The sequence below is a fragment of the Salvia hispanica genome, chromosome 6 (genome assembly GCF_029641045.1).
Source record: "Salvia hispanica isolate PSC_SH4W2 chromosome 6, Shi_PSC_v1, whole genome shotgun sequence".
NCBI lineage: Eukaryota > Viridiplantae > Streptophyta > Magnoliopsida > Lamiales > Lamiaceae > Salvia > Salvia hispanica.
The window spans coordinates 8710818-8781132 of NC_142697.1; the positions used below are offsets into that span (position 1 = coordinate 8710818).

Consider the following 70315-nt stretch of genomic DNA (forward strand, 5'->3'; position numbering starts at 1 on the left):
CTTATGTTTTAGTTATTACTCTTTGTTTAATATCATTAGATTTAAATCAATTCTCATATTTTAATCACTTGATTTTTGTTTTCTGCACACTTCTTTTATAGTAGTATAGTATACTTTTTTTTCTTACACTCATTTGTAGCTCTCTTATGGCTTTGTTTTCTTTAATTTTTACTTCATGCTAAAGAATATATATTTTAAAATCTAACTTTTCCTCAATGCTCATTTATGATCATACATAAAATATGAAACATACATTTGACGTAAAACATGAGAAATAAATTATATAGAAAATGGTAAGGATGCATTATGTCTTCTTTTTTTTTAAGTAATTGAAGTTTTTGCCTAAAATAAGTTAAAAGATGATTTTTAATTAAAAAATACATTCTGCAAAATTTAAAATAAATTTTTCATCAATCTATTTATTATATATGATGAACTTTCTTAAGAAAAAAATTAAAAACAAAGATTTTGTTCAACATCAAAATAAGGAGAAGAAAATTGATCTTTCGGATTTTGAAGTTCTATATTGTTGTGATAATTTATCGCACCCCCAATTCAAAAATCCTGGATACGCCACTGCTATTTAGGAATGGTGTATTCAGGTTGAAAAAAAATTGGATTATAAATTCTTAATTTTAACCTTAATTTTTCGGGTTTGAACTAATCCAAGAGTTTGGGACATCAACATAATGAATACAACTTTCAAATAATGACTCAAATATAAGTTTGTCACTTATTTTCATTAACGCATGTTCCACAAAGTTTGTTATATTTTACTTTTATCATTTGTGGCAGCGGATCTTATATTTCACTAACTCATTCCTACTCAAAATAAAACTAACAGTAGTATATAAAAGTAGTACTTACATTTCATTAATTTTTTCAACCCACTTTCCATTACATTTCTTAAAATTCATGCCGAGTCAAGGTGACAAATTTTATTGAATGGGAGAATAATATTTTACTAACCTTTAAAATTTAGAAAAAGTAATAATATAATGTGAATTAACTCATTTCAGTCCTATTCTACGGGGACTCGGGTTAATTTCGGGGATTCCTATCAAATTACAAGCGATTCGGATTTGTGTCACTAGGATTGTGATTTTTTTGGACTTTAGATTTTTAACTTCGTGTATATAAAATTATTGTACTACTCCCTCCGTCCGCCATTAGGAGTCTCATTCCTTAGCGGCACGAGTTTTAAGAAATGTTAAGAAAAGTGGGTGCAAAAAAGTTAGTGGAATAGGGGTCCTCCTTGTATATAATATTGGTTTTAAATGAAATGTGAGTGGAATGAGTTAGGTGAAGGTAGGACCCTATTACCATTTATGGTAAAAGTAAACCGGGACTCTTATTCACGGACGGACTAAAATGAAAAAACGGAACTCCTATTCGCGGACGGAGGGAGTACTATTTAGAACAATCTATGAATTTCAACTCACATTCCTATTTATTTTTGCAAACTAGATTTCTAAAGTGGTAGATTGACCTTGATGCAAATCATCTGCTAAATAGTCTCTACATAATATACAAATATAAGCATTACATATCTCCATAATTTTAGTATTGTTTCAGTTAAATGAAAAATTCAAGCAGTTGGAATTTATCTGAAAGCCGGAATATTCGGTGGGCCATTAGGTTAATGACATTCAGCAATGGTATGATATTTGACAGGCACGCCTTGGGATTTTTTTCAACTTTATAACAAATGTAAATACTCTAAAATGACAATTCAAGAAAGCTCGAAACCTTTAACTGAGCCATAAAGTTGACACCAAATAACCGTGAATTATTTCTCAATTTTCCAGAAATGTGCAGGAATATTCATCATATCACTATGTACTTTGCACGTTACTCTTTCGATTTGTTTTGTCCATTACACATCAATTTCAAACTGTCCAATTTATCGATTAGAAAAATAAAACAAAATAATGGGTTTTAGAGGGTTGCATTTACGTCAACCGTTTAATAGGAGCACAATGTATGTGCCAAATCATACTTAAGACTTAAGAGATAGATAAATCATAGTATTAGAAAAACCTAATGCGACATATCTGTCTTGTGGTTTTACTACTTTGATTTATTTTGATCCTTCTAGTTCAAACGCGTTTTGTTGAAGACGTAAGATAATAGTCGGAAATAAGAAATAAAAATAATATATTCATTAATGTTGACTAGTCATTCCTTAGTTTTGGTGTTTGTAGTCAGGTCTCCCCTTTCTAAGAAGCACCACTTCAACATATACGCACCTCGATTGGCATTGCGATCTACATATATAAGTGACATGACATCACTACTAATGCTATCTATATATTATTTTAATCCACTCAATAAGCATGAATTGTGGATTTTTATTTTTTTCAAACTAATATTATACTACTTCCTCCTTCCTAACTTCCTAACTAAAATGATCCACTTTACTTTGAGTTTGCCTCGCCAAGATTATAAGATTTTATCTCCAGTAAATACACACCATCATTTTTTTCTCTATACAATTAAATATTCAATTTTCTTTCTCACTCATTTAATACTTACACTTACTCATTTAATACTTACATTCATTTTTTCTCTCTCCAATTAACCACATTAACTAAACAATTCCTAAGATTTCGTGCCGACTAACAATTATGTCATCTTAGCCGAGACGAGTTGTCTTGCATTCAATTTCGTTGATAATTAATTAAATATTAAAATTCACAAAATGTTATTTTTAATTCCTCATTTTCGAACTATATTTCATGAAATTGGCTAATTGCAGTTTCCTCTTTGAGGTAATGATATGTGAAAATGACGTATGAATTATGGCTTCTATTCAACGCATCACTATATCCAACATACTCTCTTCATCCTAAAAGAATATGTATTTTAAATTTAACATAAATTTTAATACAAAATTGATAAAATAAGAGGGGAATAAAAAGAAAAAAAATAATTAAAGTATTATTAGTGGAGAATGGATCTCATCTTATTATAAAAAAAGTTTCTAAAACTAGAATGTGCATATTGTCGTGAGATAAATTTTAAAAAAATTACATATTCTTGTGGGATGAGAGTATTTTTCTTCCTTTTTATGTTGTAGAAATTAACCTTGGCGTCAACATGGATTATACTATTACTTATTATCGAATTATATTTCATCCCTTTATTTATTTATTTAATTTTTTTTTGGGTACAGTTTCACAAGTATTATCCGAATTTGATTGATTCAATTATGTGCAGACATTGAAAAGTCAAGGAGTACTATTATTTTGAAATTAATTTTGTTTATCCTTTTGGGTGCGTGAAAAGTGCGATTATGGTGCAGCAAACATCATGTGACTACGTTTAAATTAATTAATGTTCAGCGTTAATTAGGCATCATGCTCAATAATATAAGTACTATTATTTCTAAGTCAAATTTCTTCTTTTTTTTTTTCAGGTTAGTGCAATACGAATATATTCGGATGTAAAGAAATAAAGATATATTAAATTGGCAAATTGTAACTATCATTAAATCAAAATAAAATATCATTGCTGAAGAAAATTCCATTAAGTGAATACTAGTTATAAAAATAATAATGTTAGAAATATGAATATAGTAGATTCGGCCACAAATGCTTCTAGAAAATTTGTAGGGTGAAAATGATAATAGACCGGTCAAAGTGGGCAACGGTTGACGCCTAGACTTTTCAAGTTTGAAAATAACTAAATAAGTATCCACGCAGGGATTGACTATGACACAAAAAGAATTCATTATTAAAATTGTAGCCACTTAATTAAATAAATTTAAATTTATATATACCCGAGAACATGAAGATGCCACCTGGATATTACAGATGTATAGAGTATAATAGTAATTAATAACAATATCTATCGAACCTGCTGGGATAAAATAATATTGTAATATATAATTATTTACGAAACTAATGGGACTTTTTTTTCATGGAAAACAGAAACAAATCTTTTTTCAATTGTTGAAAATATAACTAATTTAAGAGATCTTTTATATGTTAATTTTTTTTAAAAATTTGCAAAATACTTATGAATTATACGGATATAAACACAACCAAAACACCATCTCGATTAGCCGAAAAACCCAGAAGAAAATGAAATACAAAAAATATTACTCTATTTGAAAGGTTTGTATGGAAAAGTATAATTGGAAATATTAGCGCGCGATTAAATGATTCCTCTAGTTTTGCCATCTACCAATATTTTACTCCAGTTATATAATTGCTACGGTGAAAACAAATTACAATTCAACGCAACGAAAATTCTAGCTTCCTGATTATTTATTGTTATTTATAGATAAGAATAAACAAGAAATTCATGAAATAAAGACAAACACGAAAAGTTTAGTATGCATCAAAGTCATGGGACACACACAAACATGCCAAGAGTGAGTTGTTTCGAATCAAATGCCATGTTATGGCGTTTGATTAATTCTTTATTTCTTTACATTATTTAATTTTATACTGTTAAAAACATGTTATATGGATTTATTGATAGCCACGTGTACCGAGTTTAGTTGCATCATTTGAGTTGTCTCATACCTCTTTTGTTTTGTGCTGTTCAATTCATTGTAAATTTATTTTGACCATGAAAAAAAAATTAAATCTATCTATATATTTTTCATAGAGTACGTTAAAATGATAACATCTCTTAAAATAACATCATATTATCATTCTTAGCTAATTATTTGTATACATGGACGAATAATAAGCTGTCATGTGGCAATAAAAAAATGCTCAAGTGCAAAAATCTCGGCCAGCAATATACAAAACTGTATACAGCAATTTTTTCTCGGCCAGCAATATCCAACACGCTATACAATAATCTATAGATCGCTATGTAGCGTTTATAATATTACTAGATATGTGGTGTCACGGTATCACTTTAAGAGGTGTTGTCATTTTAACACAAATCTATCTTCATATTATAAAGTAAATTAGTAATGTATGATTTTATGTGAGTGATGTTAATTACTCCATATGTTGCATATCATTATTTTGTGCAATAAAATAAGTTGTTACTTTCCTTCCGCAATTAGAGTTCGGATCGTCATTTCAGTGTATTTATATTTAAAAATTCCAATTCTTGCTATAAATAGTAAATAAATTATATATTCTACTAACTTATTTTTATCTTTTATTATAAAATCAACATATAAAAATATAAGGTACATGTACATATTACTACCATTTTTTCCCTACACTTTTCTTTATAAACTTTTTAAATTAATATTGTAAATTCCTTTTAGCTTGTGTAGGCATGTTAAACAATGTTACAATAAGAAAATACTATTCCATATACTACTCCACATGACTTGCAACATTTGAGGCCTTCATTTCATGACTTGCGACATTTGGAGTCTTCACAAAATTTAAAATTTAAAGAGTACATTTGATCCGTTAAATGTTAATTGAGATATTTTTCTATTTTAGAAAAATATAACTGAATCATTTTTATTTTTGGCAAAAAATTTCATTATCTTTTACTTTATTTTCTGTTCATCTCACTTACTTTATATTCTTCATTTACTTAACACATTATTCTTAATCTTTATATATAAAAAATGTGTTTCAATTAACAAGAAATGCAGGAGAGTAATAAAATTTGACACATAATATCCATTTTTCATAGTATATGAACTCGTCACATGCACTTTACAAATCGAAAACTAGAAAGAAATTAGAAGTAAAGAAATCAGGAATTTGAAGCTATGCAATAAATATGATATCAAATGATTTTATAAATAAATTTGAACATTAATTGTACAATTATGTAATAATCTCTCCGTCCCACTCAAAAATGTCCATATTCTTGAGTGACACGAGATTTTAGAAAGAGTTTTTAAGTCGAGTAAGTATACAAAAAAATTGAATATTTTAATCGAAAAAAAGAAGATAGAGATTTATTTTCAAATATAGAACATAGATATTGAGACAAACTAAATGAACATCCCAATTCTCAAATAAGACGGAAAGAGTATCAATTAACCGATCTTGGCCCTTCAAATTTTAAGAAACAAGTTTTTGGTGATAAGTTAATGTGAATATTGTAATGTTTCTATGCTTCTTTAACAATTTCCCCTTTTTGAAGTTGATAATTTGTGGAAATAATACATTTCTATAAAATCTTAATCGCATTGCTGGAAAGGAAAAGCAAAATTCCAGTGATGATGCATTAGTTGACAGGTTGTTAACCACGCAAGGATTAGCTGCTTTTGAAGTAAAATCATCTTCCTCTTTAACTAATTGGCAAGTGTAATTAATGTATGCTTAGCTGCCTAATCTATTTCCACCCCCAAAATTTCAAAAATAAAATAATTTGGTGTAAAGAAGAAATTGAATTTGAACATATATCTATTTCAAAATTGAATAGTATTTGGCCCACATTGTGCAGCTTCCTTCCCCCTCCCTTCACAACTGACTCTCCGTGTTCTACTCGCGTTTATAGCAGACAATTCGAAACCAAGTTAACTTGTTTAATTCAAAGAGAGAGAACTACGAGGAGAGAGAGAGAGAGAGAGGGATCAATTTTCTTTTTCTTTTTCTGCAGAGAGAGAGGGGGAAAAGAGCATCCTTTTGGTTTCAATCAATCATTTCCTTTTGTCACTGTAATTGCTGCAATCGGCCACTACCTTTGGAAACAGTCGATTTGAAAACTTGGGTTTTTGAATTGGGTGTATTTTAGATCTTGTTGTCTGGACAAGTTTAATTCTTGATTGAATTTTGGTGGGGAAAAGTGATTCTTGTTAAGGATGCTTGTGGTGTAATATGGCACTCGTGTTTCTCACAGAATCAGAGAAGATGTCGTTTTACATTGGTCGCGAGGCTTCAAAGGTTCGCCTCCCTCTCTCTCGTTTGCTCATACTTGCTTTTCAAGCAAATTCTTATTAGGCTTCTTGTTGCTGCTTGTATTGATTTTGCTCTTGTTTTTTTGAAGTTATGGAAGAGATTTGGTGCGGAGATTGCAACAGAGCTCAACCTCCTTGCTGAAAATTGGAAATACATTTTAGGCGGCATCGTTTGTCAGGTTAATGCTTCACTGATTTCTTATTATGTTGTTTGGAAAAATGGGTGCAAATAAATTTTGTTGATTCCGTCCCTCATCATGAGTCTTTACATATAAAAATGGCAGTTCGATTAGGCTGATTGATGACTAAAGGAAAATGAAACTCCATGCTTTTTAGAAGTTGTTTCAAAGGTCAATTTTGATAAAAAATAAAATAAAAAAATTATCCTTGTAAGAAGCTTTTACTCCCTCTTCTTTGTCTCAGTATTAGTTATACATATGCTTTTGTAGATCTCTGATATGCTGCTCAAAGAGGTTGAATGCTAGTATTTGGCAATCTTTGGTTTGTAGCTACAATGGAAAGATCATGACCCTTTGAATGATATAGTTCATAGTTGCATCTTGATTTATTTATATATATTTGGAAAGTCTATCTACGTTGTAGTTTATGTAGTAGTATTAACAATGTCGTTGCTTCGTTGCTTCATTAACTGATGTTACAAGACAGTGGGACTTATATATTTTACCTGTGATGTTCACTGTTATACAGTACATCCACGGGGTAGCAGCACGAGGGGTTCATTATTTTCATCGGCCGGGACCAACACTTCAGGATGTTGGCTTCTTTCTTCTTCCGGTAATAATGAATTGTTCATTTACTTTGTTATCAAATGTTAATAACTTAATAGTGATATGCCTTGTTATGCTATAGAGACTCTTGCTTATGGTCTAATCTTTTCTGAACTGTAGGAACTTGGTCAAGAAAGAGCTTACATTAGCGAAACAGTGTTCTCCTTCATTTTTCTTTCTTTTGTCTTGGTGAGTTTTCTTCTGTTCAATTGTTCGTTTATAAGATGGCAACTAGGTTTTAACTTTAAAATGCTTTTTATGCTACATGCAGTGGACTTTCCATCCTTTCATATTGAAGACCAAGAAGATATACACAGTCCTGATATGGTGCAGGGTCCTTGCATTTTTAGTCGTAAGTGCAATCTAGCAAGTCTTTTTAGCACTACTAGTAGTCGTATACTATAAAGTTGTGGGCTTTAAGCTGAGAGAGAGGTATGTGGTTGTTTTCTCTTTCGTTCAGGGTGGGGGGGTTGAATGATCCTGGCTACTCATTGACAGCATTTGCCTTATTTTAAGTTCATTGAAAAATCTAACAAGTATGTATTGTTAAATATAATTCACATCCACATTTGCAGGCATGTCAGTTTCTTCGGATCATAACTTTCTACTCCACTCAACTGCCTGGTCCAAATTATCATTGTCGAGAGGTAATTAAAAAAAAACCTTGGTTCTCGTTTACGTTGACGTGGTTCATAAATGGAGAAAATTGCTTTCTTGATTTCTCATTTTCTACATAAGGGGGTTATATAAGTCATGTTGGGTTTGTTCTTTTTGTGTTGAATCATGTAGGGTTCGAAGCTAGCAACGTTGCCTCCCCCAAACAATGTTTTAGAAGCTCTATTAATAGGTAACAATCCCCCCTTTTTGCCCTACATCCTGTGTCATGTCTAGAATTCTATGCTTATTTTTTTCGTTTATTTGGTTATGCAGTCCCTCGTGGGGTTCTTTATGGCTGTGGTGATTTAATATTTTCATCTCACATGATATTCTCCCTGGTCTTTGTTCGGACATACCATAAGTATGGTACTCGAAGGTAATATCTTGCTTCTTTTCAAATATGTAGAAGTTAGTTTTCTATTCTGAAGGTTAAAGAAGAAGCTCACTATCATCTATTCTGGCAGTTTTGTTAAGCAGTTAGCATGGTTAACCGTCGTAATTCAAAGTTTGTTGATTGTGGCATCTCGTAAGCACTACACAGTTGATGTCGTCGTGGCGTGGTACACTGTAAATTTGGTTGTGTTCTTTCTCGACAAGAAGTTGCCAGGTCAGCATTAGTCTCACTTGATCTTTCTATTTTCTTCCTTCAATTGTTCATATGTTTTGAGGCCGACTCGGATGTTATACCTACAGAACTACCCGACCGTTCGAGTGCATCTGCAGCATTGTTTCTCCCACTGACCAAGGATAACAAGACCAAGGAAGAGAATCAGAAACTCTTGAATGGGAATTCTGGGGATGCTGCCGACTGGGTATGACTTAGCTTCTCATCTCCCTCCCTCGATATTTAGTGGTTTCCTTCCCCTAGTCAGCTAAAAAAGTAGTCTTATTTGCAGAGACCAAGAACCCAGATCAATGGCAAGATCATGGAAGAAGGCAACGTCGTGCATGTTGAAGCAGTCATCAGCGGCGTCTAGTTGGTGAACAACTGCACAAGCGCCCGGTAATACGCCACTTGTAATCTTAGATTGTCGAATCGGTGTAGCGTTTAGCAACAAGTCCTCAACAATGGGATGATGTATCATGAATTAATTTTTTTGTTTTTTTTGTTCTAATTGCATCAATTAATCATTCTTGATCAGCAGTTCTCTCTTTTACTCTCCAAAAGATATATGTTTGCTTACTCTTTAGGGTACATTGTACAACGCATTATAGAGTGTTGTTGCAGTGGAATTCTTTATCTCTGCCGTAGCTGAATCATACTTTATTCAGACATCATATATGTGATGGTAGCGTGCTTGTCATGAAACCGTCACCTCTGCTTTGCACATGCTTGACAGAGAACAAGAAGCTGCTCTTATACCCCCACTTGCTTCATAAGACCATCTAACATTTTTCTCTCTCTTAATTACATTCATTTGTCCCTTCAAATATGAACCATTTTCATTTCAATACCTCTCTTAAAATTATTCACCTTTTATTTTAGACTTTTTTTTCTAATAAGGTGATATTATGCATCACTAATAATATTTCAATTATTTTTGTTTCTTTTATTTTACTAAATAAGTATGCGTTAAAACAGAGCCTATTCAGACCATCACCTCAATCTAACATATATTGTACTCCCATAAAAAATGTCACACTTGTGAGACAACATATGATTTTAAGAGGTTTTGTTTGTATGTTAAGTAGAGAGATAAAATATAATATTATATTAATAACAGAATATATTTCACAAATGAAAATGACATCTTTAATGAGACAGACTAAAAAAGAAAGTAGACATCTTTTATGAGACGGAGGGAGTACAATATTAATTTTATATATTAACAAAATAAAAAAGACAAATTATATTATGCTCCCTCCGTCCTGGTCTAAGCGAGACGTTTTTATTTTGGCACAACAATTTAGATAGTGGTGTTTAATGAATTAAATTATTAATAGTAAAGTAAGAGACGAAATAAAATAAGAAAGAGAAAAAGAGAATAAAGTAAAAGACATTATAAAGTAAGAAAGAGAAAAATAGAATACAGTAAGAGAGATAAGATGATAAAATAGATTAGAAACGAGAAGACTCCTACATTTTTCACTCTCTTACTCTACTCTCTCTACTCTAACTATAATTTTTCAAAATCGAGTACAAAAAAGAAGTGACTCAACTAACGTGAGATAGATGAATACTATCTTCGTCCAAAATAATTGATGGAGGATACATACGAAATTATTAAAGTAGACAAAACTACGTAAATGGTACTTAAACTTTGCATTTTTCATGCCAATAGTCCCTGAACTTATAAAAATATAATAGGTGTAATCACATTCGAGATGAATAGCAAAAAAGTACAACGAAAAAGTGGTTACACAATAGTCCAGGGACTACCATGATATTTTTAAAATCAATGGACTACTGGCGTGCAAAACGCAAAGTTCAGGAACTATTTGCGTAGTTCACTCAATAAAGTAAGAAAGTAAGAGAGAGATATAGAAAAGGAGTAATTGATACTCCCTTCGTCCCCCCATAAGCAATACACTTCGTTTGGGTACGAAATTTAAGAAATTGATATATGAAGAGAGAGAAAAGTAAAAAAAGTGAAGAAAAAATAAAATAGGTGGGAGAATAAAGTAAGAGAGATGAAATTCTATTACTTTATGCTAAAAATGAAAATGACTCACTTATGGTGGGACATCCCAAAAAAGTGACTCACTTATGGTGGATGTAACGGAGGGAGAATATTGTTGGTGAAAAATGAGAGCATCCTATTATAGGAAAAAACTTACTATAAATAGATGAAGACTAATTTTAGTGGACAACTCAAAACAAGAAAAATAAGACTATATTTTTGTGAAGTACTCCCTCCGTCCGCCATTAGGAGTTCCGGTTTATCCTGTTAGTTCTTCCGCCATTAAGAGTCTCGGTTCATTTTTACTATAAATAGTAGGTAGACATCATATTACACTAACTCATTCCACTTACATTTTATTATAAAAAATACTCACTTCGTAAATGACACATTTCTATAATTAGAAACATCACTCACTCTACTTTTATTGTCTCTCTTACTTTATGCTCTTCACTCAACTCAGTAAACAAAACTACATAAAATCCTGTGTCGAATATTTATTATGTGTTTCGACCCCACGATATTTAATTCCTGGATTCGCCATTGATATAATATTCATTCGTCCCATTTAAGATGACACGTTTTCCTTTTTAGTTTGTCCCTAATTAGAGATACATTTCTTTTTCTTGGAAGCTTTCTCTCTCCAATTAATATATACCCTGCCACTTTTTCTAACTCATATTGAAATATTCATCTTTCTTTCTCTCTCTATTTTAATACTTACACTTATCTTTTCCCTCTCTAATTAAACACATTAACCAATAATTTCTAAAATTCCCTGCCAACCAAGAAATATGTCATCTTAGCTGGGATGAAGGAAATATTATTTATTTAATTATTAAAAATAATATTAAATTATATTTAATATTTAAAATATAAAAATTCCGCCTAGTCCATTTTCGGGGTCTTGATCCGCCACCAAGACTGGCAAGCCGCGACGTGCATGACGGGTGGTTTGGGGGAAGGCCGAAGGGGGTGTTCCGTAGAAAAGAAAAAGAAGCTTGGGGAAGAGAAGTAATTCCATTTCAATTAATTACCATTAATCATGCATTTTTAGAAATAATTTTTGTAATTATCCATAAATGACTCGTGTCCATAGTTATTTCTTTTAATGTGTGTTAATAATTTTCATAATTAATTCTTTAATTTTTTAGTTTCTGAAATTGGTTATCTTAATTAATAATTTATTAATTAATTTCTTAATTAATAAAAACTTATGGAATTCTTTAATTAATATATTCTATAGATAAATATATTTTAAATTTTTAGCTTAATTATTCATAATTTTTTATGTTTTTAATGAAGTAATTTCATATATATTGTTTCGTATTTTATGTTTAAAATAAAATAATGAATAATGCAAATTAAATTAAGAGACATGAAGAGGATGATGGGAGAGGAGGCGTTCGTTGTGGCCTTGTGAGAGTTGTGACCTGGTGCAAGGAAAAAAAGAAGAAGATTATTACTCCCCGTCTATTCTTACTGAATCATTTTTCTTTTTGGGAGTCCTATTCTAAATGATACATTTTAAAAAATAGAAACGTTATTCTCTCTCCACTTTTTTCCTCTCTCCGACTTTCTTCACTTAACTCATAAAATAATACTCCCTCCGTCCGCGATTAGGAGTCCCGGTCACTTTTGCACACCTATTTTATAAAAATAATAAAAAATAGTTAAAGTGGAGAAATGGTAAAATAAAAAAGAGAATAATGTTGAGAAGACTCTTGTCAACATTATTATCTCTCTTACTTGACCATTTGTCCACTTTAACTATTTTTTATTATTTTTATAAAACGGGTGCGCAAAAGTGACCGGAACTCCTAATCGCGGACGGAGGGAGTATTAAATAAAACCTCTTGCCAAAATAGAATTGTTCCACTTAAACTAGGGCAAAAAGGAGTACTATAATTTTTAGGTACTATTATTTTATTCTATTGATCACTCTAATAATACTCCCTCCGTCCCAAGATAAGTGACTTGTATTCCTTTTTGGGTTTCCCACTATAAGTGACCTATTTCCATTTTTAGCAAAAAGTCATCTCTCTTACTTTATTCTCCACCTACTTTATTCACTCTTCTCTCCTCTACTTTTCCCTCTCTCATACTTTACTCTTTCCACTTTAACTTATTTAAATATAATTCCTTAAATCTCGTGCCCAAAAGAAGTAAGTCACTTATCTTGGGACGGAGGGAGTACTTTACTATTTGTGACAATCTATTTTTATAAGTTAGAATATTGGATTGGATAGAAAAGTAGTAACACATGAGATCAATTTTTACCCGAATAGCCCTTGGGTTAGCTCGAAAAACGGAGATTTAGGACTATGGCCGAAAATTTATAACCCAAAAAATTTACAACTCAAATAACCCACACCCAAATAGCCCGACAATCTGAATGGATTGATCCGAACCCGAGCGGATTAGCCCAATTAACATCCCTACTAAAAATGACACAATTGAATTAACTTCCTCCATTTTCTCCTATAAAAGTCGCATTTATGTATTGTCCATTTTGGACCACTCTCCATATCTGATCACTGCTGTTGAATTTAAATCTTGGACCAGCTTTAATATTTTGTTACTTTATGTACTAATATAACCACAAAGACAAAGCAAAATAAACCTAATAAGCACCGAGAGAGTAAAAAAACCTTATAAGCACGGTGAAATAAAATACTCATTCCATCCTTAAAAAATATACTCCCTCCGTCCCACATTTGTAGTATTACTAACATTTAGTTATGGCACGAGTTTTAAGGAATTGGTGGAGTGTGTAATTAATGAAGTGAGAGGTGGAGTGTGTAATTAATGAAATGAGATGGTGGAGTGAGATGATGAAGTGTGTAATAAATGAAGTGAAATGGAGTGTATAATAAATGAAGTGAGTTGGTTGACTCTCTTTGACTTTTTGATTTTTTATTTTTGTTTTGATTTATTTTAAATATAGATAATGACATTTTAGTGTAATTTTAGTGAATAATGGGGTAAAATTTTATGTGCAAATATGGTAAATTCTAAATGTTACTCCAAATGTGGGACGGACCTTTATGGCAAAATGTTACTACAAATCTGGGACGGGGGGTATTAGTTTTATAATTTGAGCGTCTCCCTAAATTAGACCAAGTGTAAATATGAAATGTTTTTAACCGATTACACACTACTAATAATGTGGATCTCCCAATCCACTAATGCTATTTTCACTATCTTTTCCATCTCTCTTACATTTTTACATCTTACTATTACTTTATCAATTGCACATTAAAACCCGTGTCATATATAAATTTATCTATTTTTTAAGGACGGATGAGTAGTTGTGAAAGAGTGGCAGTTAGAGAGATCCTGCAGCTTCAACACTTCACTTGTATGTATGTATGTCTATTATATATGCACAATGTTGATATTACAAAATGTTCAATGCAAGTACATAAAATATTCATTGTTTGAAGTCCTACAATTAGAACTGTTTGTATTTTATGCACCCCTATTAATATATATGCGACAGTAACGAAACTTGTGTATAACATGAATGCATAGTGCAACCAGAATCAAAAAGAAGATATTGAAAGAAAAAGAGAACTAACTCACTGCAGCAGAATGACTCTTCTTCAATTCCTATCAACTTATAACTTTGGCATTTGCAATCCCGGTTTCTGTCTTTACAGGTTTCCCACCATCTTACGACGGGATGTTGAAATGAAAAAGCCAAGAAATGACAAAGGCAAACACCATACAAGCGAGAAGAAAATTTAAGAAGCGATGACCATTTAAGCAAGTTCGGGTTTCTAGAGTGGAGGGGGCGGGAGCTAAGGATGTGGCAGTAGCTGCACCATCTGTGTGGCTTTCACTCACTTGTTGAACAGCCTCCATATCAGTAGGACCAACAACGTTGCACGCCACCGAGTTGCAAATTTCACAAGTCCTGAGGTCAGCAGAGACATGATCAGAGAGCTGAGCCAAATGCAAAACAATTGCTACTACAAGGAAAAGGGGATAAAATGCTTCTGGTTTCAATGCTTCTTTATTGTCCGGAAAAATGGCATCAATCTTGAATTTATTACTGTCGATTTGAAAGTTACTCGATCCAGTCGAAATAGCAGTCAGAAAGCGGAGAATGCAAATGTAGCAGATGAAGAAATGTGATGGTTATAGTCAAGTAAAATTTGATGATAAAACCTTCAAATTCTGCTTCATCTTTCACTAGTTTAATGAGTTTCACAGCCTATGCTACTAAAAAAAAAAACTTTGCTCAGTTTAAAGAATTAAGTAAAAAAAGGATAGACTTTGAAATGCGAAATCAGATTTGGCATTTGCTAGCATTAAATCGTTATTGACACCATACCAAGGTAACAGGTTAGGTTAATCAATGTTACACCATAAGGTAAGACAAATATTTCTCCCACCATGAATTCAACAACTATTTGGTTTGAAAAGATTTAGGCTTTTAGCCATGTCTTTCCAGGTGTATAGGAGTAATATACTAAAAATATTGCCTTTGGCTGAGGAATCCCTGTAAATTCTGAGATTTTATTACTATAATCAAGAAAAACTCATTTGCTTTAACATCACATTCTTGATTATATTCCCTCATCAGCATTTACCAGAAACACTAACCAAACCAAACACTACCATAACAAGACAAAGGAAAGGAATCCAAGAAAACAACCTTAAACAGACACACACCACAATTCAATATTAATAATTGAAAATTGAAGAGTTACTGACTTGTTTCCTTTGATTTTGAACCATGTTTCAGCACAATGCTTGTGAGCAGCAGCTAAATCATCCTTACAAGAGCACCCCAATTGAATGGCAATCCCAGAGCTAGGGCTACTGCTCACCAAACCCAAATGGCAAATCCGGCAATCTCTCTCAATCACCTCCTGCACCGCTTTCTCCCCGCTCTCTAAATCCAAATATTCCAAATCCCCATCTTCCAAAATCTCCGACCCACAGGCGAAGCTGCAATCGTCGTTGAATTGCGAGTTGCAAGAGCCCTCCACGGCGTCGGAGAAGCAAACGCTTCCCTCCTTGTCTTCGCCGCATTCCAAATCTGTGTTGGATATTATTCCTAAAGCAGCCATTTGTGAATTGTTTCAAGGCGCTGCAGCTACATAAATACCTTCAAAATTCAATCTTTATACAACCCATTTCCTAATTTCTCCGCTTCTGTCATGAATTCTACTATGTTTTTGAGGTATGAGAAAGAATGAATCTTGAAATGTGTTGAATCTGAGCAAATTCAAGACTCTCTGTCTATTTATCAACTTCTGAAATTGAAAATGACACTTTATTTTCGAAGGTTGGGAGTAGTAGTAGTATGTGGCAAGAATTAGAAATCCATCGATTTTAAAGTATAGAAATAAAAAAGAATTTACAACAAAAATGGCAGTACTTTAATACTCCACATTAACTATCTAAATTACAACTAACAAATCTTACCAAATATTTTTGCAATTAATAGTATTTCCGCGGTAGGAAAACTATTGAATGTGGACTTTGAGGAGAAAGAGCCAAAACAAATCATCAGTTTAATATTCAATTACACATGGAGCTGCTAAAGCGCCTAAAAATTAATATTTGAAGCTATAATAATCGAATATTAATTGTGAATTTGCGTGTGATAAAGAGAAAGTATGTGTAGAGTGCAAAAAAAATGATTAAGTTAAGTAATGTTGGATGCTTGAGTGAAATCTTTGCCTTATTCTTTTTTCCAGGGGGTATGATGCATTGATGCTTGTTTGTTATTTTGATTAGGCTATAATTATGACTAATTATTCATCATTAACTCCTTTTAATGTTGCTTCGTGCATGACTTTATCACCTTTTGTCCTTTACACATCTTACACGCCATGCTCTATGTTTTTTCATCAATGTGTTCATTTCAAAACGGTTATATTTTTTCATAAATGCCTGCTCCTTTTATTTTGCCATGACTATCTACAAATCATTTTTTATGTCGGCTACGACTGCAGCGTGAGACGAAGCCAGGAATTCTTAGCAAAGGAGGCAAAAATATGCAAGGAGAAATTTTAAAAATTATAAAGAAGGGCAATTAGTGAAAGATTAAAACAAAAATCTATATAATAGGTTATACATACAGGGGCGCACTATGGTCCATAAGGTAAATTCTGTCAAAAATCAAAGCAAATCTCAGCCCTTGGATCCTCAGATTAGATGGTTGTGATCATAATACCCGAGATACATTATTACACTAAAAGCGTTACATTATTAACTAGGCTACATTATTAGACTGCACAATCTACATTATTAGACTACAACGTGTTACATTATTAGCCGAGCTACATTATTAGACTACACGATCTACATTATTAGGTGAGACATGGCATTAATCTAACGGTTACATTACAGGATCCAATGGTTGAGATTTGCTTTGATTTTTTTACAGAATTTCACTTATGGACCTGATCATATCCCTATACATATATAGGTAAATATGAGTAAGGGCATTTGCCTTTTCTAGCTTAATGTTAGATCCGTCCCTGACTGCATCTTCCTTCCTCGTCGTCCACCACAAAGTACCCAAGGATAGAAAACAACACTTTTAACTATCGACATCTAAAGCAACTACTATTTCTTAACCTTGGGCGATAACAGTGCTCTCCTTCAGTCTCTGTTGTGAATTTTAAGGTATAAATATAAGCAAAGATAGTTACAATAATGTAATAATGAATAACCTATAAATACTCCTAGAAGTCGAAAACAAATAAATCCTAAGAGACAAAAAATGATAAAAACAGGGATAGGATCAAATAAATAAAAACAAATAAGCAAAGATAGAACCAATTGAACACCTGCTACACCCCTACGTGCAAGAATTGTTTTTAGTACTACTAATTACGTCGATTATATTATGTTACCAAAATAAACAGAACTACTAGTATTAATGTTTTTGTGTTATTCTATCACAATAGGCTCATTGTACAAGCTAACGTTTGAATAACACAAAGAAAATCGCGAAATTGATGCTGTTTGTCTCCTGGTAAAAGATTTACATCATAGGAATATGACTACTTTGATGTAGATTCCTTACATTATTATCTATATTCAGTGAATATTGTTATTCTTCTGCTGCAGAAAAAAATTGTGTCAAATGGTATACTACTATTAGTCTTCCGGTACAGAAAAGAAAATTAAAAGGAAAAGTGAATCGAATAAAATTTTAAATAATTATATTGTGACTAAAACATGACACAAACTAAAATTAAAGGGGGATGGAGGGAGGGTGGGAGAGTAAAATTGTACTCCAATCTTATGCAGAATTGTTTTATGCAAAATAAATGGAATAAATTTTTAATAACGAAGAGTAGTAACCGAATGATTGAACATTTGAACAGTCAAATAGGAAATCACTAAAAAAAAGTATAATTACTCATTAGCTTTAATTTTAGCATTATTTTTCTTAATTATTTACGTGTCAACCTTTTATAATTTTAAATAGCGCTTTTTGTCCCAACCTAAATGAAATGAAACATGTTGATTTTTGTGATATCCGACCTAATTGAGACATTTTTTCAGTTCCTCCTTCCATGAAAGTTTTATCAATTTTTCGTGCACTTTATTTTAGAAAAACTAAAGTACTCTCCATCATCCTATAAAAAATGATTCACTTTCCTTTTTTATTTGTCTCATCCAAAATGACTTATTACTAAAAATAAAAACTTATTTACCTCTACTATATTTTTCTTTTTTTACTTTATTTTCTCCACCTAACACACAAAATAAAACTTCATGAATTCATGTGTCGTTCAAAGAATGAGTCATTTTCCTTGGAACTAAGGGAGTAGTAAATTATTAAAAACGAGAGAGATCAAAATAAGCGAGAATAATAATTAAATATCTTCTGTCTATGCTATAAATAATTTGATTTCAAGTTTAATGAAAATAATAACCAAAACAAATGTCCTAGAATTAGAAAAGAAAATAGGAAGATTTGCATTTCATTAGAAATTGAAGCAACACTTGTCACTAGACCAAAACAGTATTTTACGCTAGGGAGCGCTTGGATAACAATTACTACTCCATTATCTATGTTTTGCCATATTTTAATCATACACAAATTTTAAGAAATATAATGAAAAATGAGTTAAAAAAATTAATGAAGAGTGATTTTTATTTTTATATATTAGTTTTATAATAAAATGTGAGTTATAATGAGTTAATGGAATATAAAGTTCACTATTAAAAATGATAAAAAGTGAAGTGCGATAAATTTTATGGATAGAAGAAAATGAAAAAATGTGATAAAATTTAAGTGATAGATATAGTAATATTTAAATTAATAGCTAAAAAAACAGGAAATCCGTTTGATTCGAGCAAGTTGAAAAGGACTCAAAGACAAAACAAAAAAAGGAAGTTTAATAGAGGGCGCCAAACATGTCACAAACCGATTTGTATCACATACCACACATGGCTTGTCCGTTTCAAAAAGGCAACCACAAATTACAAGGAACCAATACTCCGTTTTTTTAATCTTTTTTGGAACCAAACAAGCCCTAGAATGTGACAATGCACTCCATTTATATGTAACAAAAGTATTGGCAATATTTTTCCTTGACTCATTTCGCCATTTTAATACATTATATAGTAGTAGAGTCATTTTTCTTTTAGTAAAAGTCAACAAAACTTCTCATTTATTTTATTCTCTCTTCCTTTCATTTCTCTACCTTTTTCATTTCTTATTTTATTTTTTTCTTTACTTAACTCATTTAATATAATTATTCTTAAATCGTTCATCGAAAATAAACGTTTCCACTACTATAGAACGGATGGAATATTTTTGAGGTCATGGTTCGACAATGATGACTGGTTTTGGTGTGAAAGTGGAATGGGGTGGGTGAGGTATTATCACGGCTTAAAGAGCTAAAGTTAAGGCTTGTTTAATTGGTAATTATCATGTTTTAAATGCGATCCGCATTCCGCAGTCATTAGTTAGTGGTATTTGATATTAGTGTCTTTCACTTTATGTTTTCCTTTAGAACTTTATTCATTTCCAAATATGAAGAATAAATAAAAATTAATCATGTACAAAATGAAACTTGCGGTAATTATGTGTAAATGCGCACTTAATGAATCATATCATATTCCATGTGTATCTTAAATTCGTTTGAATTTATTGTTAGAAATCCAAATATTGAATCATCTCGATAGGCTTGTCACGACATAGAATCACATCGACCCTTTCTACATCGAAAACTACTTATTTGATAATTGATATCCATACAATGTAATATTATCTCGGAGACGGAAATCGGAATTAAATATTCGAAATTCTTCAACCACTCCTTCTGTGTCATTATATTGATAGATAAAAATACGCAAATATTGAAATATTCGTTCCAATTATCATACTCTCTAGTAAAAAAATATAGTCTTATTAGTAAACGATATAAGTTTTAATGCAAAATTCGAATATATCAAATAAATAAATAAAATTGGGTAAAAGAGAAAGAGAAAGAGAAAGAGAAAGAGAAAATAAAGATAAAATATGAGAGAAAGATATAAAGTTAATACTCTCTTTGTCCCATAGGAGTATGCACTTTTTTTCCTTTTTAATCTGTTCCACAAGAGTATACAATTTCTAAATTTGAAAACTCTTTTATGTCTAAAGAGAGAGATAAAGTTTTATAACTGCCATATTTGTCTTCTTTATATAAAAAATCATGCTTCAAGAGGCAATGACGGAAGGAGGTGGGGTCGCGTGGGGTCGGCCGACCCCACCGTGGGACCACGAATACCGAAAATCTCTATTGAATTTCAGGCTTTCGATCAGCGGTCGACCCTACCTACAACCTTTCGTCCCAAAAAAGATAGTCTCTCTTTGAAATAGATGATGAAAATTGTAACTTTGGTTCTTGTTTATTGTTGTTTTTTGGATTTGTTAAATGGTAATGAATTTATTCACATATATATCAAGGAATTATATACGGTGTTCGCGTTTCTGTATTATCAATAAGCGTGTTTGTGTGTGTGTTTTTTACAGAGAATACTGGAAAGAGAGAACGAAAGAGTTCCTTCGTATGGCTTGATGATGCTTCTACTATTAATTTTACTTTGTGCATTGAATGACTAGCATCAATATATCATTAAGTGCTGTGTTTTTCAATAATTTTTATTACTACAAGTGAATATGAAGAACTATATCATATCACTAGTTGTCTAACCACACATTCACTGACTTTACAAAAATATCTCACTATTATCTATTTGATGCACTCATCAACTATAAAAATTTATCAAAACAAAAAAAAAAAAGTGTTTTTTAAGATTTTACATCAACAACGTCGAGCAGAGACGAAAGTTGGTCTTAGTGATCTGATATGCCGAGTGGAAGGGTGTCGCTTAATGGATAAAAGTTACTCTAGGATTTATTGCTAATTCGTCCGCCCCCACTATAAATGTTTTCTGGGTCCGTCATTGTCAAGAGGAAAGGTATTTAAAAAATATATTATGGAATATCTTTTTTTCTCATTTTGAAGAGGTATGGACAGATAAAATCTTATAACTAATATATTTGCCTTTTTTTCATAAAAAATCATTTTTCAAAGCAGGAAGATATTTGAGAATCGTACTTTATGTTTTGGAATGCGTGTTGTATTGTTTATTTATTTTAAAAAATAATTTACCTTTCTACTCCATATACCTTTTCCATTTGGAATTCATTATTTTTTGAAAGGGTATTTTACTCTTTTTTAGAAGGTAAATGGATGATATATTTTTTCTATATACCTTATCCCTTGAAGATGTTCTAATGGGGGGTGAGACCCATTCTCCTTTAACAATGTTTTAATAACTACTCCCTCCTTCCGCGAATAGGAGTCTCATTTGTTTCCGGCACGAGCTTTAAGAAATGTTAAGAAAAGTGGGTGGAAGAAAATTAGTGGAATAGAGTTCCCACTTCATATATTAGTTTTAAATGATATGTGAGTGGAATGAGTTAGTGGAATGTGGGGTCTCCTTACCATTTATGGTAATTATGAACCGGGACTCCTATTCGCGGACGGACCAAAATGGAAAAACGGGACTCCTATTCGCGGACAAGGGGAGTATGTCTTTCTACATCTCTTACTACTTTACTGAGTATGCAAATAAACACGTACCCAACTAAAATTGCATATTCTTGTGGAACGAAGGGAGTAATAAATTGAGAGTAACTTTTCATTATTAGTATGAACTAATTTTGATGAACATACAAAAATGAAAAGTTGGACTATTATTATTTGTGGATGTATGGAGTACTAAATTATGAGACGTATATTGGTCTTTGACTAAAATTAGGCTTTTATTATTTTTCTTCAGAACTCCGTCCCATAAGAATATGCACTTTTGGTTGGACACAGATTTTATTGCACAATTGGTAAAGTAAGAGAAATGTAAAAAAAAAGTTAATTAAAGTATTATTAGTGGAGAATAGGTTCAACCTCATTAGAGAGAAAAGAGTTTCTAATATTAGAAAGCGTATATTCTTGTGGGACGGATTAAAATGGAAAGATTGTATATTCTTGTGGGACGGGGAGGGAGTATATAAAATGATATCCCCGTTCCATTAAGAGAGTAGATCAAAAACCACACATATTCAAATAATCATTTTACTGACAGTAAATTTCTAGCCACGCATACTTAAATAAAATACAGTGATGAAAAGGCAAACTAAAAGATTTAATCCAATCAAATGGAACCTATGCAGCACAAAGGATGGGGGAAATTCCTAATCAGAATTTGAAGGAAACAACTGAATTTGCAGCTCTAGTGTGTATGAACGAACGAATACAAAAATCTTGTTGGAAGCATGAAAACTGAAACATATTGTATTGTGCTTGTCTGATGCAAAAAAATAAAAATCAAGGTGATTAGAACTTAGAAGATTACAATATGCTCGGTGATTTATGGTGAAGCCGCGATAAGTTAAATTCTGCAATATTCCTAAGCCACAAGGGATTTCACAGGTTAATGAACAAACTAATAACTAAACTAATCTTATGTCACACAACAGCCACCAAAGAGAGAAAACGAGCTATCAAGAAAACGAATTTAAAAGCTATCTAAATATACCTGCAGAAGTTAATCTTCAATTCCGCAACTCCACCATTTTTTTGATCTACTGCTAGCACAACAATCACAAACCAACTTCGGTAGTTAAAATTTGAGAGGAGCATAGGGCCTGCTTTATCATAGTCACAACTTTATCCTTCTAGTAGTCAAGCAATTCGATACTTTGGATATTGGTACTTTGTGTACTGGTATTGCTCACATCAATTCAGACCCCAACTGCCAACTCACTCTATCTGATAACTGCAACAGGGATGATATGCTTGTTATCTCATTCTTTGATCTTTACATTTTCTCCAGGACGCTTCGTTCATTGATACTGCTGCTACATAGCAACCCACAGGCCATATTGTCCATTGCTTTTATGTTGCTGCTCTCCAACCCACTTTTAGACCATGCAGCATTACTTATATCAGCTGCCAACGCAGCTAATTCATGGCTAGTGAAGGATGGTGGTTCCACATGGTCCATAAATTCTGGGCCCAGCAAAGAGTTCACTCGTGCCATTCCATTAGATATTTCACAGCAACCATGGCCACATTGCTGAGGGACCATTATTAAACTCAGTTCACTCCCGGCTCCTTGAAGCAATTTTGACATCCCTGCATCTGAATTGGAAACTGGGAGTGAAGGGGATGGACACGTAGTCTCTGTTCCATCAATTGGATTATAAACAGTAAACGCACTAATGCGTGCAACAGGGCGGCATAAAGGCATAGGGCCTCTTGATCTCTCAATATACTGAATTCCAAATCGAGCCTTGTCCAAAAGGTTACTATCATCCACAAGTTCTAGGGAGCTGACATCTTTACCTTCACTTGATTTAACGGAGTATGCATCTCCGTAAGATGGTGTTTCTTCGGAAGATGCCTTTGACTTGTCTGCACTTGTGTCTTCCACTGCAGTGCCTGGTTCCAACTTCGACTTACCAAGCTCCAAGCAACGACGCCTCAATGTGGAATTCCAGTGATTCTTAATAGCGTTATCTGTTCTTCCTGGCAACAGCCTCGCTATTGAAGCCCATTTATTCCCATGGGTGGAATGAGCTTCGAGTATGATTCTATCTTCTTCATCTGTAAGAATTTGAGTCCACATAAGCCATTAAAAAGCACGCACATTTCTATTACCAGCACACTCAAGACACAAAGATGGCGATTGAAACCAATGATGCCGGTTTCTACTAAAGGGATGTTCGGTTTGCAAATATGTAGTTTGTTTGGTTCATGAGATTGAATCCCACAACTCAATCCTAGATGGATAATCATGTGATAATTAGTCATAGCCAATCCCTCCAACTAAAATAATCTCACAACTTAATTCTATATTATATCTTGGTAATACTATTTTATCTAGGAAACCGAACACCACAGTCAGTATTCCACCACATTAGCTAATCACATTATTTTGAGAATGGTGATACAAATTGGAAACATAAGCTCTCAAATTAAATCAGATGCATTCTGAGCTTATACATAATAATTTGACCTAAATGCAGTTTCTAATTTCAATCCCTAGCTTCAATTCATCTAGGAAATAGACAAATTGAGAAACGCGTAACCCTAAAAATGAAGCTGACGAGGAGAATTACCAGTAAAGGGCTTGCGTTTAACCGCAGGATCGAGCTGATTGCACCAACGGAGGCGGCAAGATTTTCCCGATCTGCCGGGAATTCCACGGGCGATGAGGCTCCAATTCCTGGCGCCGAAGTTGGCAACGAGTTGACTCAGCATCGCGTCCTCATCAGGCGACCACGGCCCTTTAACTCGGTCGAGTGATTTCTTGATCTCTCCACCTCCGTCCTCGAGCACAACCAAGTTGTCGTCGTCGTCGTCTCCGCCGCCGCACATTTCTGCGGCTGCTTGAGTATCGATCTCCATTATTGATTTTTATGTTTGGATTCGAGTCTGAAACTGGTAATGAGAAAGTTTGTTTTTTAGTAGCAAAACTACTACTGTAGAGATGGGCTCATTGGTTGGCCCATCGTAAGGCTTAACTAACTTTATAGGAGTAACCAAATGGTCAGGGGGCCACCTGGCCTTCCATTGAGATGCCTACAAATAAACACAGAGAATAGTTATTGGGCTCGCCAGTGGATATCCTTGATAATTACCAAAAAAAAAATATTCTCTTCTTAAAATTGGAATACAACTAATAACAAATTCATAATATTGTATGTAACAAGTTGTTAAGAAATGTACTCCATCTGTCCCCAATAGAAGTCACTCTTATTGTGGGCATGCGTTTTAAGAAATATACTCCCTCCGTTCCCTCATAGTTGAGTCATTTTTCCATTTCGGGAAGTTCCTTCATAGTCGAATTATTTCCATATATGATAACTTTTTTATCTTTTTTACTTTACTCTCTCTTACATTATTCTTTCTATTTAACACTTTCAACATTTCTTTCTTAAGCTCCGTGTAGAAAAGTTTCGCCTCAACTATGAGGAAACGGAGGAAATAAATAATAGTGAGCTGGAAAAATTAGTGGAATATGAAACCTATTTTTTTATATTGGTTTTATAATGAAATATGAGGAAAGTAGGTTAGTGGAATGTGGGACCTACTTACCATTTAAGATAAAAATGAAGTGTGATGAAGTATTTTTTTTTATATCAAATGTGGCACTTATTATACATTTGTTATTAATTATTTGTGATTTTAGATTCATGATATTACTTCTTAGTTAAAAAGTTAGTACTATTGGACAATTGAAAGTTATTATGCGACACTAATATGTAAAACAATATCACAATATTTATTGCAGTATTATAAAATGATTGCACGTCATAAAAGAAAATTTGGACCGCAAATACTAGCGAAAAACAAGTAACATAAGCATTCACAATAGGAAGCCTTATCATCCAGTGGTGAAGCCATGTTTGGGCCAGGGCCCATGGTCCCCACATCATTTTTCCGTTTACCTATATTGTATATGCAAACTGTTGAACATTTATGGTCTACTTCGGTTTGGGCTTATGTATTTAGTATTTTCGGCTGGCCCCAAATTGATTAAATGTTGCATCCCAATATTGTGTATGGGAAGCCCAATGTGGCTTGACCCATTACTTACCTTGACCACACCGATGTCTGCCACGTGGATTGCTTCACCCGGATCATGAACTTGGGCCGTTGGATCCAGGGTTTGTTAGATGTGTGGTGTTAAGTGCTAGATGCCTCTTTCTCTTCTATTCATTCGAGATTCTTCTCTCACTCATCAGAACTCTCTCTGCCTTCTCTCTTCATTCTCTCTCTACAATCTCAGGTGATTTCGCCGGTGAACTCCTCGGATCTTCTGTTTTCCCTGATTAATCCTTGTTTTAGTAGGATCCATTGAAGCAGATCTTAAGTCTGGAGACTTTCTCAGTTTCCTTTAGAGTGCTTGGTCAATTCTAACCCGGGGTTGGAATCTGACGGAGTTTGGTGTTGAAGAAGTGAGAACTTGTGAAGATCTGGTGAGATCCGGTGAGTTATGAGCGGTATAGGTGGTTTGGTGGCAGTCGGTGTGGCTAGCGTTTCTGACCTAGGATTCGACGGTTTCCCATCTTGTGACTTGTGGTTGAAGCGTGTAGGGAGGTCCTTGGCCTGGTGTAGTCACTGTTGTGACCTGAGCTATATTCTTATTTGTTCTAATTCCTTGGTTACTGGTTGTCTATTGCTCTTGTTTAGATCCGAAAGGATCTTGTGTTGATTACTAATAGTTTTACTTAGTATGCAGGTTACAATCAGATGGAGCTTATGAATCAGTCAAAGTTGAGGACTAATTAATTGCTAGGGTTTCAGAGTTATATAGATTGTACTTAGTAATTGTGTAAGCTTGCATTCCTCTTTGTATCTTGGCTTGTATTTATGAGATTAGCCATCTCAGATCAATATCAATAAAAGAGATCCTGGTAATTAGTGAATCCCGAGTGATCTGATCCCTACACAAACTATGATAGATTTGATATTTCAACGGCACAGTTGGTTGGGCGCGTTGTTTTGCGACCCATAGATCTCAAGTTTGAATCCCCTTGGTGGCTTTTAATCTCAACTTTTCTCTCTTTTTTTCTCTTTATTATGTCTCATCTCTTTCTATATGCTTTATAATGTTTTTTCTCATCTCTTTTTGTCATGTCTCTTTTCTTTCTATTATGTACTATTATAATGTGTATATTCTACTTTACTTTGTTTTATATTTTTTTTCAACATAATTTCTGTTTATTCTCTTCTATATCATTAATTATGTTAATTTAAAATATTTATCACTTTATAATTGTTGTCTTCCATCATTATACTCATAATTAAAGAAAAAAATATTCTATTCTATTTGTTAAAATTTATATGTTTGTTTATATTTCCTATGGTGGACATTAAAACATCATAAAATATTTGTTTCCATCTATTATACTTACATAAAAAATTTAAAATATTGATTATTCGAGCTTCCGATGTCACATGCATCGAATAAACCCTATAACTATTAATCGTGACTTGGGCACCCCATGGTAAAATTCTTGACTTCGTCATTGTTCCCACCGCCGTGCGGGACGGCAGTCGGAGCTCCTATTGCGGCCACCGAGCCGTGGGAGGCTATTGCGAGCACCGAGAGCTGTCCAGAATTTTTCATTTTTTAAAAATATTTTTTATTTCTACTTTATATATACAATTCATTACACTTTTGTTTTTAATATTCGATAAACACCAACAATTAAAAATGGATTAAAAGTCTTATGGGAGGAGAGGGGAATGTATAAAAAATTCAAAGAATTATGATGATAAATGATTTTAGAAAGGGACCTACGACACCAGCGTTGCTCAAAATCTAGAGCAACGCACGGCGACGATTTGTCTTGTGCTTCTCACAGAGAGATGGCAGAAATACACCTGCACAATTCATATATAAAGCAAAATTAATGCATAGCAAAAAAGAGGGTAGAATTAGAAAGCAAAATCACCTTCGCCGGCAGCGAGGTTGAAATAGAGGTCCACAATGTTAGGGCAATTCTGGTAACAAGAATCGGAGCAGAGGCGTGCGGCGAAGTCCGGCACAAAGAAGGCGTCGGACGAGATTCCCACGAATCGGCGATTGACGCCGCATGCCTTGACGCAGTCATCAGTCTCCAGGTATCCGGACATTCTCTCCACCACCATCTCCGACGTCTTGCACGTGTGGTTCTCCAACACGCACCTCTTCCCCGACGACGCGATCGCGAACGAGCACAACTTCGTCGGCAAATTCTCGCATATCACATCCCCTGATTCTCACAATTAATTAATTAGATTTTTTTCTTTATTTCTTTATTTCTCATGCCAAAATAAAAAACTGAATTTGTACATACCACCTAATATTCCTTGTACAAGGAGAGACAAAGCGAAGAAGAGAATCAATGGCATTTTCGTTGCACAAACAATTCTTTCCTTTGGAAGTTTTCCTTTGCCTTTTCTTCTTGGCTTTATTTAGGTTTGTGAATTGCCTTCCTCTTTATATATGGCAATGAGACACAAAGGTGCTACACAAGAATATTGACTAATTTTTTAATGAGAGTTCATATAATTTGACTAAATTTCTCTATATTTAGGGGTATTGTGACTAGATTATAGTATGAAAATTAAGAGCCACAACTCCATGGGCACTTTAAAATTAATTTGTTAATTTTTTAACACTAAAAAAAATGATTCCCTCGCTCTAAGGGTCCCACCACCACCACGACTCGATAGAGTACTAAGGTGATAAAACACAGTAAATTTCAGTATGTGTCTCAAAAACTGTTATATTTAGTGCGCACAATGGATAAAATACTTATGTTATTATTTCGGGGATTTGAACATGAGAACTTATACCCAATTACTGTACAATTAATTTTCTTTGATTAGATTGTCTTGTCGAAAATTATTTCATAAAGTTAACTAAGGAGTTCGTGTATTTAATCACAAAAATATCAAAAATTATTTTTTGGGGAAAATTTAGAAAAAGTCAAAGTTTAGGTATTTAAATTAAAAATATAAAGGTTGGGGGAAAATCAGAAAAAATTGAAACTCATGTATTTACATGCATGCTTGTTCTAATTAAAATGAGGTGCTTGCGTTTATCGATATCGCATGGTCGACCGCCACGTCACCATGCATTTAAAAAAAAATAAAGAATGAATTCAAGGGTCTCTCTATTCGACAATGGTTGGTCAAATGGCAACCACCAACCTCTTGGTTCGTCAAATTTATTAATGGTTCAGCCAATGAGATTGTGCCAAATGGCACATTCTCATTGGCTGTTTTTTTTTCCTATAATTAATATATCTCGAAAATAAAATATTAAATAATTATAAAAATTATATCAAAATTCATAATTTTTCATTCTCTATAAATAGAGACCACATTTGCTATAGCTTTGAAAAAAAAATCTTATCTTTTCTCATTCTATAATTCCTTTCTTTGATATAATTTCTTATTTTTTGGTCCTCTTTGTTGTTCATCATGGATGATGATGAGATATTCTCTGATTCTCAAAATTTCTACTCAACCCAAAATTTCAATCCTTCCCAAACTTTCAATCCTTCCCAAGATTATATCCCTAGCTTTGATCATTTTCCAAATTCTAGCCAATTTGAAACTAATGTGAATGCTTCAAACGCTCCACATGGTTGGAATGAGCAAGAAGACAATGCGCTAATGTCTGCTTGGTGTTTCATCAGCGCAAATGCATGTGTTGGCACCAACTGAACTAGTGCGAATCTATGAGGAAATATTCTTGTTCAATATGAACAAACAAGAAAAGAAAATCCAACAATGGGCGCACAGAGGAGTTTGGAGTCATTGAGACAGCGCTACAGACGACTCAACGCAAATGTCTCCAAGTGGATTGCTGCATACAAGCGTGCACGATTTGAAGTTTCCCACTAATGGACGGTTCTTACCATTTGTTTCATTACTATTGTTGAATCATGTTGGTGCCTGCACGATTTGAAGTTTCCCACTAATGGACGGTTCTTACATTTTATATTGATGCGGTCTCAAATTTTAATTGAGACTTATTGATTTTTTTTTCTAGAGAGATTGTGTTTTGAATTTTTTATATATATTTTCTTAGAATATTCAATATGATGTAGTTATGAAATGAACTTTCAAACTTCTAATACGGTGTCATATCATATATGAAAAAAATAAATAAATTGGAGTATTATGTAATTAGTCCAATAAATATCTAACAAAATAATTTTATTTTCTTGAAAAACATTATTTGAAAATAAGTAAAATAATTAATACTAACTATAAATAACTCTACGACGAACAACAACAATAATAAATAACTGAGAAACTGCATCGGAAACGTGAAAACAATTATAAATAGTTTAAAGGAAAATGTTTTAGAGACATAATGTCTCCAAGCCATAATGCCATAACGAGGATTAAATAGTAATATTACATTATATTTTATTTTTAATAAAATTTGTAATTTATATAGGTTCTTTTTTGCCCCTGCATCTAGAAAATGAAAAATTTGAATAGGGGGTATTAATTACGTAGTATGATATAAATAAGATGACTTCATTATGGGAACTATATATATGGAAGATATGGATTAATATTCCAAAACATTCCCATATAAGTTCGAAGATTATTTGTCTAAGGGAATAATTTTTATACATAGTTGATTTATTTATTATTTGAATTTGCTGGAAAAATAAATTAATGAATGTATAAGTAAAAATTTATCAATTTTTAGCTATTTTCCATTAATATAAAAAAATAATAAAACAAATAATTTTAAAATATTAAAAAATCAAATGCTTTAATAATTTTACGAAAAATATAAATTTAATATTTGCTCTTTCGGACATATTAATTTTGGTCCGTCCACTGCAATTAGTACCCTTTTTATTTGCGGAAATTTGTTCAAACTTTTGAGATATTGGTATAAATTAAGTTTGTGATTTTGATTTTAGGAACTTCATAGATTTTATTGTAATTCTTTACAATCCTAAATTTTATTTCATTTAATTCTTCATTTTTGAAACGCTATAGTCATATCTTAATAAAAAAATATAATCATATATTATTAACTCATTTATTATTTACTATTTTTAAAATTAAAAAAATTGAGTTATTATCACCATAATATTCAACTTCAAAGTCATACATATTATAAAATTAAAATAGTTACTTACTCCCTCCGTTTCACCATAGTTGAGGTGAAACTTTTCGGCATGGAGTTTAAGAAATGGATGTTGAGTGTGTTGAATAAATAGATAAAATAAGTAAGAGAAAGAAAAAGGTGGAGATAATAAAGTAGAAAGTGAATAAAGTAGAGAGAGAAAAAAAGTAAGAAAGAGAAAATAATTACACTATATATGGAAATGACTCAACTATGAAGAAACTTCCCGAAGTAGAAAAATGACTCAACTATGAAGAAACGGAGAGAGTATTTTATAGCACAATTAAGAAAACAAGTCATATTATGTAAAACTAACAATATTATAATCACAAAATAAAAAATAAAATATAAAATACGGAGTATATCTTATATAAAAATTAAAATACAAACTAACTAAAGGTATATAAAAAGTATAAAAAATAGAAAGAAAATCAAACTTATACAAAGCATATTACGAATATAATTAAGATATAAAAATAATATAGTAATAAAATATACTAGCTTCCTAATACTACTACTTAATAAAATATTAAAATCTGCCTAATATTTGTAAAAATAATGTCTAATCTAATGCATTAATGAAAACGAAATATTACAATTTAGCTAAAATCAATACGGATATATATCTAATTTGATTTGGCATGTATAATCCAATTAGGGTATATTAGTCCATATTTGAATTAATCTTATATCAAAGAGACATAGGAGTATTATGACTTGGAGACGTTATGTCTCTAAATCACTACTCTTAACAGAGTGACCAAGAGTATGTATCCACATATATTATGATGTTAAGATCTAATAAGGTAGGTCCTGCTTAGTTTTATAATAAAAAAATTAAATAGGAAACATCTTTTATCGTTCACGAACTTTGTCAAAGTATCATTTTAGAACTGTAAACTTTGAAAATATCATTTGAGGTCCATCAACTATGAGTTAATATCTATCGAAGTATTTTTTTACTATTTTCAAGTTTTTCTGGATGAAAATACCCCTCAATACCTTGAAGAGTAGTACATATTTTTAATAAACTTATCACATACTCATATTATTTTTATAAATATCTTTACTATATATTTTTGACGAATTATTAAATATAATTTGACTTTCAATATTATCACTTAATTTTGTGACATGCAAGAAAAGTTCCTTCTTCAACTTTTTATAGTAAAGAATTTTAAAATATTTTTGAGGTATGGATACTCATAAAAATTAATGTCATAGTCAATAGACGATACTTGAATATTGATATACACTAAGGTATTGACGATCATTTTCAAATCTCAGAGAACATAATGGGATACGATGAGATAGATGTTGGTTTTGCAGTTGAAATCTATTTAGATTGATTGAAAGATTTACATCTAAACATGTTTTTTTCAGATTGTAAACTTAGAATCATGTTCAAACAAGCATATAATCACAAATTGTACTGAATATATGCAATTAAATAAAACATACCGTAGGAATTCAAGAGTTGAATTCAATCACCTTCTTCAATTTATCTCAACCACAGATCTTCTGATCTGTTCTCTTTAACTCAGAATTAATCTTTGTGTGGGCAAAGCTTGTCAAATCCTCAAAAGCCGGAGAAGAATTGAAGACAGAAAACTATAGGTTGAAGAACCCTAAATACCGATTCTTCACTCTATCTGTAGAGAACGAAAATGATATCGGTGGAATTAATTTCTGTCTTCTCTTCTTTTCTCTTTATATTAAGTTAATTATTTTGGGTCAGACCAAGGACATGTGGAGTATTGGATTGGGCCACAGTTCAAGCTTTCACTAATTAAATTAAAACTAATTTAATTCAAGCCCAAACTTAAATAGTATTATCATCCACTATAGATATAATATTGACTGTCTGTCCAAACCAAAATTACGAGTATTCCGGGACTTCCTCTTAATTAAATCATTTCCCGTGTTAAGATCTAAATATCCATTAATTAATACCAAGTCTGCTATCTGACTTTTATTAATTAATTCCTTTTTTTCCAAGAGTGGTCTAGTTTAGAAACATTATTTATTATTCATGGAATAAATTCCAGCTGACCAGTTTTCTGAATAATAAAATCTTTTTCTAAACACCTCTTGAGGATATTATCAGACTGACATCTCCCAGCATACGATTCATTGCAATAACAATACTAGCATCACTTAGACATTAATGATCACTACCCAATCTATCAGGATTCTTGGGCAACGAAATACCCTCACCATTTGATAAGTCAAAGTAGTTTTCAATTAATATCGTATGCTTAATGTTATGTCAACAATGATTAAGAAATGACAATCACCGAGACCTCGTCTTTCAGTAAATAGCCAAGAAAGACTTATCTCACTGTTTGATCCTTTCAGTGTTATACCACACCGACGTCGTTCATTTCCTTAGGCAAGAAAACTTTCGGACTGACGTCGCAACCTTTCGCGATAGGTTGCCAAGGCCTATCTAGGTTGAACAATTTTCCTTCTGCAAAAACCGACAAGTTACCTGCTGTGAACGCCGCTCACAACTTGACTACTGTGCAGAAGGCATAGACTCATTTTGCTTAAACTATGTATTTAAATGGAAAACATATTTCAACATCTCATAAATACATAAGCAACCCATAAGCAAAACACATTGTAACAAAATATTCTTTCTCATTAAATGGTAAAAATGGATAAAAGCGTTATTACATATACAAGCATTCGAAAGATGCTTTTAGCATACTAAACTCTAACAATAGAAATAAAGACAAAGAACATATTCCCTACTCTTAACGGTTTTCCGTTTTTCATCATTGTACATAATTTTTGTATTTGTCATTCATATTTATAAATCGTTCATTAGAATCAGCATTCTCTATATAAATCTGGCGGGATCAAGAAGTTATCAAAAAATTTGTTTAAAACTTTTAGTTCTTATCAATATTCAAGTATCGTCTAATGACTTGCATGTCACAAAATTAAGCGATAATATCGAAGGTCAAATTATATTTAGAAAATTCGTCAAAAATATATAGTAAAGATATTTATAAAAAATATGAGCATGTGATAAGTTTATTAATAATATGTATTTTCATCCAAAAAAAACTTGGAAATAGTAAAAAAGTACTTTGATTGATATTAACTCATAGTTGATGGACCTCAATTGATATTTTCAAAGTTCACAGACTTAAAATGATACACAACAAATAATATTAAAAAAGAAAAGCACTGTTGTGTTATCAGATTCTTGAGTGGGGGTTGAGTGATGAATTAGTGAATAGCGAGAATTGCGAGGGAATCGCCTCCATGCAATAGCAAATTTCGGAAATTGAGTTATGAATTAGTGAATTAACGCAGTGATTAGGAGAATATCGACGCGGTGGAGTTAGGGTTGCGGGAGGCGAGGTCGGGGTTGGTGGAGAAGAGGAGGTACTCGACTCAGCTGACGTCGTCGTTGGGGCCGATGACCTTGTTGCCGTAGCGGAAGGGGTTTGGGGGGCCGGATTTGGCGTTCTCCTACGGCGGCAGTTGGCAGAATTTCATGGCTTCGACTTCGGCTTCCAATTTGGTGAGGAAATCCATGGAGATTCTGTGGTTGATCACTTGAAGAAACCCAACTCTTTTCAGGCGTCGACAACGAGGGTTTTGGTGCCGGATTGCGACAGGTCCACGACAGGGATAGCGAGGGAATCTCTCGCCGCCGCAGCAGGGAATCTCCCAATCTCCCAGTTACTGACGGATTTGTTCTGTCGCTAAATTTTGTTGTGTTATTTAATAGCCTAATTTGGTCAAAAATCGGGATTAAAAACATTGACCGTTAAAATTTGACGAAACAGTTAACTTTGGACCGATTGTGATCCGAGTTGAAATGTTTGTGATCCAAATATTCAAAAGAAAATGTCTAGGACCAAAATAAACATATGTTCAAGACCAGTTTTGGCTTTTCCTAAAAAATACTCTATGTTCGTCCCTGAAAATTTGTCACCTATTTCCTTTTTCGTCTGCCCCTTAAAATTTGTCACATTTTACTTTTATCAATTTTGGTAATGGACCATACATTCCACTAACTCATTCTCACTGACATTTTATTTTAAAACTAATATATAAAAATATGACTCACATACTATTATTTTTTTCAACCTACTTTCTATTATATTTTTTAAAATCTGTGTCGGATTAAATAGTGACGAATTTTGGGAGAGGGGGGAGTAACTAACACGGCTTATTACTTATAAGTAAACGAAAGTACATACCACTGCCAGAAACTAAATACAGTATAAAAATAAAGGATAAAGCAATAACAAAGAGTTGAAGCGACGTCGTTTCGCGCACAGTACTGTGATTCCTCCTCACTTCAGAGGATCCGATCCCAGCACGTCATCCCCACCGCCACCGGCGACCGCCACACCACCTGCACTCCGCCGCTCGCCTTCCACCTTCAGGTATTTAGAGTATTTTACAGCTTCTTTAATTGTTTAACCATTGCGTGTGAATCACCAATCTTTAATTGTTTGAGAAGTGAGTTTTCTGAAATTCTGCGGGATTTCAATTTCCGGCAGCACTCCTTCATTATGAGGATCGTCGGATTGACCGGCGGCATTGGGTCGGGCAAGAGTACGGTTTCAAACCTCTTCAAGGCTCATGGTGTTCCCGTTGTCGATGCTGACGTCGTCGCTCGCGTATGCCCTAAAATTTTCCCCAAACTGATTATGAAAATCCTACTCTTCTTCTGTTGTTTGACATAGTAATTGTTTCCTTGATGGAATTCTAGAATGTTCTGAAGAAAGGAACTGGTGGGTGGAGAAAAGTGGTGGCTGCGTTTGGTAACGAGATTTTGCTTCCCAGCGGGGAAGTCGATCGCCCGAAATTAGGGCAAATTGTGTTCAATGATCCTGATAAGCGTCAGCTTCTTAATAGGTAATGTATAGATCACAATGTTTATTTGAGTAGAAAGTTTGAATTATACTTCTAATTTTGATTAATTGTTCTATATTAGATAAATTAATGGGAGTATCGTGTGTATTAAAGCTGGTAACTCTCTTTTAAAATTAGAGGGAAGTTTATTTCTTGGATGTTGAAACTGTGACAATGGAGACTCTAAGGTGAATGAATGTAAGATAGTACTACATTTCATTTTTTACCGTCGAATTCCTATACCAAGTGGGAGGGGCATGAGACCATGGATTTTTGTTTTGAATGCCTCAAGATAGAGGTATGTGATGGAATTCTTTAGGTAGTCGAGGATGGTCTGAGAGATATGGTAAAATATGTTTTCCATGTGTGGCTTATTATCAGGCTACTTTCTCGACCTCTCTTACAGTTATGGAATTTAGATATACGTTAGGGTCTTGAGCCTTTTATGTTAGTTGATCAGTTTTCAAATTGTAAGTAGATGTAAGATAAAAAAAAAAAAAAAAAAAGCATGGTTTCTTTTACTTGCCAATGCTAGCTTGGCGAGCCTAACTTTGCATTGATGAATGTAAGCTAGTTATTTAGAGGTTAAGACTCTACTGATTTTTATACTATGTTTGAAAGTGAAGAGTTCTCTATGTGTACAAATGTAATTGTAAATGATGTTTAGGTTCTGGAATTGACACTAAACTGTTACCAAACAAACTCCCTTTGTTTCCCTATATGGATACTTGAGGTCTCTTTAGTTTGAATAATTGGTAGACACTGTTATGAACTTTTCTTCATGTAAAGAGTACATTACATTAGTAAGCATCGCTGCAAATTAATATAATCAAGCATAGACGTGCAGTTTGGCAGTATCTCTCGGCATTTCTCCAATCTCTTAATTGGCTTCATTATGATGTGAAAACTCTATAAGTTGGTTTAATTATTTCATTTTCAGGTTGCTGGCCCCTTATATTTCCACTGGGATATTGCTAGAAGTGTTCAAGCTATGGCTAAAGGGTTGTAAAACCATTACCCTCGATGTACCGCTGTTATTTGAGTCCAACATGGACAAGTGGACTAAACCCATTATTGTGGTTTGGGTGGACCCTCAGACTCAACTCGAACGGCTCATGTCAAGAGATGGAACAACAGCTGAGGAGGCCAACAGTCGGATCAATGCACAGATGCCTCTGGATTTGAAGAAGACGAAAGCAGACATTGTGATTGATAACTCAGGGTCACTGGATGATCTGAACGAACATTTCAGAGAAGCGTTGGCAGATGTCAAAAGACCTCTGACATGGGCCGAGTTTGGGCTTTGTAGAGATGGAGCTCTTGTAGCATTTGTTTCCATTCTTTGTTCCGTTATCGTATGCAGGAAAGTTTTTTTGTAGCTGTTTTAATGTGCGGGTTGATTGCTCATGGAATCAAGTGTAGTAACTCAAGAAATTTCTATATCTGCATTGTGGGATTAACATATAACGTGAGGTAAAGCACCTGCATATGTGGGATATGTATGTCGTTAAAAAGAAAAAATATAAATAAAAAGAAACCTGTTTCTGCAACAGCTCGGATTAATTTGTTATTTCTTTTTTGGGTTAAGTGATGATTTTTGGTTGCATGCATTCTTTCAATTTGATAATTGTAATTTAATTTCCTAAATCTAATTGTAGCAGCATAATTCATGGCATTGGCAAATAGTACCATTCGTACTATCGAATGCGTTTGGCAAATTGTATAATTTCCTTCAATTTTGATTGAGTTTTTGAAGGACTAGAAATTCAAATAAGTGCAAGTTGAAAGATGCATCCATACTAACGAATGCATTCAGTGATTCTGCCTTTCACTCGGTATCACAAGCTCAATCGTTTCATGATTTCGATAGGGAGAGGAGTGTATGCTTTCACCTTAGACACTGCCTACGGAGAATTCACGCTGACTCACAGAGACATCGAGATTTCAAAAGCAGGTAGAATCTACTCCTTCAATGAAGTATCTACATGACCCGAGGAAACCAGGAACCAAATCCAGACAAAATAAAATATTTCATTCATGCATTGCTAGTTTCCTGCCTATACATCGTTAATGTTTGAACCAAATTAAAATAATACGTCTATAAATAGTTATAGTGCATTTACATAATGCAGTAAAAAATCATCTATCCTAGCAAATCTTATATAGCAAATACGAATGACAGTGATCCCTTGTAGCTTGTCAGTGTTATCAGAATGAAGAGGTTTTCTCGAGCCCATCATGGCCTATCGGATAAGTTAATTCTGAGTGAAGTTCCTTCTCTGATTTTTGACTGCAAACAGAGGAAAGATATGCTTCAAGAAGAGCAATGCATCACAACATATATTGACCAGCATGGTAGGGAGAGAAAAATTACCAGGACTGAAAATTGTAATACATTTAGTAACAGACCTCGTAGACGAAACAGGATCCATCCCTGCTAAAGTAAATCATTGAAGAAATGTCAGATTGAAGCACAAGGCTTTACTAAAACAACACAAATATTTAACTTCATACCAACTAAGTTCATATTTGTATCCCCTATAAGTCCTGCCATGGTTGATGAGTATTCTGATGTGATTTGTGTAGCACCTATTTCAATGTTTCCAGAGGTGAGAGGAGACCTGAAATGGTTGGGCACAAAGATTAGCTCGCTTATTTAGAAAAAAATTGAATAGTGAAAAGAATAATTCACAGAGAAGCCCGTAAAATTACCCTGAACAAGAATCTGGTGAAGAAGCAAATTCTTGCCCTGAAGATAAAGGCAAGTCACCTCCAATATCAAAGTCCAACAGAAACTCTGAAAGGTTAAAATCCAAACCAAGGGTATCTAAGTTTGGAAAATCTAAGTCAAGAATATCTGCTTCTTTCTCAGATTCAGATGTTGAGTTGCCATCAGTTGCCTGATTCTCCGTGATCATTGGCATTTCAGAAGAGCCAAAATCAAGCCTTCCTTTAACATGCTCGTTCACGTTAGTCCTCTTCAAATTTGACTTAAGAGGCGAGCAAGTGATTTGGTTTTTCTCTATCGAGTAATAAGCTATTTGCTTGTTGGGGCTCACACGAATGGTCTCTGAGGAGATTATAGTGCAGTTAGCAGAGATAATCTGTTGGGGAGCAACATCTTTACTTGAGGTAGCTGTAGAAATTTCTAAAGGAGAAGGGGATTTTTCAGTTTGAGAAGTAGATGCCCGTGGGGGTGTTTTAGGGACAGATGAATTTGCTCGTGATGCTGGACTTTCTTGGTTGAACAAACATTTTACAACGTTAGATCCTTGAGCTGGTGATCCACTGGTGGCGTTAGCAAACTGAGCAGCAGAATTCATCATAGCCATTTCTTGATTCATTTTTGCGTTGCTTGATTGTGTAACTATGCTAGCATCTGAGAAAATATAAAATGCAGCACACTTAACATCATATCATCAGCCAGCTATTTCTACAATCGTGCAATTGCTAGCACGAAAGAATATACCTTTGGAATGTGCGCTTGTACGAGATCTCTTGGAAGCTGCAGGACCATCTGAGGCATGTTTGATTTCTTTTCTTTTGGTTGGTGCTTGATTTGTGATTGGAGTGGAGAAATTCCTTGTATCGGACGGCCTAGATGTAGATATCATAGGCGGAGTGTTGTTGTGCATTCGATAAAAGCCTGGATAACAAACAAATACAGACAGACATTACTCCAAAGAAAAGCCTGAATTCGATCAAATTTCACATCACAACAGTAACAAAGAAGTAGATATGCAAATGCTGGTTGTTATTCCGAGTGGATCGATTCAAGATGACAACATTTTCAACCATTATTTATACAAAATCAACTTAATTCTATATGAATAAAACTAGGGCGAAATGGTACCTGCCGAGGGGGGAGTATTATAAGCGTTCATAGCATCCTGCATTCCGCTAAGCAAATTGTGAACACGAAATTTGTCGTGTTCAATTCGTTGACGCTCTTGATCAACCAACACCTTCTGCTCCTTGAGTGTGATGTACTCATCCAGAATCGCAGCCAAGCTCAACAAGCTTTTCGGAGCCTACAAAAATCACACATCAATAAACCTGGAGTAATAAATAACGGAAATATAATAAGAATCTTATAGTAAAATTACTTCTTGAACGGGTGATTTGGCGATTAGATGCGATGCTTCGGATCGGAAATTGGAGCGCGTGTGGATATAATTATTATCGGAGAGATATCGATCGACGATGAAGGCGATCTGAACTGGTGTTACTTTTCCTTTTCCAACGTATTCCTGCTTCTTCGTTTTACCTTGCTTCGCCATTATTTGCTGAATACCTTGTTTGTTTCAGAAGAAGAAGAGGAGTACTACTAGTGTGGAGGGCGCGGGAGCATTTCAAATATTTGGAGGTAATTCTTCGCCGTTGAAATTCACTTTTGTTTCCCTCCACTCTATTCATTTTTTAATGCGTTTAATTAGTCTTACCATAATTTCAATTATTTTCCAATTATATTATACTACTCCTATTAGTATTTTATTTTGTCATTAAATTAGTTATTTTAAATATGCCTTCTTAAAAATATATGAGGAGGTAATTAGAAAAGCACTGATCAACAAAATGGCTGTATTTATATTTTGTGTTAAATGCACGGATCCAATTTATAACAAGTCTTAAATGAACGGATTCAATGTAGTATACTAGTATATTTTATCTAATTTTGAAATTAAAGTAATACTACTATAATAAATTAGGGAAATAATTTTTTGACATTATGGCATTGTCATAATAGGGTTTAAATAGTAATTTTATGTTATATTTTATTATTGATTAAATTTATGTTTTGTATATATACCTTAATGCCATTCCATATAATCCATAATTTGCATTTAAGATTTAATTAACATACTAGTATTAAATAAGGATAGCTTGAATTAAGGAAATTATATCCGAAGATATAGAATTTTGAATTATTATAAACGTTGGAAGGTTAGAGAAGGCGGAGAAGGACCCACATTTCTTACACATTTATCACTTTTTTTTGTTATGTGCTTGAAAAATTGAAGAACGAAATTTATAAGAAAAGTTTAACAATTTCACCAATTTTTTTTAAAAAAATAAAACATTAGTAATAAAACAGATAATTTTAAAATTTAAGTACTTTAAATTTTTTATAAAAATATAAAGTACTACTCCCTCTGTCCCATAAGAAATGCAACATTTTTCTTTTTGGGTTGTCCCACTAAAAATGAAACGTTTCCTAAAATGGAAATATCGCTCTCTCTACTTTTCCCTCTCTCCTACTTTACTCCCTCTGTCCCATTAGAAATGCAACGTTTTCCTTTTTGGGTTATCACAAAACAACACTGCATAAAATCCCGTGCCGAAAACCAAATGTTTCATATTTATTGGGACGGAGGGAGTACTATATAATTTTCCCCTCGTTCAGTAACCATACATTTTGGACTGGGTATCAATTTATATAATTTGATTTTAATTTCCTTAAATAGGTATATATCTATTTAATAGTATCAGGTCAGGGTAAATTAGTCACAATACAAATTATACATATGACAAAAATATGTAAGAGCATTATGGCATAAAGATATTATGTCTTTAAATAAAAAGAAAATATTCAGTGAACCTTCCATACCAAAGTGACATTATGAGGTGGTGTGTCCAACCAATTAATCTTTGACAAATAGAAGTATAATTGACTTACATCCAACTAAATCTGCCAACTAATAGAGTTATTTTTAGAAGATATTATTAAACCACTTTTATGGAATATTGCATAATCTTAAAATATAAAAATTGGCAATATTTTTTCCTCCTATATATAAATATATTTGCATATTTTATATTTATCATTTATTTTTTATTTTCATATTAAGTTATAGTACTACTAAGTAAACATATAACCGTTAAAATGCACTAGAAAAATAGAAAAAAGAAATTATAGTCATAATTTTTTTACTGTGGACATTTTCAAATATAATATAAATGTATAAGAAAATTAAAATTATAATTATGAAATTTAAACCATACTAACAAAGTGTCGTATGATTATATTATTTTTTATTGTTGTCAAAATTACATCTAAAATATAATTATATTATTTATATATGTAATGTATATGTAGAAGGAAAAAAAAACATATTGATAATTTCCATATTTTAAGATTATACAATATTTTATAAAATTGATTTAATAAATATCATTTTTATAAGTGGTTTAATGAATATTTTCTAAAAATAACCGTTTGCATGTCTAGTTGGATGTGAGTCATTTATATTTTTATTTGTCAAAGATTAATATAATTGATTGGACATACTAATTCATAATGCCATTTTGGTATCGAAGGTCCACTAAATATTTTGTCATAAATCACTATCCAATAAATTAATAACCAATAACATTAGTTATCTAATATGGCAAAATATTCATTAAATCTGGAAATAGCCGTTGACGAATTTCCCAAAACAATGTAAGGTTCAAGTGTAATTAAGATGGGATCACACCAAATGGTCATGCCAGCACATCATCGAATAATGATTAAATGTGTAAACATTCATCATGATTTTGATTTTAAGAGAGTTTTATAAATTGTTCCAGTATCAAATTTAAATTAGTAAAAGAGTGGACAATTCTATATAGAGTAAAGGTTAAAATTGGTCTTGAACATATTGTCATTTTATGTTTTTGGTCTTAAACATTATCTTTTGGATTTTTTGATCCTACACATATGAAAATTTGATCATTTTGGTCCTCCGTCAACATTTCCGTTAGATACTAACGATCAACGGGTTTAAACCTGATTTTGACCAAAATTAACATTTTAATTCTAATTTTCTCCTTAATTAATTCACTAACTATTATTATAAATATTCTTTTAAAATTAGAAAATTAGAATTAAATATTATCTCCTTCCCCGATTTCTCGCCGACGACTTCTCTAGTCGGCGCCCAGAGTCGGCAGCGTCCGGCATCTCTCACCTCACCCCAGAATCGACGCTCACTTCTCTCCAATTCGAGAATATCTAGTCTGACATAGGCACCAGCGCCCCTACTGCCCCCATCGATTTCTCACCGCTCATTTCTTCAATTGGGTCGCTGAAACTCCTCCGGCGCCCTCTTCTCTCGGCTCACTTCCTATTCCTCTCTATTTCTCACTTACCGACTGTCCGTCGGCCGTGCGGTGCTCTCTCTCTCTCTCTCTCTCTCTCTCTATGTGCGAGCTCTCCCTCACCGTAGAAGTCACGGAGGAGTTCTAGGCTCTCCGTCGCGCCGCCGCTGTTAATTCGCGCGGGTGCCGTCGCCGCCCTAGTGGCTTAGCCGTTGCTGTTGCGAACTCTGCAGTGGTTGAAAGGGACATAGCTGCCCTCCGTCTAACGCCGAATGTCGTCGGACAGCCCTTCGGCTAAGCTAAGTCTGTTATTCTTATTTGGTTTAGGCAGTAACCAATGTTTGTAAATCTCGGCTTGTTTTCGTGATTCAGTCAATCTATTATTTTCTCATTCTCATTTTGGTTGTGACGCCACTTCCTATGCCTTCTAAGTAATTTAATTCAATTTTTCTACTTTTAAAAGAATATTTATAATAATAGTCAGTGAATTAATTAAGGAGAAAATCAAAATTAAAATGTTAATTTTGGTCAAAATCGGGTTTAAATCCGTTGACCGTTAATTTCTAACGGAAATATTGACGGAGGACCAAAATGATCAAATTTCCAAATGTGCAGGACCAAAAAATCTAAAAGATAATGTTTAGGACAAAAAACGTAGAATGATCATATGTTCAGGACCAATTTTGGCCTTTACTCTTCTATATATTTACACCAACTAAAAAAAATTGATACTGGTATATTGGAAGAATGAAAAAAAATCTGGAGAGGACATATTAAGGCGATGGTTGAAGAAATCATCAAAGGAAGATCAAGCCAACGACGGAAAACATCAGAAGTTGATAATATTGATTGTAGTATACATTAATCAGTGTAGCTTTAGCACTATAAATAGTTGTGTTGGATTGAAAATGATGAATTACTAGAAACACAAATTCAATTCAAAGACGGCTTCCTTTTTATGTTGTTTTCGCAAAATTCAAATGTATATCTTAACATCAAAATAAAAATTGGATCGATAAGTGAATCAATAAAGCTACTCTAACTAGTTTAGGAGTCAATCGGTTGAATCATTAGTCCAACCGTTATATATTGCAAATATTTACCACACCTATCTCTTAAAATAGCAAGTTTTAAAAAGCAGTGAATAAATTAAAAGAGAAAAAAAAAAAAAATAGAGGAATTAGTACTAATGGATTATAAGATCCATATTATTAATAACTAGTATTACGCCTTATAAGATCCATATTATTAATAACTAGTATTACGTCTGTGCTATACACAGATTAATAGTATATTTTTAAAATATTAATTTTCAATTTTAAATTAATTAAACAAATTAGAATCAATCATGGAGTAGGAAGATAAAATTCTACTCCCTCCGTCCCGGAGTATTAGACTCACTTCTTTTGGGCACATGATTTAAGGAATTGATATTTAAATAGTTAAAGTGGAAAGAGTAAAGTATGAAAGAGGGAAAAAGTAGGGGAGAGAAGAGAGAAAAAAGTAGGTGGAGAATAAAATAAGATAGATGCTTTTTGCTAAAAAAGGAAATGAGTCTAATATGTTGGGACATCCCAAAAAAGAAAGTTGGTCTAATACCTTGGGACGGAGGGAGTATATATTAAAACGATCATCCGTAGAGCAAAGGATAAGATGTATGAGACCTATGAAAGTACACAATCGAACAATTCACACCACATAATTTTGTGGAGATAAAGTATTTATTTACCTGGGAATGGGAGCATAACCTGTTAATTTCACCAAAATCAAATATAAATATAGTAGTAATTGTATACTATCAAATTAAAGAAAAGAATATTAATTAGAAAGAGAAATAGAAGTACCCCATACCCAAACTTGTGGAAAACACGGAGTGGTGGAAGAAGAATAGCCACGATAATGTCCATGAAAGTTACTGTTCCCACATATTAACAGCTAATATAAATTTTGGCATTATTATCATACCATAGTGATGAATTGTGGTTATAGTTATAACACTCCTTAGTTATAGGGCAATCATACATAGGCATTGAAGGATGGTGACTCAATCATGGATCTCAGTTAGCTGAAGGAGGCGTCGCCCTTTTATGAAAGAGTCATGGAGAAGCTGCCGTTCAAGGTGACTGTTTTTGGTTAATTAATTGTGTTCCCTCCCACAAAAAAAAAACACCTAATGTAAAGAAAAAGGTGATGGATAGCGTTTATCTTCCAAGCTCACTGTTAGCACACTTACACCTTGCAGAGCGAACTTCATGGATTAGCAGCTTCGAGCCCAATTGAACTACATCACTTCATTTAGTTTCACTTGAACTTCATTCCTAAGTGAAAGCAGGGTATATCCACATTCTATTATCAGAAAACTCTTCTTCCCATTTTTTTGTGCTTAAATTGATGTTTAGTACTGACACCTTGTGTGTGAAATAATGCACGACAGATCCAATGAGGCACGTCTCATGTATGAGAAGCTTCAGTCTCACCCCAGTCCTAAAATAAGCAAGAAGGCTCGGCCGTTTGCCTTTGGCTTCCAGGTAAATAGTAATTTGTAAAATTTAAGAAGTTAGGAGTAGAAAATCTTGATAAAATGCAAGTCAAACCACTTTGTTTTGCTGATTTATTATAGTATAGATGCATATGATATACTCCATAACCTCAGTTTACATTTGCATTCTGCAGGCAATGGAAATGATGAAGGTTAGCAGCATGGCTCGTCCTTCGCTTAGCTCAGGTTATCAAAATTTCTTCAACGCATTTATACAGAAGAAGACAAATCATCCATTAAAAGGGGCTGAAGTGGATGAAGGTGGACTTAATCAAGCCATCCCCTACTTTGTTTTTCTGGCTTCTCCCATTCTAATGGTGCTACTTATTGCAGCATTTAGGCAATAAATGAGTGTTTGTTGTTGGGAGAGAGTGGGGAGTGTTTCCACATTAGAATGTAAATAGGAAAAAAGCTAAGTAAAAAGCTCGTTAGATAAACTTTGAAGCAGTTGCGCAATATGATAAAATCTTGAAGGAATTACACTTTGTCAGTAACAACATCAGTTTTTCACTATGTGCTAGATCTTTCAACATACTCCTACTGCTCCTACTTCATATGGAAGCAAAATTAAGGAGTTATTTCCAAATGGCTTTCAACCAGAGGAGATTCGTGAAGAATCGACTGAAGCTTTACCTGGTAATTCTCAAAAACACCTGCATCCGAGCTTTGATCGGTTTAATTGGAACTAGGTTCAGCTGTTTCCTGGTTCAGTGATTTCCTTTTCTGTTCTTCATAGAACAACTTTAAATTAAAGATTCTGCTGATGAGATGCACTGCACAGACTCGTGAAACTGTTGGAATCTTTTTCGAGTTTCCTCTGATTCAACCAACTTTTCCTTTAAGGCACTGGGCAAGGAAGCCATAGCACTTCAAAGATAAAATCATAGGCATCAGATATTCATCTTTTCTTTCTGTAAATGAAAGTCAGGTGCAAGAATTTCAAAAGCTGGGCATAAAATTACCTACTAATCCCTCTCACACGACCCCAATTGTATCCAGTACACACAGAATCCTTGAAACCGATATTGAACCCTTCTTGTAAGGCGGTTTCCTTGCCAGCGGTGAGACCATCACGGTAGCCTAACTACAAAAGATAAATAATGATGAGATGACTTGGGAATTAAATTATCTTTTGCTAACTTCCCACTTATTCACGTATATATGAAACATGGGAAACCAACTAAGTAGGATTATATATTTATTAGAAGTAATTTCTAAATTTTATATTAATTGCATTTACATTCCTCAGCATAAATGATTATTCAAAACCTTCCAAAACTCCCCTTTTATATATTGTGGAGTATGGATTTATTTAAGTAGAGTTTATGGACAATGTAATCCACAAAATATTAAATTATTTTTTCTAATGGTATAAGTTGTAAATGAAATAATTTGTTTGATAACATTTTTTTAAAAGCTTCCTAAATTATAATTGTATAATTTTAAGGAACCGATCAACATGTAAATATACTTATTATTTTTAAGGGATGAAATATATAAAATTTAATGAATGATAAAATAATAAATATCATAAGAATATTAAAACATATAGTATATACTTAATTTGATATGGAAATATAAAAAATTAAAAATTAATGAATGATAAAATTTAATTAATTTGTATTAACTAAATATACTATAAATTATTTGTTAGAGGAAATACAGAACTTTTTACTTTATATATAAATATTGATAAAATAAATATTAATTCAAATAAGTTTTTCTGATGAACTATCAAGTCATAATGTATTATCTATATTCTACAATAGAATTCTATTATTGTCGTAGGAGAGTGTTATATTGTTAACTTAATACTTATTTGTTAACTATAACTAAATAATAGCCTTTAGATATTTAAATCAAGGGCCAAGATCATCAGTCCGGAATGTTAATACAATCAACAAAAAACGTCAATAAGGGTACTAAAGTCAATTTACAACAAATTAGTTGTAACTAACTTTTGAAAAATATCCATAACTTTAAAATGCATATAACTTTCTCGATTTAAATTGTTTTTTTGGCACAACATATATCAAATTAAAGATAATTTCATAAAGATTCTAACGAGATTTCATTGCACATGTTCTGATGTCAAAATTTGAAATTTTTTTTGAAAATTTTCAATTTTTTCGTACGGCAACAAATGTCAACATAGTATATAAAATATGTCAATATAATATATGTAGAATGTCATTCTTAAAGCAATGTGTTGACATTTTCAACGTATTGTGTTGATATTTTCAAAACAATATATTGACATTTTTATCCAAAACCCTAATTTTTATTTTTTTTATTTTTTTCGATTTAATTAATAAAATGAAATTTACACATGGCAAATTTTAGACCACTAGATTTCTAAAATCCTATGGTCTTAAATTAGTTGTAGTTAGCAACTAGAGAGTGAGTTAGCAATGGATCACAAGCCTATTGTCGCAAATATATATAATAAAACATGAAATATTGATTAATATAGATAAAAATTAGTACTAGTATATAAATTTTTTAATGTATATAAATTAATTATATACTATGAAAATATTATTCCCTCTGTTCCACTACAAGTGAGGCATTTCTTTTAGACCGTTGTTTTACAAAGTAATAATAAATATTTAGAGTGGAGAGAAAGTAAAGTAAGAGAGAAAATAATATAGAAGAGAGTCGTGCTTACAATATTCTCTTACTTACTTTACTTTCTCTCAATTCTAACTATTTATTATTATCATTTTTGCAAAACAACGTCTGAATTGAAGCGCCTCACTTGTAGTGTGATTCAATATTTAGTAAATTACAAACTATAATTAATGATATCTCAAATAAATATTAGTCGTTCCGTCCTTTATATTTTGTCACACTTTGAACGGCCACGGATTTTAAAAAATTTAATTGAAAGTGAGTCGAAAAAGTTAGTGGAGAGTGAATCTTACTTTTATATATTAGTTTTATAATAAAGTATGAGTTATAATGATTAATTAGTGAAATGGAATATGAGGTCCACTTCCAAAAATGCTAAAAAGTGAAATGTAATAAGTTTTGTGGGATAATAATAATTAGTTATAACTATATTTTATAAATAATAACTATATTTTATAAATAATAATATAATTTCATAACTGATAAAAAATAATTATAATCAAATATGCATACTAACAATTACTTATAAAAATATAAGATTAAACATAAATAATTAGTTTGTATGGGTAAAAAATTTCAAGTTTAATGTATAAGAATAATTGACGTTTATAATTTTCATAAAAATTGATGTGGTGGAATAGTAGAGCTGTTAATAGAAATTGTGAAAATACGAGAGAGATAGAAAGAAAAACTGATTGATGCGTTACTAGTGGAGAATGAGGTCCATTTCATTTCATTAGAGTAACAAACTTGATAAAATGAAAGTGGACTAATTTTGTGATATTGACCAAAATGAAAAAAAAACAATTGTTTGGGAGTGAAGGGAGTATATTAACTGATTTAAGGGGTGAACCTGATCGAATTGCACGTCGATTCATAGTCAGATTGGTTGAACCGGCCAATCTAGTTAATTTTTAAAAGAGTTATTTGCCTGTAAATATATAAACGCATCAAATTTAGAGTTCTCTAGTTTTTTCCCAAACTGAAAAATCAGAGCTGGTGTTGCAATTTAAAACTTAGGTGGCAATTGTAATTTTGATTTAAATGGTTTAAATAACTGAAATTAAAACTAAAATTCCATGTCATCATCTTCTCCACCTTCACCAATCTCTCTCCATTCTCTTCCTCCAAGTTTTAGAACCAATATGTCATCCCAAGGCATCGAGCATTGGGTCAAGTTGCTCCAAGTCGTGGGACTCCATATCAATTCAAACAGTAAATTCAAAATAAGAATTTGGGGAAAAGTTGCAGAAGTACTAATGGAAGTAGATTTCAGTATAAAAGGTGGAAGTTTTGCTAAATTTAATTTGACCAATCTAACCCATTGTGCTAAAAGGTGGAAGAGAAAGTTGCCATTAAGAAAGAGAAGAGAAATCAAAACACGAAGAGAAAGAAATAGGGGATTGAGGTTGATGAAGGAAAATTATTACATGGAACTTTGTTTTTTAATCTTTTAATTATTTAAATTATTTAAATCAAAATTGCAATTGACGTAAGCTTTAAATTTTCACATCGGTTTTGATTTTTCAATTTGAGGAAATACCATAAAACTCTAAAGTTGATGTATTTATATTAAAAAATAAAGTTCGGGAGAAATAACAGAAAAATGAATTTAATATAAAGTTCGGGAGAAATAACAGAAAAATGAAAGTTCATGTATTTACTAGTAAATAACCCTTTTTAAAACATTGTTTGATACTGATATAACGGTTCTTAGCTTTTTAATTTGTTTTGGAACAATTAAATATCCAAAATCAATAATAATAATAATAATACTAATAATAATAATAATAATAATAATAATAATAATAAATAGTTCCTGAATTCTAAGTCAGCCAAATAATCTAGCAAAATCAAATATTCTTTTTATTTTCTAAATTGAATTCAAAACACCTAAAAATATAATTTTGGCAAAAAGAAAAAAAATGAACAAATATTTTTATGATAGTCAATGGTAGGGGTGGGTCGGTATACCGTACGTTATACCGCATACCGTACCACAAAAAGTGGTATGGCAAAATATCATACCGATACCATACTGATGAATTTTCGGTATATGAAGCTACTGGGTTTAGACTGTGTGCATAGTAAGGAATATCAAGCTCCCTAGATCCAGCGAATCTACTAGATCACAGGGTCTAGGAACTCACGGATCGTCGAAAGATCTCGGTCGTCGGACACACAAATACCTCTTCAAAACCCTCAACCACGTATACTAAAATTAGCATAGGGAAGTAGGGATCGATCCCACAGAGATGAATGCGCAATTAAACATGTTCAAGAATTGGGGACTATTTTTGGGTTGGCTGCTGCCACGCAATTTGGGTTGAGGAAATTAAACTAGACTTGGTGTTGAAATCTGCTATGCTAACAACTAGATCTAGACAAACAAGAAAATTGCATTTTACTGGAACAACGGGACAATCACTAGATCTAAGAAACTATTCCCTAAATTGCCTAGACCTGGGAAAACAACCGACGGTGGGGACCATTTATTGAAAAGGTGAAATACGGATGAAAAGCTGAAAAACAACGAACTAAAGTACTAACTAACAGCGACATCATCTTCTCCAACAATTGGCATGAAACATCCAGTAAAAACAGAGATAGGACGTAAATCGAAACAACCACACTGGATTTAAAGCAACAAAATCGAAGAACAATTTAACCTAAGCAGATCTGCGACTACTAGACGAAGTAAAATGAAAGAGAGCAGAAAATTCATAATCCATGCACAACTCGGTTTCCCCTGTTCAGATCCACACTTCAGATGCTAAATCCACTCCGGATCCAAGCATCCGAAACAAACTCCGTCCAAATTTATGTCCATAGCTACAGATTCGCCGATCAACCACCGATCAACAACAACAACACAGATCCACAACCTATTTCCCAGATCAAGCACAGAAACATCCAAAACAGAGAATAACATTCAACTTCTGAAATTAAACCTCAAAAGCACAGAATCAACGTAAATCAACACAAAATAAACACCATCATGACATAAACTAAATGCATAGATAATCGGTAAGTAGCCAGCAACCAATCGACTTCGGAAACATTGAAGTTCGACGGAATAAGAGTGCAAAAACTGAATGTAAACTGACTGTATCTTCGCCTTCGTGAGGACGGTGTTACCACTAACTTTCTCCGAAGATGAAACCCCTAACTACCCCAGAACTCCCATTTTTCCCAAGTGTGTGTAAGTGTGTGAGCTGAGAGCAAAATCATGTCTGTATCGTGTGCTGCATGCTCCTCTTTATATAGGCGTAGAAGTGGGTCCAGCAGGGTATGAATAGTCTTTGTTACCCTCGGCTTTGGACTTCCTTCGTCTAGCCATTTTTCTCCTCAAATTCTGCTCACTTTCCTTCACTAGTCCATCGCCTTTAGCTCTTCCTGGACCTAGCGATTTCCTTCACACACCTGGCTTAAAAATTGCGTTAGACCCAGTAAAATAAAGTGATTTTCACCATATAACCGATGCATGAAATTAGCCTTATCAAACTGCTCACACTTAAATCATACTTGTCCTCAAGTATAAAGACAAGAAAAAAGAATAAGGCGAATTTCAACGCATGGTTGTCCCCTGACCGACTCCTTAAACTCTAATTAAGTAGAGACTCCTAGACCTAGACATAACTGACGCACACATAACAAACACTTAAAATAAATGAAAACACATAGACACAGATGCATGAGCTAGCTTCAACTTTTAGGCAACCGTCCCCACAAGATCAAGGTCAATCCAACAAGCTGTACTTCTCCAAATTGGCCCCTTTCCTTCTTCTACCTAATCAATCTGTCAGTTCGTCAAGATAGCCCTTTACTTTCCCAATTGTTAGATTCACTCGATCACTCATTCCTCACCAGGGATGTTAGGACCGATTCTCTCATAAGTTATAGCCATACCACTGAAGCGTCGGGTTATGAGAGTTTTCTCCTTTCTACACTTCGTTTCCCCCCCCCCCCCATTTTTTTGTTGGGTCAGGTTACTATTGCTTCCTGCCTTTAGACATATTTCCCCTGGACTTCGTCCAGCTTATTCCTCCATTTCCCTTTTTTTCCTTCTCTCTGGACTTCGTCCAGCTTATACCTCCTTTACCTGGACTTCGTCCAGCTTATACCTTCATAACCCAATTCCTTATTTTTCTCCTTCATGACTCCTCTCCCTAAGCATTCAGTGGCAGCCCCATTTACATGTGTTAGCTCAAAATTGTTTAGGCTTGTAACTCGCTCTTAAAGTGGGGCTTCACAGTTAAGTCAGCTAAGGCATCCTCTATCGTTCTTACTTCGTCCAGATTGACTTGGCTTATTAAAGGAAAGGGCTTCTAAGTTGAAATACATCCCATCTTCGATTACTCTCACTAAGGAGATCATGCCGTATTATATTCACTTAACGACTCTTAACATGCTGACAACTACACGCATTGACTCCCCTCCCCCTCCCACTTCACTCAAGCTTGTCCCCAAGCCATCGTCGTGAAGGGGGGAAACAGGGTAATCAATGCAACACACATCAAACAATTTATCCAAATACAACTTCTCACACTTAGACTGAGTATCGGGCTAAGTGGGAGAAGACAACAGTAAAACAGAAAAACACAAACTTCTCACACTTAGACTAAGCATTGGGCTAAGTAGGAGAAGATAAATACATATAGCAATTATTAACAGAGACACAGACAATAACAAAGACATATAAAAAAAATGATATAACGGAATGCAGAAAATAAAAGTTACTTGGTCATCGGGGTGATTCACTTCTGGGTCTGGCTCCCTCGAGATCCAGAATGGGGTGGGACTCCGGGTCGGGTCATCTTCACTTTCTTTTTCGCCGGCACCTCCGGCTCCTCTTCTTCATTCTCTTGCTCTAGTTGATTAGACACTGGTTTCTTTAACATCAGAGACTTTGACCTGGATGGGATTAACACTGGCTTGGACGCGGATGGGGTAACCAATTGCTTGAGCGGGTGTGGTGGTCGCTGAACGGAGGAACTGCCCCGGCCTGACTGCTTGACCTCGCTGCTGGACCCAGGAAGCACCTTCGACTGGGTCAAGGGGAGTGTCTTTTCCAACCATTTTAACATCTTCATTATTAGCTCCACAGCCTCCGTCATCCGCTCGTTCTGCTTGGCAGACTTCACCGCCAAGTCCGCAATATTCCCCCGCAGGGTCTTCACCTCTTCACGATTCCCGCTCAATTCTTTCCTTACCCCTCCAAGCTCTCTCACCATCTCCTTTCGCATCACTTGCATTTCCTTCCTCATACCTTGCACGTCCTTCTTCAGCTCCTCAATCTCTTCACTGGCCACAGCCTCCACCGCCTCCGTCTCCGCTTTCACCTTGTCTCCTACCTAGTAGAAGAAAGTTTGTTTGCCGTGAGCTTGGAGTAACCCTTTGTTGAAAAAGTATTCAACACTGAAAGTCTCCGGGGGCTCGCACATCACGACCAAGGGAGCGGTTTTGGTTATCTTCATGTCAATATTCCACTGGAGGTAGGCGCCCAGGAGATGGCAGGTATATATATGTCGAGCAGGGTTGCTTGTCATTTGATGACATGCTTGAGCCAACCAGTAGCCTAGATGCACCTTTACGCCTTTCGCCATGCACCAAGTGAAGTAGAGGTCGGTAGTTGTCAGAGCTGAATTTGCAGTTCCCATTAGGTTGTACTCCCTCCGTCCCGCTTTAGCAGTCCCATTGACTTTTCTGCACTAATTTTGTAAAAATGATAATAAATAGTTAAAGTGGAGAAATAATAAAGTAAAAAATAGAATAATGTAGATAAGACTCTTCTCTACATTATTCTCTTTTTTATTTTATTATTTCTCCACTTTAATTATTTATTATCATTTTTACAAAATGAGTGCAGAAAAGTCAATGGGACTGCTAAAGCGGGACGGAGGGAGTAGCTGATAAACGTCTGGGCAAATCGGAGGATGCGGTCCTCAATGTGAGAGGCCTTGGAGTAGCTGGACTTGAATGCCCCTGCTTTGGAGTGGGTGACCAGTTCCCATGCTGCTTGCACTTTGAACCCTGGCGTGTTCTTCGGTACGCCAACCATCCTCTCATTCCATATGCCTTCATCATCCTCAGCCTTGGTAAACAACCCCATCCTCAAAGACCACTCTCTGATGCTCATTTCATGTTCTTCGTTAAAAAGCCTGAATGTGATGAAGTCCGCGTCGAGGTCAGAAGTGTTCTTTAGTCGGAACGTTGAGGAAAACTCCCGGGCTAAATCTACGGGCACCTTCTCCTGACTGTGCCTCAATAACCACTCAAATCCGATTGAGTAGATACATGCGCGGAATTCTTCATCACATGCAATTGTCATAAGTTCTTCGGAGCTATACTGCTTGCCAGACTTAGCCATCTTTCCAGCACTGCATCTCTCTTTGTACACTGTGGCCCGTTTCTGATCGTCGAAATGCCTCATCGACTCCGGCAGTTCCTTAGTCAGCCACACCTCCGGACGCCCATGGATAAACTCCTCTTCAGATTCTTCAAGTTCAGAATTGGACTCAGGAGTAGGCTCAGCTTGTTCCTCGGTAGAGGGAACTTCGGTCACTGGGGAAAGGGGCTCCTCAACCTCCTCGACGGAGGGAGCTTTCCTTGACCGTTTTGACTGGGTCGCAGCTGCCTTTCCTTTCCTTGCCCTTTCCTTGGCCAGGCGACGATCCTCAGCCTCTTCAGCTTCTGTCCCTCGGGCAGGGAACTCCTCTTTCTCAGAATAGACCAAGTCATCTACTTCGTCTAGCAGACTCCTCCTGGCCCTTCTCCTTTCTGCTCTTTCGTCCACCCGGGGTTCGTCTTCTTCCTGGTCGTCCACCAGGTCCACAATCAGATCTAGCCCTTCCTCGACGGGCTCCGATACTCCAGTAGTATCTAGGTCTGTCTCTTCCAAAAGCTTTTCCGGGGTTTCCCCCACATCATCCACCATCGGGGTCCCCCCCCCGATATAAACAGGGGTTTCCCTTCTGACGTCACTCGGGGTCGCCCCCTCCATTATGGGTTCAGGGGTCGCTCCCCTAAAATCTTTTAGGGTTTCATCCCCAGTCTCCATAGGGGTTTCCCCCTCAGCCATCAACTCTAAAACAGGGGTTTCCCCCCCAGCAAACTCTTCCATAGCAGGGGTTTCCCCCTCAGCAACTTCTTCTTGAACAGGGGTTTCCCCTTTTTTCTCACCCTCAAAGTTAGGGTTTCCACCACTTTGTCTCTCGGCCTCCACCTCTGTGTTACCATCATTCCGCCCACCAGCAGCCGTCAGTTCACTTGTTGCCTCTTCCTTGTCTGCCTCCAGTGCACTTGTGCTTGGAGCGGTTTCTGTTTGTTGAAATCTAGAGTCTGGTACCCTGGTTGAATCTTGAGGCCTCTCTTCATGGGGAACTGCGGGTTGTGCCGTCGAATCCGCTGGGATCATCGGTGGTGGTATGGCCGCCGCGGATGTCATCAGGCTGGCAGAGAATAGCGCGTAAACTTCTTTCGCCTTCTCGACGCTTCCCAATTTTTGCGTCAATTCTGCCAATAGAACCGCGTTGTACGCCGCCGGCTACGCACTTCTGGTGGCCTGAGTTGGATCCATCGCTGTAAATCTGAAATCAAAAGGAAAACTTGGTCGAATTCGGTTAGGGTTTGTATTTCTTGAGAGAGAAACAAAGTAAAGAGAAGGAAGAGAAAATGCAGTTTGTCGATTGGGATTATTGGAGAGAGAAACTGCCGGTTAGCCTTTTTTGGTGAAAGGATGGTAGGTTGCAGGCGTGATGTAAGCAACCGTACACCTCCCATAAATATCGACCAATTTGAAATTCAAATTATCTCCATCCCTCCTTGACTTCCTTCTCCAGACTCTCCTTCCCTAGCTAATTTCCCTGGCCATGACTTTACCCTTAAAACGAAATTGAAGACGCCAGACTCCTAGGTCAAGGATAGAATATAAGACAACGGTTTTCCCACAGAGTCTGGTGCTTCGAAAATATTTTTGGAAGATTTAAATTTTATATACATTTTTTTGGATTTTCCTATATTTAGAACGCAATTAAATTATTTACACACTCCTTTTGAGTATTCCCGAGATCCCCTGGTTTTAGTTTATATATTTAAAATGTCAACCAATTTACCTGACCCAGGAATTCATCGAGAATACCTCCTTGTCCGACTAGGTGATAATAGGGAGTGCGCGTAGTGGCACTTCCTCCACTACACACAACTCAGAATTATCCCTATAGACTTTAACTCTATGGCCATTAACAAGAAAAGGAACAGAGTTAGAGGCACTTCCCTGGATCTCTACTGCTCCGTTTGCGGGGAGGTCGACGATGGTATAAGGACCGATCCATTTAGAGTTCAACTTTCCTGGCATCAGCTTGAGCCGGGATTGGAAAAGGAGCACCCTCTGTCCCACATGGAGTTCCTTGACCCAGAGATTCTTGTCATGTCATAACTTTGTCCTTTCCTTATACCACATAGCAGACTCATAAGACTCCAGCCTCGGTTCCTCCAGTTCTTGTAACTGTAACTTCCTTTCTTCTTCACAAGCCGAAGGCTTCATACTCATCTCCTTGACTGCCCAGTACGCCTTGTGCTCTATACCCACGGGCAAGTGGCACATTTTGCCAAACACCAGCCTATAAGGCGACATTCCAATAGGAGTCTTGAAAGCAGTTCTGTAGGCCCATAGTGCATCACCGAGCCTCTTACTCCAGTCTTTCCTTGACGGATTAACTGTCTTTTCCAATATTGCCTTGATCTCGCGATTAGAAATTTCTGCTTGGCCGTTTGACTGAGGGTGGTACGGGGTAGATACCCTATGGTGAACACCATATTTCTTCATCAGAGCCTCGATGGTGCGATTACAGAAATGTGTTCCTTGGTCTGAGACGATGGCTCGAGGAACTCCGTATCTGTTGAAGATATTGGCCTTCAGAAATTTTACCACCTCCTTCGATTCACATGTCGTGGTGGCCTTAGCTTCTATCCATTTAGACACATAGTCTACTGCAATCAATATATATGTGTTCCCACAGGATGATGGAAACGGTCCCATGAAGTCCATCCCCCACACGTCGAAGATTTCGCAGACAATCACCGGGACCTGGGGCATCTCGTCCCTCCTTGAAATTCCCCCTGTCTGTTGGAATCTCTCGCAACACTGACAAAACTCGAAAGCATCTTTATTAAGTGTCGGCTTGTAGAACCCACTATCCAATACTTTCCTTGCTGTCTTCCTTGGTCCAAAGTGACCTCCACATGCCAAAGTGTGGCAATGATTCAGCACATCTCTTTGTTCCCATTCGGGAATGCAGCATCTAATCACTTGATCCGAACACATCTTCCATAAGTAAGGATCATCCCAAAAGTAATATTTGGCTTCACTTTTAATTTTCATCTTCTGGGCCCGGGAAACTTCGTCTGAACTTGGCACCTCTCCTGTGACCAAGTAGTTTGCTAAGTCAGCAAACCATGGTTCTGCTTAAGTGTTCGCTTCCCCTTGTCGGATTCTCCTAGACCGGTTAATGCCAAAACTGCCTCCCAACTGATCTGTCTAGGAAAATCCCCTAGATAATACAAATGCTCTTCAGGAAAAGCATCGGGTATGGCCTCCTCCGTTTCCCCTTGATGAATTCTGCTCAAGTGACCGGCTACTCTATTCTCCGTTCCTCTTTTGTCTCTCACTTCCCAATCAAACTCCTGCAAAAGCAACACCCAACGGATTAACCTCGGCTTAGACTCTCTCTTAGCCAGTAAGTACTTTATTGTTGCGTGATCTATGAAGACTATAACCCTCGACCCAAGAAGATAAGGTCGGAATTTTTCGAACGAGTAGACGACAGCCAACATTTCCTTCTCCGTGGTATCATAGTTCTTCTGAGCTTGATTAAGAGTCTTGGATGCATAGAAAATCACATAACTTCTTCCGTCTATCTTCTGCCCTAGAACAGCTCCTACAGCGAAATCACTTGCGTCGCACATTATCTCAAAAGGGTGATTCCATTCTGGAGCCCTGATTATTGGTGCTGACACTGAAAGGCCTTCTTGCATCCTTCGTCAAAGACGAATTCCACATCGTTGTGCAACAGATGAGTGAGCGGTTGCGCGATTTTCGCGAAATCCCTGATAAACCTCCTATAAAATCCCGCGTGACCCAGGAAGCCTCTAACTTCCTTTTGATTCGTGGGGTAAGGTAACCTTGATATCACATCTACCTTTGCCTTGTCTACCTGTATTCCTTTTTCAAAAACCACGTGACCCAAGACAATACCTTCAGTCACCATGAAGTGACATTTTTCGAAATTCAAAACTAGGTGCTTCTCCTGGCATCTTTTCAATACTAGGTCATGGCTGGCGAAACAGGTGTCAAATGAATTCCCGTATACGGTAAAATCATCCATGAAAATCTCAATGCATACTTCAAGCAAATCCGAAAAAAATACTCATCATACACCGCTGGAACGTTCCTGGTGCGTTATATAACCCAAACGGCATTCTTCGGTATGCATACGTACCAAAAGGGCACGTGAACGTGGTCTTCCCTTGATCCTTTGGGTTAACGTAGATCTGGAAATAGCCACTGTATCCATCAAGGAAGCAAAAATACTGTTTGCCAGCCAACCTTTCTAACATCTGATCAATGAAAGGAAGGGGAAAGTGATCCTTCTTCGTGGCCTCATTCAACTTCCTGTAGTCGATGCACATTCTCCACCCTGTCACCAGCCTAGTGGGTACCAGCTCGTTCTTGACAACCTGTATTCTAGACTTTTTGGACACCATATGGACAGGACTGACCCACTCACTGTCCGGAATGGAGTAGATGATCCCTAGAGAGAGCAATTTCAACACCTCATTTAGAACTTCCTCTCGCATGTTCGGATTCAGTTTCCGTTGTGCGTCTCAGTGAGCCTTCGCACCCTCTTCTAAACGGATATGGTGCATACAGAGATCAGGGCTGATTCCTACTAAATCAGAGAGGGTCCACCCTATTGCTTTCTTGTTCTGCCTGATTACTTCCAACAATTCCTCCTCCTGCTCCTTGGTCAAGTTACTGTTGACTATCACTGGGAATGTCTCGTTCTCTTCCAAGTAAGCATATTTGAGGCCTGGTGGAAGTGTCTTTAGTTCTTTCTTTGTGTCATTCGTCTCCTGGGGCAAGGGAATTTTTTCTGCAATATCGGGTAATGACTCATTCCCAGACCCAGAAGAATTCTCCAGGCTAGCCACATGAGTTGATCTCATTGATCTAGCTGACTCGGGATTTTTGCAAAACTCCATGATGGCTTCTGATAGCTCCTCATCTGTCAATTCCACTGTGTTCATTGCTACACACCACCCTACAACTTCGCGTTCGATTAAATGGCTCAACTCCGAGTTGTCAATTTGTTCCTGTATTAATTCCGTCTCAAGATATTCTTGGACCAGGGGGTTAATAACATCTATAACATACAAATTCTCAACATTCAATGGTCTTTTCATTCCCTCGTCTCTGCTAAATGTATATTTTTCCCCATTATAATCCAAGCAAATTGCTCCATCGAAGACATCGATAATGGTCTTAGCAGTGCGCAAGAATGGTCTCCCTAAAAGCACACCACTGGACTCAGCAGACTCATTATCATTCATTTTGATAACATAGAAATCAGCAGATATAGAAAATCATGCACCTTGACTATGACATTTTCTAACACACCTTCAGGACAGATGCAAGTTCTATCTGCTAACTGGATTACCACCTTGGTGGCGACCATCCTAACCCCTGTCAGTTTCTTGTAGATCGAAAGCGGTAAAACATTTATAGACGCCCCTAGATCACACATAGAATGCTCGACTCTGATATCCCCTAGAGAAATGGGTAATGTGAACATACCTGGGTCTGTGCATTTCGAGGGCATCCTTCTCTTTTGTATCACAGCAGACACGTTCTCCCCGATCACAATCTTTCCGTCTGGCTTGGTCTTCCTAGCTATGAATTCCTTGATGAACTTGCTAAAGGCAGACATCTTCAGGGCTTGCAAGAAGGGCAGGTTGATTTCCAGCTTGCTAAAAATCTCCATGAGGTCCTCTGTATCATCCTTCTTTTTCTTGGCTTCCCCTCGGTATGGAAACGGCTTTGCTCGCTTCACCGCATTTATGGAACTCTCAGCTGGGGTTTCACCAGCTTCCCTACTTCCTTCCTTACTTACTAACTCAGGCTCTGGATCTAGGAAAAATGGATCAGCTGCTCGAGGTAAAGATCCCTCTAAATCACCCTTCTGGAGGTCATCCTGAACATGAACTTCTCTGGGTCTAGGGCTATCCCCTTGAAACACTTGACTTTCCTTCCCCTTCCTTGCCTGTGCGGGTATCTCTTCGTCGATATCCAGTGTCGGTCCTTCATAGCCCCGCCTGGATCTCAAGGTGATCTGACTAATGTTTGCTCGGTCGGGTGGCTTGACCGTGGCAGGAAGTTTTACTTCGTTTCCCCGCATCTCATTCAAAGAAACCGCAATCTGAGACAGTTGCTTTGCCATCATGTCCATAGCTGCTTTGTGCTCCAACTGGGCGTCTTGCAGTTTATGCACTACGTCATTGTTGGAATGCAGATTATTCTGCATGAACTGCTGCGAATTCACTAAGTCGTGGACCATGTCATCCAAACTCCTTGGAGGCTTGGAGTTGAATTGATTTGAATTTGATCCTTGACCTTGGTTCTGTCCTTGGGTTTGCCGATAGTTCCCTTGATTTCCTTGGTGGTTATTGTACTGGTTGCTAGACCTTTGAGTCCCTTGGTGATTTGGTTGGGAATTCTGATAGTTCCCTTGGTTACTCCTCTGGTGCGGTGGCACATAGGAGCTCCCTGGATTGTTCTGATTCCTGCTCCCCCAATTAGTATGGTCCTGATTCCTGTATCCCAATTGCAGTTGCCCCTCTTAATTTCTCCCTGACCAGTTGGACTGCCTCTCTGGAGGGTGTGCATAATTTGTGATCTGCAGTGGGGGCGGCTAACTTCGATCATTGTCAGTCCATCTAAAATTGGGGTGAGTCCTCCATGGGGCCTCCTTTTGCCTTCCTTGGTTCCAACTTCCATCCGGATTCCAGCTTCCCATCGAATTTGCCTGGGCTTGGCACTCCCCTTCACACGGTTGACTGTAATAAGGTTGAAGTTGCCTTTCCTCTGGACCAGGGGGTTTCTCATTTTCCGATGGAGCATGAGGGCTGTACTTCTCAATAGCATTCAACAGTGCTTTCTCCAATTTATCTATCCTGTCCTCCACTTTCTTATCATCTTGCTTTGTTACTGCATTGGCCGATCCCTTCCTCAAAATGCTCCGCGGGGTATCATAGGCCTTTTTCGCCTCGATCAATCTTCCCAAAGTTTCTCTGGCTTCACTTGCTTTATTCTTGGTAAAATTTCCTCCGCTCGAGGAATTCATCAAGTATTTTGATTCAGGGTTTGCACCTTCGTAAAACAGATAGTAAGTCTCTGCCTCAATCATCCTATGGTTCGGACAAGCATCCAACAGTCCCTTGAACCGGGACCAATAGGAGCTCAGAGACTCATCATATTCTTACTTGCACTCCTGGATCTCCTTCTTCAAAGCGTTCGTCTTGTTGGACGGGAAAAAATAATCCAAGAACTCCAGCTTGAAATCCTTCCATGTGTTGATCGAGTCTGGTGGGAGTCTCAGCAGCCAAGTATTAGCCTTTACTTTAAGGGCAAACGGGACTGCGCGTAAACGGTAGTCCTCCTCAGTCGCCTCGTTGGGTCGCTTTTGAATGCTGCACAGCTTACTAAACTCGTTTAGGAATTCGTAAGGACATTCGTTCCTCCGTCCAGAGAATGTGGGCAAAACCCCGAGGACATTTTTCTTGATATCGATAGACCTCCGGCGTGAGTTTGAGACTATGGCATGGGCGGGCTCACCGTCTAGATGCGCGGTGAGTGAACCTATCTCCGGATCGGGATCCACTAAATGAGCCATATTTGGGTCTTCCTCCTCCTCAGTCTCGGAATGCTCTGTTTCTATGGATGACTTCGGGTCCTCTTCTCCTGACGAGTTCCACTCCTTCTCACTTTTTGATTCGAACGGAAACGGGTCTACTGTCCCTAATCCTGATCTGGTAGTGACAGTGGACGTAGACTCTTTGACTTGCCACTTGTATCGGGCGTTTCCTGACCCAGATGAACTAGCCCAACTTCCAGAATGGAAGCCCGTGTTCATAAACTGTCAAGAAAAATAAAATAACAGAAATTAAACTATTTACACCAAATCCTCAAACGCATAAACAATTAATGCCATCCATCCCCGGCAACGGCGCCATTTGAAGCTACCGGGTTTAGACTGTGTGCACAGTAAGGAATATCAAGCTCACTAGATCCAGCGAATCCACTAGATCACAGGGTCTAGGAACTCACGGATCGTCGAAAGATCTCGGTCGTCGGACACACAGAATACCTCTTCAAAACCCTCAACCACGTATACTAAAATTAGCACATGGAAGTAGGGATCGATCCCACAGAGATGAATGCGCAATTAAACATGTTCAAGGATTGGGGACTATTTTAGGATTAGGTGCTGCCACACAATTTGGGTTGAGGAAATTAAACTAGACTTGGTGTTGAAATCTGCTATGCTAACAACTAGATCTAGACAAACAGGAAAATTGCATTTTACTGGAACAGCGGGACAATCACTAGATCTAAAAAACTATTCCCTAAATTACCTAGACCTGGGAAAACAACCGACGGTGGGTACCATTTATTGAAAAGGTAAAATACGGATGAAAAGCTGAAAAACAACGAACTAAAATACTAACTAACAGCGACATCATCTTCTCCAACAATTGGCATGAAACATCCAGTAAAAACAGAGATATGACGTAAATCGAAACAACCACACTGGATTTAAAGCAACAAAATCGAAGAACAATTTAACCTAAGCAGATCTGCGACTACTAGACGAAGTAAAATGAAAAGAGAGCAGAAAATTCATAATCCATGCACAACTCGGTTTCCCCTATTCAGATCCACACTTCGGATGCTAAATCCACTCCGGATCCAAGCATCCGAAACAAACTCCGTCCAAATTTATGTCCATAGCTACAGATTCGCCGATCAACCACCGATCAACAACAACAACATAGATCCACAACCTATTTCCCAGATCAAGCACAGAAACATCCAAAATAGAGAATAGCATTCAACTTCTGAAACTAAACCTCAAAACCACAGAATCAACGTAAATCAACACAAAATAAACACCATCATGAAATAAACTAAATGCATAGATAATCGGTAATTAGCCAGCAACCAATCGACTTCGGAAACGTTGAAGTTCGACGGAATAAGAGTGCAAAAACTGAATGTAAACTGATTGTATCTTCGCCCTCCGTGAGGACGGTCTTACCACTAACTTTCTCCGAAGATGAAACCCCTAACTTCTCGATAATAAGAGCACGCCCGTGCCGCTGAGTAGGTCGATGTGGCAGCCTCCTGCCAACGGCAATGCCGTTGGCTTTTTCTATTTTTTTTAAAATTCAAATTTAATTTAAAAATTATTTAAAAAAAAAAAATATTTTCCCACTTCCCAATAAATTATATCTGTTTTCTCTCCACTTTTACTTTATTTTTCATTTTTTCCCTCAAAATTTATATTTTTCATCTATAAATACCCCCATTTCCACACAAAAAATTTCACACCATACTATATAATTCTCATCTAAATTCTCTCGTCAATTCTCAATCTTTCACTCTTGCAAAAAAAAAAATTGTCCGGCTCCGGTGATCACCTCTCCGACTCCCACGGATGGAACCATGAATGGTTCAACCCAACACCATTCTCTCATCTGGATACGGAATTCTTGCCCCCTCCTCAAACCGAAGGTTCTCAAATTTTGGGTGGCTACTGGCCTTATCCTGTGGATGAGCATGGCCTTATCCGGTGGATGAGCAAGATGCACTCGATGGGCGATACGGGGGGGCACCCAAACAAGGATCGGGAACGGGAGGGATCGGCGGCTCCCAAACTCCGGAGGACAACCACAGCTCCCGTCCTCCTCATCCTCTTCCTCGTAGTGTTCCAGATGCATGACTCCAAAGCAGTGACATTCCCATTGGCACAACAGTTTAAGCTCAGTAAGGATCAGTGCGCAGCCACTGAAGATGAGAGAAAAGAATTGAACAAGATTCCTTATGCAAGCATCATTGGGAGTGTGATGTACACAATGGTGTGAACTAGGCCTGATCTGAGCCATGCTATCAGTGTAGTAAGTAGATTCATGGCTGACCCGGGCATGGAGCATTGGCATGATCTTAAATGGATCCTGAGATATTTGAAGGGGGCTACAGACTACGCAATAGTGTTCAGAAGAAATCAGAATGAAGGTGGAGATCAGTTGGTAGGATTCTCAGATTTTGACTACGCAATGAGCTATGACACTAGAAAGTCACAGTCAGGGTATGTTGGACCGGGTGCGAGGAGGCATAGAGTAAGTACCTACAAATAAAACAAACACTAGGAACTAGTCCTAGAGGTTAGTAATAAAAGAAAGTAGAATTTAAGAAGATGAACTCAACCTTGATGTCCCAAACCCCCTCAAATCACTCCCCAATAACTCTCGACAAAGGCTTAGAATATTGTGAGAAAGGTGGATTCACTCACACTCACAAATCCAATTCCAAGATTTAAGTGCTTGAGGTGGATCAATCAAGGTATACTCCTTGGTCAACAAAATCAAGAAGACAAAGCCATAAACACATATTAGCAAGATGCAAGTCAAAGAAAAACAAACAAGGGGTGACACTTTTGCTGAAATCTGGCTGATCTTTATGATTTTTTTTGGTATTGATTCCCACACCCAATTTGGATGAATTTTGGTGTATAGATTCCCAAACAAGTATAGATCAAGGGAAAAATGGCCATATATAGTCAGATTTGATAATTGGAGAGGTTTTGTATGGTTTTCCCCAACTATGCCAAAACAGGTCAATGATGTTAATCTTCACGGTTAACTAAGCAAACGAAGGAATTTTTTGATGACCTTTTGCAGGTACGTAGGTCACATAACATAGATCATATACACCAAATTTCAGCTTAATCTAAGCACAATTGATCAATCCGATCATCCCAACAAAACAGAGCAAAAACAAAGGACAAAAGGAAAAAAAAATAACCCAACCCAAAGCAACAATAGATCAAACACCTAGTGGGTACTAGGCTCTAGATACCAAATGATGTGGATCCATGTATTTTGTGATCCATTTCCCAAGAATTTACCCATTTGTGATGCTTGATCTAGGTATTTTTGTGAGACTTGATTTTCTATTTTATCAATAAAGGCAACCCAACAAGAATTTAGGAAACTAAGATGATCAAAACAAGAAGTAACATTGGATAGAGTGGAAATTGTGATACATAGTCATTGATGAGGCAAGCTAAGACACTTACAACATACTAACATGCATCCATGGCTAAATCTTCAAGGGAACCACAAACCTCAAAGCATACCTCTACTTGATCCATGCTTGAACTAGCAATTGATGGAAATCCCATGCTTGAACTAGCAATTGATGGATTCAAGCAACCTAAATCTAGGAATTGGATAGAAACCCTCTCCAAGAGGAAACAAAGCTCTCAAGCATATAATTCAGCAAAAACCTCAGGAAATGGAATAACATCAAGAGGTATTTATACTATGGGTCCAAAAATAGAAAGTTGGCCCACAAAATATAAAAATCGGCATAATCGCCCGGTCGGGCGTTTTTCACATGCCAAAATGCCCCGCCCGGGCGTTTTCCCTGTCCCCGGGCGTTTTGCACAGTAAAAAACGCCCGGCCGGCGTTTTTCCCGAAGCTCCCTGCCTTCTCTGCGCGACTTCCGTAAAACCACCATAACTCCCTCAGTCGGACTCCGATTGGGATGTGCAAGATACCCACGCGAAACCGTTTCCAAGACGAAGACAATGGTGGCAGTTTCATAGCTTTCGGATATCATCTCGATAGGATAGTTTTCAGTTGAATCCAGCTGTAGCTGAAATCCTTGACGCACGGCTTCCATGATCGTATCATCCTCCCCTTCTTGGAAAGGATTTGTCCTCAAATCTGAGCCTTCTCTATTCCTTGCACCCTCGGGAGGCCCTCTAGCTTTATTGGATCCTTGGCATGTCTTCTCTTTCATCCTTGGGCCCCAATCAACCCATGGTTCACGCCGAAGGGAGGACCCTTGACGTCGAGCACCCGTGGTCATATCATCCTCCCCTTCTTGGAAAGGATTTGCCCTCAAATCCGGATTCCGTACACCTATAAAATAGCACGAGATCAAATCAAATATCCATGTAGGATGATAGAGATTAAGACCACTAACGACTCTAATAAAAGTCACCATACCACGACGGTGGACACACTCTAACAAGCTCAAAACTAATACATAAGCTATGTTGAAACAAATACCCAGGCATTCTTTTACATTGAAGTCCCAAACAAAACCATGTGATGCATAGTCTTTGACAAAATGACAATAAAAGATACCAACCCCACTAAACGGCTTGATTGTCATGCAATGAAAACAAGTATTATGCCAGACACAAGCTTCACACAATTTGACTCTTTTTGCCTCAAACATTTCCACATTATCTATACCCATGTCCTTCAACATCTTCACAAAAGATTTGGCATTCTCATCAAGACAAGGCATATACAAGAAAGGGTCCTCATATGGTGCAAAATGGAAAGTTATCAAGAGAGGCCTAAGCACAAAAATTTTATTCTCACGTTCATGCAACGAACAATCATTTTCAATCATTAACACACCATTCTTGCTCAAATAAGAAGTTCTCTTCCACAAATTGACAAACTCTTGGTCAGAATATAGAGGAGGTTTATGATAATTCACATTAAGTTTGCAAGAAAGTGTCTCAACCAACAAACCAAGTTTATTACAAGGGATCTCACTCACTTGTCCCAACAATTTCAAGAAATGATCAAAAATATATGAGCAATGCATCCATATACCTTCATGCACAACATGTAGAGTAAGAACAACATCATGCATGAGGAACTTATGAGAAGCAACATCAAGTATCAAGAGAAAAGTTTCCAAATTACCCCCACTCAAATGCTCCAACAATTTTAAAATAATACCACAAACATGAGAACGATGTAATTTTATGTCATTAATCACAACACCATCCACAAGAGACATATGAGTGGAAAAATCCTTCACAAAACGGTCATAGAACACTCCAATCCCATTGAAGGGTTTAACCACTTTGCAATGAAGACATAGCAAACACCAAGTTCTAAAGTCATTATCCATGTTACTCTTCTTGGTCTTACTATCCTCACCAACATACACATGAAACTCAAAATTACCAACAAATGAAAGCTTAGGCATCGTAGCATGCAAGGAAGTCACTCTAACATTCAAGGTAGAAGCCACAAGAGAAATGTCATGTCTCTCAATGCTTGATTTTACCAAGAAAGGATCAATATATGGTGCAAAGGTAGATTTAGCATTCAAAGTTTCAAGCTCATGAGACCACTTTTTACACCAGACATCAATAACAAATTTATCAACACAAAGGGGCTTCTTTAACATAATCTCATTCAATGAAACATCACAAGGAGATAAGGATAGTGCACTTGAACCTTGGGCAAGGAGTTCATCCACTTGCCCTCGTTCCTCTTGTTCCTTCTCCGGGTGAGTAGTTTCCAAGCCATGTACAACATGATGCCTCACTTCCATGCCTTCAATTAAATTTCCTACAAATTCGTGAACACAAAAAGACATAGAAGAAGTGTTAGTGGGTAAGGGTTTAGTTTCCTCACCAAGGGCAAGAGGCAAAGGATCATTTGGTGCCCACCCAAGGTTGACCTTAGAATCTAACAAGCACCCTTTACTCACTTGTGCTTGTGGTTTTTCTCTCATTTGATATTTTTCTTTTCTCTCACCCCCACCACTCTCTCTTGACTTTTGCACCTCACACTCTTGTCTTTTATCACGCTCTCTTGGCTTTTTAGACTCACATTCACTCTCAAGCCTTTTCTCTCTCTCTCGTTCTTTTTTTCTACTAATTTGGATTAAGCTCTTCGAAGAGGAGACATTTCCATATACATCAAGAGACTTATGTGATAAATGGAAAGAAGAGGGTGTAGCCAAATTACTTGATGAGTTACCTCTTTGGTTTGTGTCAACACCACCATGTGGGTAGGTAGGCCTCAATCGAGCTCTATATGAGACTTCTTCTTCAATTGGCCTCTCAAACCCCTTATGGCTAACTTGATCTCTCACCCTCCTAGAATACCACTCTCCATGAGACTTGGGAGCTTTTTTCCCACTATATCCTCTATCAAGTCCATCTCCATGGTACCTTGATTCATAGTCACCTTTAAAATGGCCATGAGCACCATTTCTTCCCCCAAACCGATCATTCTCCATGTGATTGACTCTATTTCTATCATTCCCCCGTTGTCATCCCTCATACACCACTTCTTCCATCATCTCCTCCGGGGCAACATTAGGTAGATGGTTACCCCTAGAAGTAGGAGTCCTAGATGTGCGGCCTCCCTTCAAGGTGTTGAACTCCTCAAATAAAGTGTTTTGGGCGGCAAGTATGCGGGTTTCGGATTCTTTTGATTGAGCAATGGATTCTTTTGCTCGCACATCCATTTGGATCATCATCTCTTCCTTGAATTCCTTCATCATTTGTGCCATCATGCTCACAAGGTCCCCATCGGGTATAGGGTGAGTCATGCTTGTTTCCTCCCCTTCCGCACTTGTCCCCGCCATTTTGTTGGACCGGGTGCGAGGAGGCATAGAGTAAGTACCTACAAATAAAACAAACACTAGGAACTAGTCCTAGAGGTTAGTAATAAAAAAAAGTAGAATTTAAGAAGATGAACTCAACCATGATGTCCCAAACCCCCTCAAATCACTCCCCAATAACTCTCGACAAAGGCTTAGAATATTGTGAGAAAGGTGGATTCACTCACACTCACAAATCCAATTCCAAGATTTAAGTGCTTGAGGTGGATCAATCAAGGTATACTCCTTGGTCAACAAAATCAAGAAGACAAAGCCATAAACACATATTAGCAAGATGCAAGTCAAAGAAAAACAAACAAGGGGTGACACTTTTGCTGAAATCTGGCTGATCTTTATGATTTTTTTTGGTATTGATTCCCAAACCCAATTTGGATGAATTTTGGTGGATAGATTCCCAAACAAGTATAGATCAAGGGAAAAATGGCCATATATAGTCAGATTTGATAATTGGATAGGTTTTGTATGGTTTTCCCCAACTATGCCAAAACAGGGCAATGATGTTAATCTTCACGGTTAACTAGGCAAACGAAGGAATTTTTTGATGACCTTTTTCCAGGTACGTAGGTCACATAACATAGATCATATACACCAAATTTCAGCTTAATCTAAGCACAATTGATCAATCCGGTCATCCCAACAAAACAGAGCAAAAACAAAGGACAAAAGGAAAAAAAATAACCAACCCAAAGCAACAATAGATCAAACACCTAGTGGGTACTAGGCTCTAGATACCAAATGATGTGGATCCATGTATTTTGTGATCCATTTCCCAAGAATTTACCCATTTGTGATGCTTGATCTAGGTATTTTTGTGAGACTTGATTTTCTATTTTATCAATAAAGGCAACCCAACAAGAATTTAGGAAACTAAGATGATCGAAACAAGAAGTAACATTGGATAGAGTGGAAATTGTGATACATAGTCATTGATGAGGCAAGCTAAGACACTTACAACATACTAACATGCATCCATGGCTAAATCTTCAAGGGAACCACAAACCTCAAAGCATACCTCTACTTGATCCATGCTTGAACTAGCAATTGATGGAAATCCCATGCTTGAACTAGCAATTGATGGATTCAAGCAACCTAAATCTAGGAATTGGATAGAAACCCTCTCCAAGAGGAAACAAAGCTCTCAAGCATATAATTCAGCAAAAACCTCAGGAAATGGAATAACATCAAGAGGTATTTATACTATGGGTCCAAAAATAGAAAGTTGGCCCACAAAATCTAAAAATCGGCATAATCGCCCGGTCGGGCGTTTTTCACATGCCAAAATTCCCCGCCCGGGC

At 35.8% G+C, this 70315-nt stretch overlaps 6 protein-coding genes across 8 annotated transcripts; 2 read left to right on the forward strand and 4 right to left on the reverse strand.

Annotated features, from left to right (window-relative positions):
• The first annotated feature begins 6372 nt into the window (after positions 1 to 6372).
• Positions 6373 to 9427, forward strand: LOC125208424 (phosphatidylinositol:ceramide inositolphosphotransferase 2-like). Its single transcript, XM_048108031.2, has 11 exons — positions 6373 to 6824; positions 6928 to 7017; positions 7547 to 7633; positions 7747 to 7815; positions 7898 to 7978; positions 8202 to 8273; positions 8416 to 8473; positions 8557 to 8659; positions 8748 to 8890; positions 8977 to 9095; positions 9180 to 9427. Exons 1-11 carry the CDS (start codon positions 6759 to 6761, stop codon positions 9258 to 9260), a joined length of 969 nt encoding a protein of 322 aa, XP_047963988.1. The 5' UTR covers positions 6373 to 6758; the 3' UTR covers positions 9261 to 9427.
• Positions 9428 to 14463: 5036 nt separating this feature from the next.
• On the reverse strand, positions 14464 to 16208 carry LOC125204903 (uncharacterized). Its single transcript, XM_048103674.2, has 2 exons — positions 15627 to 16208; positions 14464 to 14823 (listed from the first exon to the last, which is right to left on the reverse strand). The coding sequence occupies exons 1-2, from the start codon at positions 15983 to 15985 to the stop codon at positions 14580 to 14582; spliced, it is 603 nt and encodes a 200-aa protein (XP_047959631.1). The 5' UTR covers positions 15986 to 16208; the 3' UTR covers positions 14464 to 14579.
• Positions 16209 to 22748: 6540 nt separating this feature from the next.
• LOC125203541 (transcription factor MYB1-like) lies at positions 22749 to 24923 on the reverse strand. The gene is made up of 2 exons (XM_048101912.2): positions 24559 to 24923; positions 22749 to 24043 (listed from the first exon to the last, which is right to left on the reverse strand). Exons 1-2 carry the CDS (start codon positions 24845 to 24847, stop codon positions 23256 to 23258), a joined length of 1077 nt encoding a protein of 358 aa, XP_047957869.1. The 5' UTR covers positions 24848 to 24923; the 3' UTR covers positions 22749 to 23255.
• Positions 24924 to 27317: 2394 nt separating this feature from the next.
• LOC125203203 (uncharacterized) lies at positions 27318 to 28390 on the reverse strand. The gene is made up of 3 exons (XM_048101510.2): positions 28288 to 28390; positions 27904 to 28203; positions 27318 to 27832 (listed from the first exon to the last, which is right to left on the reverse strand). The coding sequence occupies exons 1-3, from the start codon at positions 28340 to 28342 to the stop codon at positions 27771 to 27773; spliced, it is 417 nt and encodes a 138-aa protein (XP_047957467.1). The 5' UTR covers positions 28343 to 28390; the 3' UTR covers positions 27318 to 27770.
• Positions 28391 to 35345: 6955 nt separating this feature from the next.
• ATCOAE (dephospho-CoA kinase family) lies at positions 35346 to 37531 on the forward strand. Of its 2 annotated transcripts, none has more exons than XM_048103051.2 (4): positions 35346 to 35509; positions 35587 to 35746; positions 35839 to 35984; positions 36922 to 37531. In XM_048103051.2, the coding sequence occupies exons 2-4, from the start codon at positions 35639 to 35641 to the stop codon at positions 37358 to 37360; spliced, it is 693 nt and encodes a 230-aa protein (XP_047959008.1). In that variant the 5' UTR covers positions 35346 to 35509; positions 35587 to 35638; the 3' UTR covers positions 37361 to 37531. The 2 variants fall into 2 exon arrangements, with proteins under 2 accessions (XP_047959008.1, XP_047959007.1); XM_048103050.2 differs by having other exon boundaries at positions 35627 to 35746.
• Positions 37532 to 38023: 492 nt separating this feature from the next.
• On the reverse strand, positions 38024 to 40268 carry LOC125206180 (uncharacterized). 2 transcript variants are annotated; one of them, XM_048105468.2, is made up of 7 exons: positions 40088 to 40268; positions 39835 to 40012; positions 39451 to 39627; positions 38694 to 39360; positions 38496 to 38602; positions 38356 to 38415; positions 38024 to 38271 (listed from the first exon to the last, which is right to left on the reverse strand). In XM_048105468.2, exons 1-7 carry the CDS (start codon positions 40259 to 40261, stop codon positions 38237 to 38239), a joined length of 1398 nt encoding a protein of 465 aa, XP_047961425.1. In that variant the 5' UTR covers positions 40262 to 40268; the 3' UTR covers positions 38024 to 38236. The 2 variants fall into 2 exon arrangements, with proteins under 2 accessions (XP_047961425.1, XP_088915965.1); XM_089059839.1 differs by having other exon boundaries at positions 38356 to 38418.
• Between the last annotated feature and the right edge of the window lie 30047 nt (positions 40269 to 70315).

Coding starts and splice junctions, on each gene's coding strand:
- LOC125208424 (XM_048108031.2), top strand. CDS start 6,759: ATGGCACTCGTGTTTCTCACAGAATCAGAGAAGATGTCGTTTTACATT. Junction 7,979..8,201: donor GGGTCCTTGCATTTTTAGTC/GTAAGTGCAATC, acceptor CCACATTTGCAG/GCATGTCAGTTTCTTCGGAT. Junction 8,274..8,415: donor CAAATTATCATTGTCGAGAG/GTAATTAAAAAA, acceptor TGAATCATGTAG/GGTTCGAAGCTAGCAACGTT.
- LOC125203541 (XM_048101912.2), bottom strand. CDS start 24,847: ATGGAGATCGATACTCAAGCAGCCGCAGAAATGTGCGGCGGCGGAGAC. Junction 24,044..24,558: donor TAAACGCAAGCCCTTTACTG/GTAATTCTCCTC, acceptor AAATTCTTACAG/ATGAAGAAGATAGAATCATA.
- LOC125204903 (XM_048103674.2), bottom strand. CDS start 15,985: ATGGCTGCTTTAGGAATAATATCCAACACAGATTTGGAATGCGGCGAA. Junction 14,824..15,626: donor TTCAAAATCAAAGGAAACAA/GTCAGTAACTCT, acceptor TGCTGACCTCAG/GACTTGTGAAATTTGCAACT.
- ATCOAE (XM_048103051.2), top strand. CDS start 35,639: ATGAGGATCGTCGGATTGACCGGCGGCATTGGGTCGGGCAAGAGTACG. Junction 35,747..35,838: donor ATGCTGACGTCGTCGCTCGC/GTATGCCCTAAA, acceptor ATGGAATTCTAG/AATGTTCTGAAGAAAGGAAC. Junction 35,985..36,921: donor AAGCGTCAGCTTCTTAATAG/GTAATGTATAGA, acceptor TTTCATTTTCAG/GTTGCTGGCCCCTTATATTT.
- LOC125206180 (XM_089059839.1), bottom strand. CDS start 40,261: ATGGCGAAGCAAGGTAAAACGAAGAAGCAGGAATACGTTGGAAAAGGA. Junction 39,628..39,834: donor TAATACTCCCCCCTCGGCAG/GTACCATTTCGC, acceptor TTTGTTATCCAG/GCTTTTATCGAATGCACAAC. Junction 38,603..38,693: donor TCACCAGATTCTTGTTCAGG/GTAATTTTACGG, acceptor CAACCATTTCAG/GTCTCCTCTCACCTCTGGAA.
- LOC125203203 (XM_048101510.2), bottom strand. CDS start 28,342: ATGCCATTGATTCTCTTCTTCGCTTTGTCTCTCCTTGTACAAGGAATA. Junction 28,204..28,287: donor TGTACAAGGAATATTAGGTG/GTATGTACAAAT, acceptor TGTGAGAATCAG/GGGATGTGATATGCGAGAAT. Junction 27,833..27,903: donor CAACCTCGCTGCCGGCGAAG/GTGATTTTGCTT, acceptor TGAATTGTGCAG/GTGTATTTCTGCCATCTCTC.